Genomic DNA, 72,089 nt, shown 5'->3' with positions numbered 1-72,089 from the left:
ATTACGGGAAAATACCAGCCCCACTCGTCCCGTAATGTGTCATCGTGATAGGCACGATCTCGGTGCAAGGGAAACGTTTTCCAGATTCGAAGGAGGAAAAAAAATCATAAACATGATGCACATGCCTTTGTGCAGTTGACATTTCTTTGCAATGTCCTTACGTTCTGGGGTGGAAGTAACGAGCTACCAACCGCTGCGGGTGTAAAGTGAATTAAATAACCGCAGACCGAATGGTTGATTCCCGGCGTCCCGGAAGCGGAAAATCCAATTAGCTTCCCCTGGCTGAACTCAACCCTGGTCCGGTCGTGAACATGGTCACGCATCTACAAAACATACTACAACATTGAGCAACACACCAAAAAAGTAGGAAAACACGCTGATGTTTACTGAATGTATTTTGAAATGCAGCAAAAATCACAGCAAAGGTCGAGGGAATGCCACGCATAACCGGGGGTTCACACCAAAGCACTCGAAATTATGCACCACCACGGGTGAAATAAATATTTGCGAGTGCTATCATAAACAAGTGAATTAATCGAACATTAAGTGCCAGAGGAAAGGGCAGCGGTTTGGGTTTTCCCGAAGCACGAAAGGCAGGAAGTTGTCGGGTACTGGTGTGACATATTAATTTTGTCAAATGGCGGACGATTGTCCGTTCGAGCAATTTTTCCCGCCAAACAGACGCTGGTTGCTTTTCGTCGGGGGCGATTCCGAGGCCACGAGGTTTCTGCGGTTACAGCATTAGGGGGGGGGGGCGTTTGGTCGGGCATCGATGAATTTATGGTTAATTTATCGTAGTTTTTAAGTACGCACCCCACGCTGACCAATAAGTGCTGGCGTTCGGGTTTTCCAGCTGAAGGGAACCGTTTTCATCGGATCGGTCGGTCGGTTTGATTTATGCTCACGTGGTGCAATAACATCACTATTAGTGGTCACGCCAAGTGTGTTTGTTGGAATGGGCTGGAATGCTTTACAAATATTAAATTTAAAAGGTATGAGATGGCCGACCGTGTATCTCGGTTTCACTGGGTGTGTAGTACAATCCTGTCAATTAATGCTGAATGTTTTCACGAATGAAGCATTTAATTACATTGGAAAGTGTGTGAAATTTTACACATTCAATAAACGGAAGAACGCAACATTCCTTTAACACAGTTGCTCGTCATTACAAATTTAATTTCGGTGTGAAATATGAAAATTATAATTACCAGAAAATAAAAATTAAATTGGCCCGCTAATTGACAAGGTTATTAGGGTAAAATTTAAGGTTGTTAGCATAAACAATGTTGAGTTGTTTACAAACATGTGAGTTTCCCAAAATCTATGAATTAGAGGAATGTTTTTTTTCCCAGATAGACGTTAGTGAATGAAAATAAACATGTAGCACATTGTTTGCATTTCACGAGCATCTTTCGGTTTGCGAAAGGATGTTTACAAGCTATCGGTAAAGAAAGAAAGGCATCCATTGTCCTTCAGGCAGCGAGTAGGTTGTGCGTGCCGACAACAATCAACCATCATCAGCCGACCCAACCAATCGATGCATTGTTATTTTGACTGCCAAATCCATAACACAACCGCCAGCGTTTCCTTTCGATGCCGCGCGTCCTACGAATTCATCTTCGGTAAGAAGAAAACCCCCACTCCGTCACAACTGTGGCGCTCGGCTGTATTTGTGTGGCAAATATTTGCTCCTCGAACGCCCAAATCGTGCGACATGCTGTGTCCTTGGGCCACGGAAGCAACACACAGACACACACACACACTATCCGGTGGGCGGTGGGAGGGATAGTAACATGGTCGCGGAACCAATGTTGGCACAACGGTGCCAAAATGAAGCAATAGAGCATCGGCCCTCCCAAGGAAGGAGACTCTGTGTTCACTTTGCCTTTCGAAGCCTGGCTCCGCTCGAAGAAGGGTGGGAGGGAGGAAGGGAGCGTGACTCGGTAAGTAAATTGGCATCATTTTCTGGGCCACGGAAGCGAACACATACACACACACACACACGCATACGGATTTTGTGGTGCCTTCGGGCGCTCGGCACTTTCCTCCATGCGTATCACGATCGGCTTAGCGCACTTGTTCGTGAAGAATTTTACAAAACAACAAAATGGCTCCCGACGCGTCGGAAGGGACGGGCGTGAGGAAGTGTATCATATTTTATTGATAAACATGTGGCCTTCCCTTAATTCTGCCTTCCGGGGGCGTTGTGATTCTCGAGTGAATGATGAGCCTTCTTTTGGGGGGCGGAAAAGGAAAGATTATGCTTCTACTCACATAAATATGTTAGTAAGGAGGTAGAAAGGTTCCAAAATATAACGAAACCAATTTTGTATTTTATTTCGATTATAGTACTTTAAACATATTTTGTCTTTTGAAGTCGATTTAAACGAATGCAAATGTTAGTACTCGTTACCTGTTCAATGCTTTGCGAACCTCAAACAATTATCAAACTTTTAAACTGCTTTTTAATGGAAATATTTCATGAGTGTAACTATTCTCAAATAATCTCGGTATGGTTAAATATTGTGTTTCTCTGCAGATTATTCTTTGGTACCTCCAGAAACCAATTCATGGTAAGAAAACCTTTTGTTATTCTAGTCAAAACTAATTGTCTTGCTGTTTGAAAGTGTTTTATTAAAAAATTTCAAACATAATTGAATAACTTTGAGTATTTTCTTGCATTCTTTTTGAGTTCTGTTAAATTAAAATAAGTGAAGTATACGCACCAGTACGAGGAAAATGTTAGTCCAGTGCAATAAAATTGATCGAAAAGTAACCAAAAAAAGCAGATATTAATTTTGGCTTTTTCTTAACATTTCTAAAAGTTCTAAACTAGTTTGGTGTAACTTTAAAAACCATACTTCGATTATTAAATGGTTAAATGAACTAGAAAAAAGAGGATTTTATTTTTAAATAAAAAATTAATTTGAACCCCAGAAGTTACCATTTCCATTTCACTCTACTTTCCAATCGACAGGCATTACGACAGTTACGTCAACAATTTCGTCCCGTTCAAGATCCTTAGCTCGCGATAATTGCACCCGACGCAAGGTAAGACTTCCATTTACACTGTCGCCCTGTCGTTCTTGACATCAAAGAAGCTCTAGAAGGAACACAACTTTCCTTTAAACAAAGTTTGCTCCTAGCTTTTTCGGGGTGCAAACATTTTAAACATCGTCTCCAGTTTCAACCGGGAAAGCGGGAAACGGGTAATAAAGGTACTCTCCGCATTGGTTAACAAAGCTTTGTTTGGGTTTCCCGCTGGCGAATCGGGTTGTTCCTGTCTTTTGGTGGTGAGGAGATGTATATGTACGACCCTCCGGAAACGATGGGCGCCGATGATGAATGACAGGGTTTAGCTTCTGTCATCCAAGCGGTGAAGATGACGACTGCTCGTTAGCAGCAAGGACAATGCTGCATTCGAGTACCGTGGCGGGGTTTTCGCGTGATTTGCACCACGAATCAAACACACACACACACATCCACACAAGGGCTTACAGAATGGGGAACCATCCCCGAGATATCCCGTTGCGAGACCCGGACTCTTTGTAGGGTTCTTCCAACCCACGGTGGGTAAGTTGATACGTCCCGGTTGCAAATTCCCTTTCCCCATCGGTGTGTGTCACGCGAAAGGGGAACGTTTTTCATTTATTGCTGCGAGCATATTTTACGCTCAGCGCCGGAAAAGCCGAAAGACATCGCGGCCCTCGAGGACCCGCTGCCCGGACGGAAATGGGGTCTCGAGAATACTCGTAGCATAATCACACTCGAGCGCCGCGTGTTTGTGTGTACGTCGCTTTGCGTATTAGCAATTTCCCGGGCCGACTTGCCTGGGCCGCGTTCGCGTACGGGTCGCGCAAATAAACGTCATGTCGAGCAGCGCCGAGCAGGGGAAGGGCCAAAGAAGGATTTAAGTGTGCACCAGGAACGAGCCCCATATGCTGCTGAGAGCCCTACGCATAATGATGATGATGATGATGGTGGTGGTTCCGTGCCCGTTCCGTTGGCTGCTGAGAGGCCGGATGGCGACTTTACGTTTGAGTCGTGATTTATGATTTAATTACAGCGATTAGATCGTGACGGAAACGGGTGCGCTTGGTTACACTGGCGAATAAAGGCTTTGCATGTGGAGTTTGTTTTGAATGTTGAAGAAAAACTAGCTGAAGGGCTAAATTATGGCTGCAGAAACAATTGTTTTATCTAGTTTTGATTTATTGTGTGAATTTTAAGTATTTTGTATATTTTTAACTGTATCTTCAGATCTTTGAAGATTCTTCTAAATTCTTCTAACATTCAACGCTATGTTTTATACTTCAGTTCCATTTGAACACAGTTTGAAACAAAACGAGAAATACATTTTCCAAAATATGTCGCAAAATTCGATCATCAACAACCAATATGTACCTTCACCGTCCTACCTTTCAGCCGTTTATCACGTCAAGTAGTCGCGACCGTTGTCCTGCGAAAACACGCTCATCGCAATAGATCCACCAGCTTGTGGTCAAACACAATAAATCAGCGCCGATCATGTCAGGCGCAGGAAGTTTTCCTAATAAACACGGCCAGTGTCGATGAGTCATGGGCGAGCGCAGAGAAAATTTTCCCTCCACCAAGCAAGCCCTCAACTTTTCCGGCCGATAAGGATGCTTGGAAAAAATACCACCCCCCTCGCCCTCACCCAACCGAGAGGAAACACCTGTTTGACTTCTATTTATTTTGTCTCCCTTCATCACGAGTCGGGTTTCGGGCGCGCGCTGTGTTTACATATTTATGAAATAAATCGACACCATAAATTCTTCCGCTTGTCAGCGGGGTCCGCCTTGTCGACTTATCGGAAAACGCTAACGATGGTGAATTTCACGCCGTGCGAGGTGAAAGTGCGTCGGCACGGCACGGCATAGAACAGGTCGTTTTTTTTTCGTTTTCTATTCTTTTCCCCACCACGGGAAATGGCACGGAAAAGTGTGGCCCTGCTGGCAGCAAGTTTTTTTTTCGAACCGGAAGTTGTTTGTTTAGGTCGAAAGAAGGTGTCAACTGTTTGGCGAGGCGTCGTTAGCATTTGGTTACGTTGGACAAATTTTATGATGTAGCATTTTGCAGAAGACTGTATGTAGAGGATTTTAAAATGTCTAAGTTTGATGCATTTAATACTCAAAATCCACACTGCAACCGGTCAAAGGTATGATTCACATAAAATGACTTAAAAGTTCGTTAAATCTTTGTTGTAAATTTAAAATTATTTACCTTGTTTCACGTAGTGTTTGTTGGGTCATGTAACACTGTTTGATGTTCCGCACTGTGGTACCACACACAGTTTACTGTGCTGTGCATTTGTGGTACCACAGTAAAGTGTCGTAGAGTCATACAACGTATCTACAACTATTTACATATTCAGCAACACCCTTAAAGATTCAAAAAGTCTGCGCGCAAAAAAATCATGAAAGTGTGCAAAAGTATCCAAGAATTGAATAATACAAAATTAATACAGAGGGTCTAAGGTACTACTCAAATAAGGTGTTTAATTTTGCTTGATGTTATGTAGGTTGTCAACACTGTCATAAATAATCCATAAGCAATTAGACCCAATGTTTAAAATGTGTTCTTTATATGAAGTCAGAAATTGTTAAGCGGTGAATTTCTTTTTTTTTAATTTAATCTTTGTGGCATTTTTGATTCAGGTATTTTTGCATTGTATAACTGCAACTGCATTTTTCTTTTGTGCACACTGTAGGATTTCTTATACATTTACAAATTTAACTAATTTCTAATTGCTAATTGTTTCCGTATACTCGTCATTCTCTCTGCACATTAGTTGTATAAGAAGTTTGAGCATGTGGCGGAGATTGGGGGAGTTTTTTGCTTTGATTTGAAGCGTTTCTTTCTTTTAATATAAATATTATGTAATAAAAATGTTAAAAATTCCGAAGACTGGCTCATACACTATATTTTTATACCATGGTAGCTATGGAATTAGTATACCAAGCAACCAAAGACCAGTTTATACAATTTATTGGTTATTGTTATACTTTACTGTGATACCACAATTTTCTCTGTGTCGTGTGTGGTGCCACACTTTACTATGCTGTGTGCTTTGGATAGCACAGTAGTAAACCTGGCACTAGTTACCGGCCTTTAAAACTATGGCCTTTTTTAATTAAACACCTTTGCGACGACTACAACAGTAACAATCAACTTCATAACTAGAACAGTCCGTGTTAATAGTTATGGACAATCGTCCCCCCATTATCCAGTTCCATAAATGCATTTCCCCGGTTGCACACCCCACCCCACTCATTCCCAATCGCACGCGATCGTGTCGAAAACGGTAAATGTGTGACGAATAGTTTTGAAGTGAAGTCGTTTGGCGGCAAAAAGCAGCGCCTCCCATTTGCACCAGCTCCAGGGCGAACTGCGGCAAAACATTGCGCTTCACGCGGGCGAACGAGCGGACCAATTATGGTGGCGGGAGTGAAAGTTCGTGTCGAAAATAAATTAAGTCATTCGAGTGGTTTAGTTTATTATCCTCCGCCCCCGGGTGGCCAGATCCTACCAGCTCCAACACACACACACAAGTGCTGTCTGGCACCGTATTCCGTAACAGGTTCTCGGTATCGGGTGTGGTTTTTTTTTCAAGGAAAACATCAACGAAGTCGGCAGGCACAACGTCGGCCGGAAATGGTCGTCGGTTGGGGGGAGTAAGCATCGAAATCACTCATAATGGAGTGGGAGTCCATGCAGGGAGCTGGAAGAGTGCGGGAAAATTGGTAGGCAACTGCACGGTATTCAAGTGGGATAGAAACGAGCTAGTTGATTGGCTCCATGGCGCTCCACATGCGGTTTCCTTCGCAGTTTTTTTTTCCCCTGCTACCCTCCCATGAAATCGGGTGAGTTCTGCGAAAAGGTCGATCGAAGTGCTCATGCAAAACTTGTTGGAATGGAGACGTTTGCGTGCGTGTCAAATTATGCCCGTTGATGCCGCAGCCATCTCTCAACCGAACCGAACCGTGCTGGGGGGAAAACCGTTCGTTAGGGAGCATGGTGTGCTTTCGATTTGCATGATTTTTGCCAGTATTTCATGCATGCCCGGTCGAATGGGATGAGGGTTCCCGTTTTGCCGGTGCTAGTGGCTTCGGTTTTGCTGTACTTAGTGCTACGGAGTTGCTTATTACTGAGTGAGTGTGCGGGTGTGTTTGTCATCCCACAATCAAAGAACCGACGGAGCACGTCGGCACTCTTGTGGTTTGCTTTCGGAAGAATCAGAGAAAATTGCTGGAACGGATCGGGGAGGGTGTAGTTTTCGAGTGCAAGCGAGTCCCGATCGTTATTCAGTTAAAACGTCGATTCCGATGATTGCTACCTGCGGGAAGATTGGGTCGGTTGGGTTTTGGTTTACAATGGCAGGCAAGCGCCCCGTTGAATACAATGGAGAAAACTCTGTCCAAATTATGTGGTTTCCTGTGATACACACAGGATCGTTTGTTGATATGCCGTACCCGATTGTATTCTTATTTTTGCTCCTTCTATTAAGTGTTTCGTAATGTTCTTTTTTATGTATCAAAAGAAGTGATGCCATGGGAATGAGTTTAAAAAAAGGATTATTATACCCTCAAAAGGTTGTGTTTTCGAAACCATTGTAACATCATTCACATAGCTATTATAATATTTGATCATTTTAGAAAGGTTGTACGTTCCTTTTAAAACGAAATGGACTGGTTAAATCTAATGTTTCCTCTGCTTGCCATCGACCCCGTTTTAACCTTCCCGGAATTTTTTTCATATTTCCCTCCACGTTGGTTCCTGGGCTTAAAAAGGTTCCTTACCCGTACTCCACAAACATCCCCACCAAAGGTTTCTGTTTGCCAAACGTGTGCGTTTGTTTTGTACGTGGAAACAATCGGACACAAATCACCTGTGTTTTCGTACTCGGAAAAGAACCTTTGACCGGAAGCGTGTGCCGGACGGGAAGGAGTTTTTCCCATCGAGAATGGACAAATTGGTTCTATTTTCGGTTAACTATTTTCCATTTTGATGGAATATTTTGCGCCCCCCACCCACCCCCCGGAACACTTCAAAATCGAAGCTCACTCTTCAAACACACAGCAAATGGTGCTGTATTTTATGGGCCCACAAATTTCCGTTCTCGATAGGATTTTATTATCGGCCATCGACAGCGCCTGCACCTTCCTTAACGATTACGGCGGTCGTAAAGCTAAGGATTGGAAAGCAAGGGCCCCGAGGGTTATTTCAAGGGTGGCGCAGTTTTTCCTTCTCAATTGAAAACCTTGTTTTTCACCGTTCACCCCAAAAATGGAACGGAAAGGGGAAAAAGGCCGTACATTTGCCCGCCTGCCGAAGTCAAGAGGTTAGTAAAATCGGCGACAAAAAAATCGTCACCTCCTTGGACTTTGATTCGGTCGGTGGACATTTTCCAGTGCTTCGTTCAGCGTAAAGTAATCCCCCGAAGCTGAGTGTGAAGTTGGAGAGGCGGGTCAGCTAAAACGGGATGCGTCGAGTACGGGAATGCAATCGATGGAAAGTACCCCTAAATTTGTGGGATGATTGCCAACCGCAGCGATAGCAGGGGGTTGGTGGAGTGGGAGCAGCAACGAGCGGGGTTAGGGATAAGAGAATTAGTTGGATGATTTATGACTCCGATTGTGGATTGAATAGGGAGCTTTCAGCTCGTCGATTTTACACAATTGATTGAATTAATATGTTTGAACTAAGTAGCTTATGTCTTTAATTTATTTTTGATTTCCGATATTGTTCAAATTGTTTATAGATAACCATTTTCAAACCGTTCCAACTAAAAGCATCCATTTTTAAAGCAACCTGCTCACATTTAATAAACGCTCATGTGAACGATTCGCTCCCTGCACATCCTCCCATCACTGGGACATTATTTATTCTTTGTGACATTTCTTAAATTGACCAATACATCATCCCACTCCAGCGGGGCCCAATTGGACCGACAACATATGGAGCGCTCATTCAAATCGCCTAAACCACCAGCCATTTTCTCGATTTCTCGCTTGATTGCTGGCGCGACCGTAATAAATCTTGATGCGACTAAGACTTTCGATCCGCAGATTTAGCGGTTACTTTTCCGTCTTGACTATTTCCGGACTTCCGGAAGCCGAGCAGCGATGAAGCTGATGAGTGCTTGACGCAACGACGCAATAGATTGCCAGTCCTTCTCGGATATCGAAAGCAATCGTGGACTGACTGTGTTTTCTGTGGGATGTTTGATGTTGGTTTTTTTTTTCCTCTCTCGAACGTTCAACATTGCTTGATTGAATTCAATTCCATTTGCGACAGCAATATTGGGTTCTTACGGGGAAACTGTCAAAATAAAATCCAACCGACGAGTTGTTGTGGTTGTGGGTTTCGTGCGATTTTTTTTATCTGGAAAACAATCGTTGAATATTGGCAACGCTTCCGAGAAGCGCTCCTTTTGATATCAATCGTTTCGGGAGAAATGGAGTACGAATGAGTTACCTTCGGCAAACAGAACGAAATTTGACTGGGACTCACACTCTCGCAATAACGTCAGGGAGTGAGGATACGTTAAATAGGATTTTTTTTCCCGACACATGCCATCAAAGGCATCGTTAACGATTTACGCATAATTTTGCCAAATTTAAAGCAACATTCCTTACGCCGGTCGATTGCCATTCGTTCCCACAATGTTTCAGCACCTTTGAGGTGAAAACGAGCCAGGCAGGCAGTAATCGGATTACGTTCAATTGTACTATCAAAGAGACAAAGTCAAGTCGGGGCCGATTAGGCTGTCTCGATGGTAACGATGTTTGTTTCCGGTGCCGTTTCGTTCGGTCCGACCTGTTTCGCAGCTTCTTGTGTTGCGTTGCGTGACATAATTGGCTCCGGCACGGTTTGGTTGTCAAAAGAAAGCCGTTCGCCCTTTGACTGACGAGTTGGTAACGGATCGTGTCGGAGATGAAAGGTGTCCTCGGCTGGCTGAAACAAGGCAAAGCATCGGAAAGGTACAACAACTGAGGGCATGCCGTTGTCAATGGGCAATTGGAAGGCCAACAGTAAAGGGTCCGGATTATTTCTCAACAGAGCAAAACATCAAAATCGTTCGGAAAGTTCATAGGAAATATCTTCTCCGTAAGCTGTGACCGATAAAAGCAAAACAGTATTATTTTTCGACCGGTCGACTGTTGAGAAAGTTGTCATTATTGGAAATTAAAATATCAACGTTAAGCGCAACCTCTCAATGTTGCATATGTTCATTGATAATTCATTCTAGTGAATATTTGATTACGACCAACCGTTAAACTTTCAGTCCCAACAATTAAGTGAACGATTTTCCCCACGGGGTTCCCGTGGTCAGTGCGAAAATTAATCTCAGTTAACCCTTTTTTCCCGGTGTCAATAACCTTTTATCGGTCTCCGGTGGAAATCGTTTAAACCCGTTCATCGATTTTCCCGATGATTCGGTGCCGAAAGGACTCGCAAATTTGGCACTGAGCTAATTAAAACGCTATCTGACAATAAGCCTCAGAGCAATGTCGAAGTGATTGGGGGAAAAAAGTAAAACCACCCGTTTATGAGCAAGATGATGGAAAAGATAATGATTGAAACAATGGTTCCATTTTAATGCTCCGGGAACGACTGTTGATTGTAATTCACTTGGTCATGAATTTGTTATTATTTCTCGGTATGATTTTATGGAACGAGTTCCCCAAGGAAGTTCTCTTCTCGGGAAGCAAGTCTCCGAGGTGTAACATTAAAATTTGTGTCTTTCTGTGTCAATATCATCCAATTGTCCAGGGTGTTTGAATGATTGCAGTTATCTTTGCTTTTTTTGTTTCGTTATAAACCTTTCCCCCCCCCCCCGGGAGGGTTAACAATCTGTCCAGAATTTTGAAGGAACCTAACGGCCCAATCCGGTCATTGGCACTCACTCACAGCCGTAAAAGAACGTGCTTGAGAAATGTTCACAATGACACGCCGCCGGCTGTCGTTAAAACTGATGAGCTACGAGGAAGTGTGACTCTATCTTTCGTTTTTATTTAATTGAGCACCGTCATCTGGCACAAGGCGACGGAAGTCGGTCCTTGTGTTTATCCTTGTGGTTGTGTTATCAAATAAGGGATGCCACTTTGCCGCCATCACCACGTTGGTGGACACACAACCGTCCACTGCCAGCGTTCGTTCGTTAGGGTTTCTGCTTCGGGCATATAAAAAGCGATTCGTTATTGTTATGCTTGCCAGTCCCAAGGACGGCCAGGTTCGTTCGAGGGAAGCAGCTACAACTATGGCACTGGCTTCACTATAAATTTAAGTTTATTATGGTAATTTTAATTTTTGCGAAATCCTACCGTCCCGGCTCCATCGTCTTGCGTTTTTTTAACGAGGGAACGGGTTTCTTGGATTTTTGGTTGAGATTTGCTGAATGTCCTCGAGATTTACTTCACCCCCGGCGCAACCCCCATCCGACCACACCGACCACGTTCGAGGGCGTTTGATCGTTCAAGGGTTGATTTATTTCGCCCACCACCCCCAGCCCGGTTGGTGCGAACTGTCCCGTAACTAACGCAATGTTTGCACAGGAAATTCCCAACTCCCGCTGGAAGGCCCGTGGGTGGACACCAAACGTAACCGCTTGCCATAGTTTTCCTTGCCTTTGCGGGAAAGGATATCGCGGCCGTGCGCGGAGATTTATGGCACTTCTTACACGCGAAAACAGACGACCGGGCTCGAGCTGGTAGGCCCGCTATGGGCAAAACCACTAGAAAACTGCTGCGGCTGCTGAGTCACCGCGTTTGAAGCTGCCCCGGGAGCAAATGTGGCGGACAATTTCTTGGCGTTCGAACCAAACGCCCGCTCTGGTTTGATAAGTGGCCGAACCGGATCGGATGAAGGACAAAACCACCGTTTTGCGGCACGCTTCGGACGTCGGGTGACAAAAACCCGGGTGTGGCACCGGAGCGAACCCGAAAAGCCATCAATATTGTTAAGTACCGCTTTTGTTTTTTTCTTGTGCCCCGATTTTGCAGCGTAGCGCTCGAATGAAAAATCGCTCTAAAATTAAACCTAACTGAATTGCGTTATCGGTCCTGTGTGCCGGAGGGCTTTAGGGGATTGATATTTTCCATCGCGTGCACATATATTTTGTGATCGGACATGGGGGACGTATTCTATGGGAGTTTAATTCCGGTGGTAGATTTTCCACGATTGAATTGAATTGATCCACTGTATGCTTCAACTTGAATTTGTTTATTTATCCTAGTCATCAACAGGATTTATCTAACGCATCCATCAGTTTTCACCAGCGTAAGAACAAATCTTGTTACTCCTGTTAACGCCGAAGAGCATAAACCGCACACTTCAACATACTCATTTCTCAACGCTCCTGTTCTTCATGTCTCGCGTGGTGAAAATGTGCGAATAGTCCTTGTCAAGACCATTCACTTCCGGCTCATTTGCCGCCCCGCGCGGCATCTCCCGCCAGCCCAAATCAACCCGGTTCGCGCGTTCATCTTTTTCGGCTGTCGTGCAATAACGCAACCGACGCATCGATCGGAAGCGGAAAAGCACTGGCACTCATATACCGCTCCACGCCTCATTTGCACTACCTTCGACAGCCAGCTTCCGGGCAAGGCCCATACATACACATGTGCACCGTTGACATTGAAGACTCCCCCGAATTGCACCGCGTGGAAGCACCGTTTCCGCTTGATTTTGTGCGCGCGCGTCGTGAATGGCAGCTGCCGATATGAAATATGGTAATGAGATTTCGCTTAGTCTGCCCGTGATTGATTCCGGGTTGATTAATTGCTTGCTCACCGGAAAATGGGGGTGGATGACAAGGACAAGGGGGGAGAGTTGGGAGGAGCAGCTGGGAAAATAAATTCAAGCCCCGATTCATGCTCGGAAAAGTCAAAATCGATTTCAACTAAATCATTCGAAACGGGGAGAAAAGTTCAGCGATCGGAATGAGGCGAAATGTGAAAAAACTTTGACTTTTTGAAGGCTCGTTTCATTATTTAAAATCCTTTAAACGGGTTTCAAACCATTTTTTAAAATTTAGTCTTTTCTCCTCAATTATCAATCGGCTTTCTTAAAGCATTTAAATCACAGCTTTTTATTGTATCATAAAATAATTAACTCTTTCAAATTGCCCGGTTCAGTACCAGTGCTTTGTAAACAACAATTTTCCTCGGAATATTCCTCACATTCCCATGTCGCTTCACGATCGGTTGTGGAAATTCTCCCTAGAGTTTAGCATCAATTTACATAATTCCTTCTTGAGTCCAGTTCACCGTCACTTGCTATCGATCGGAATCGCAGCCGCTTCCATCAGCACCGTCATCATCGGGTACCTTTTTCCAAGTCTTTCCATTCATCAATCGAAAGCATATTTCCTTTTTCCCATCCCTTTCCGCAACCCCAACGCGTCATCATAACGTTTCGTGACTTCGATTAGACAGTCTGCACTCCGGGGACCGTTAACCATCCGGCTGGCCGTTTCATTTCCCATCTTGCCCGATGACACTAAACGATGTGTTTTTCTCTTGCTTGCTCTCTTTCAATATTTTTTTTATTGTTGAATTTTCCGACCGCCCGCTCATTAATATTCCCGGCACCAATTTGCGGCATGGTTGCCCGACCCAACCCGGCGAGGGGTCCGCTGTTAGAAAATGTTGATAGAAGAAAAAGCACAAACAAAGCGGAAATGGAAAGCGCTCGCAGACTTCTTGCTCGTTCTCCTTGCCCTATTTTTCTCCCGCAAGAGCACAGTGAGGAATGCGAGGAAAAGTGCCCAAAATGAACCGCAAAGCACACCGTGGAATGTCGATGTTTTGCCCGGGGAAGCGGTCGCCCGATAGTGAAGGCGTCAACGTCACGTACTGACAATGATAGCAGGTAATAATTCATTGGAATAAAAAGTTTCACATCTTTTAATCATACCCGTACCCGAACGGGGTGACCCGGGGAGTGGGAAAGGGGGGTTTGGTCTGGATTTGAATAGCCAGAGCCGGATGGTATTACCATAAAAATGAAGTCGGTAGGGGCATAATTTGTATTTCCATTATTGGAATAAAAGGAATGAAATCGGATCTGCTGGGAGAAGGCAGTGGTTAACGAACTGAATGAAGTTTTCCTTCTCTTGCCTTTCAATAGATCGTATTTCCACCACATATAATTTACTTTTGTATTTTCCTACTGGCCAGAATATCAACATCCACCGGATAAAAGGTTTATTACGTTTGTTTTAATGTATGAGTAGTTTTTGTGATTTAATCCCCGTATTGCTGTTGTTTCTGTTTCCTTTTTATAAGATTGGTCCCTTGGTTATGGAGTTTTGAGGAAATTTTGTTCTCGTTTTTTGGATTCTTTCTCTTCTTTTTAATTTTCATTTCATTGTTAAATAGAGTGCATCGCCCGAGGGATTTCAATTTTAGGAAAATACACCATCACCCGATGCTTGGCGCAGATCTCTCAGGTTCAGAATATTCAACTGTGAGTTTATCCTCAGGATGGCCATTCGGCCAGATTTATGCTGTCCACTGCTTCATGCTTTTTCCACCCGACCGGAGCCGGCTGCATCCAGTTGGGCTGTGGCATATTTTGTGTGTTTCTTCTGTTTTAGTGCGCCAGCATTTCTTCCACACACCTGCTGCTGCTTCGGCCACAGCTGCCGCTGCTGCTACTGTTGCACAATGCATTTTGGCCCCTACGGACCGGCCGGGAACGGTCAGCCAGAGTTTGCTGGAATTCAAAATTCATACCGTAGAAATCATAAATTGAAAGCAATGCCTCCTTGTCCTAACTTCCGCCAATCGTTCCACCAAGCCGTCTCACCAGTGGGAGCCTCGTACAGTTTGGAGAAAACAACTGCTTTCCACACGGATATGCACCGGTGCATTGGGAGGCGCTTTGCCAAGAGCCAAGAAATCGGACGCAAGTGGACGAAGAAAACTTTCCTCCGGAGAACGAGGGAAAAAAGGAAGTGTATTCGAAGCAGCAGCAGTAGCAGCAGAGAGATTTCCATGGGTTTTTTACGTTTTTCACTGTCCGTGCAACTTGTCCCTAGGCTTCGCCTTCTGTTTTGCATTCCAGCCCATGCTTTATGCACAATTTCCCTTGCCTCCGCACATCACTTCACCAGCCGTTTCCCTCTGAATATCGTGTGCTAGGAGTGGCTACGAAACGAAACTATTCCACAGTGGCATCGAATGTGGCTGTCCGTTTTTCGGATCGGTACGGAGGAAACCAATCGACGCCCACGTCGGAAAAATCGGTTTCGGAAAGGATGCGGGAGCGTAGCGTTGTGGCTCTCGTGGAGAAGTTTCCCTCCCACGCTCTCCATAATTCATATATTTTTCGTAACCCCCCAACCGAAAGGACGAAGTGGGAGCGAATGCTCCCCGCGATTGTCCTCTCGTTGCTTCCGGAACAAAAAATAAAAATAAAATAAAAATCTATTTCCTATTTCGATACCGGACCAAGGTTCACTCACGTATGCTATTCAATGGTCAATTTCGTTGGAATTTGTTCTTTCTTGTTCTTTCACCGGAAAAAAAAACACGAACGAAAAATCACATTCACAAGCGGAGGAGGAGATTTGGTAGGAGCTTCAACGAAAGTGCACTCAATATTGGTTTTTGTGGGATTTCGGATGTATATCGCGTGGCCGAACGCTTTCAACCATCATTATCGGAGGAATTTTAGTGGTCTCCCGCCATTCGGTCACGAATAATTGATAACGGTATGAATTTGGCTTCGTTCTTTTTTTTTTGTCTACTCGCCGGGAAAACTGTTTTATCACACCAGCTCGAAGCTCGTAAAATTTGGTGCTCAACTGCAAAGTTTATTTGTGGTGGGCTTCTCTTCCGCACCGACCGCTCCGTTTCTGGTCGTTTTGGGAAACGACAAAAGGATTTGATCAAAAACCAAACCCCAAACGAGTGACCACTACAATCTCGAGTCGTTTTGTGTTTGTGTTGTCAGCCTGTGTCAGCCCAAGTTAAACTTTCCCAAGTAGCGCACCCCTCCCGATTTGATCTTTTGCCAATTTTCATTAATTCCCATCGCCAACGGAAACCGGAGGGCGTAGTAAAACCCGTAATCCTACCAAACGATTTTCCAACTCGAGCCCGACGGAGGAAGAAAAGCGCCCGAACTGGGGAATGCCTCGTTTTGCCTGGACGCCGGAATGAGGAAGAATAATGAGATTCAATATTCTGCTATCAATAAACTGCTACAAAATATGCGCTGCGTTTACGCCAAAAGCCTGCCCGACGACTTAGGGCCTGCTTTGGTCGAGAAAAGCGGCGGGAAAGCGGGAAAGAAATCGAGCGTAAATTTGGTCCCGACCAAAGCGAGCTGGCTTTTCCTTCCTCCTCCCCCCCGCTGGCCGCTCCCCAAGCGGCACAAGTCAATCAGGCCCCGCGTTTCAATCGCTTTCCCCCGACTCCGAAGCCGCCGTGAAGTGAAGAAAAGTGGTTCCTCGAAGTCTCGGTCTCGGTCGCCGGAGTAACATACAAACGGGGCGTGGGATGAAAAACGGATAAATTCTGGACCATTGGAGTGTAAAATATACATCCATTGTGTGTGTGCGCGCACCAGGCTCGAGGCCGGAGGGTTGGCCGACGCTATAGGGGGGAGCTCCTTCGAGCAGAACGATTGTGGCGATTTCGAAAGCGGCTCCGAAAATGGGTCGCAAGGAACGCCGAGGCCTCGACATTAATAAACCGCTGACCAAACGCCGGAGTTAACTCTTCCATGTCGTTGAACGGTGCTGCTGCTGCTGGCGTCCCGTATCAGTAGTGTCTTACGGACCAGTTGGTTTTGCGTTTGGAGTCTTGCAGGCGAAGTAAGAAGTAGGTCGTCTTGCTTCACGCTACCGAAGCCCAACCTCGTTGGCACAACGCTTGGCGGCTTCGACGTTCTTCCTTCGATTCTGGGCCGTTTAAGTCGGGGAATGAGGAGAAGGAGGGATGCTTGAATTAATGCAAATTAATACTCACAATGTGTTTCGGCAAGCGACCCCTTGGGTTGAGATGACAAAACAATATTTATCCTTCCTTTGGCACAAACGCTGCCTTTTAGCCTTATCATAGGCGCTATCGGAAAATCTTTTCCACTTTATTTTATTTCCGTATTCTATTTAAAACTTCACTATCGTTTTTAGTCGATCCACCAAAATTTGCGAGCGGCTTTACATCGTCGAATAAAATGCAACCTTGTTTCGTTATTGGGCAAAGATAGCATGGTAGTAGCTTTTTCTTTCTTTGGAATCGGAACCACTTCATCAGCCCGGAAGGACCCGCCCGAAAAATAAGGCCCTCATGCTCAACGAGCACCGGAGGGTGTGTGCAAATATTGGCACAAATAATCCCTTAACTGATGATTTTATATTCAAATATATTGCCCGTACCCGATGCAAGGTTCGTGCCGATGGTAAACAAGACTCTCCGACCGGTCCAATCTAACCTGATCCGCTGCAAGATGGGCAAACAGTCAGTTAGTGTCCTCGTCATCTCGAACGCCCGAACGCCATCCGGGAAAGACAGTTCGGAGGGCAATATTGTGCAACTTGTTTGTCCGGGGCAGGTTTTCGGAGTATCGTTTTCTTTCGCTCCTACGTTTGTCGAGTTTTCTTTTCGTACATTGTTGACAGGCCGTTGCGATTACTTTGCAAAATTGAACGGCTATCTAACCTTCAACCACCATCGAGTTCCTCGGTACAGCTTTTAACAGCCAAAGGAAAATTCTTGCAGGTACTCAGGGCGGGAGGCAAGGAAATTCTGCATCAATATGAGCTTGTTTATTTGAGTGGCTGTCTTTTTTCCTCCCTTCACTCATTCTCCCTCTTTTCTTCCCTCGGGTAGACACCTACTCCCAGTGCACCATTGTTGAGTAATTGAGTTTTATGAATTTTTATCTCTATTTACACAAAATCAGAAAGCTACCGAGCGGCGGCGAAGATTCAAGATAAATGACCGGAATGGACGGCAACAACCTTTTCGGCAGCCCACTTTCGGGACGCCGGAGGACGCGATGAATATTCATCACGCGGGCGACCGGCACAATAATTGACTCCGGGAGTGAATGCAAATGGCCGGACTGGCGGGTAAGTTTGTGCGCCGTGTGGAGTTCCACTTGAGGGAGGAATATTATTTTCACTTTCCCCGAGCAAAGCCCCGACGGACGGAAAGGACGTGGAGTGTTTGGCAGAAATGTTTAATCATATTTTTAATTAAACCTGGTTCAATAAGAAGAATGTAACTGCCAGGAATGTCCGCGGGAACTTTTCGGGTAGCGAACGAGTCCTAATGAATCGATAAAAACTAATGAGATTCGTGTGTACAGTTGAGTAGACATGAAGTTTCAACATGATCGAGGAAAAGTCTTTCTTTATCCTCAGTGCACATATGTTCACGCCGGTGCACTCTATTGGAAAAAGGCACTTTTCCACGAAAAGCCCAGGAGTAAAGTGCACCACTTGTGCGCCACTCTTGTCAAACCGATTAGAGACGAATGTTCATGCAAAAAAGAACACGTCTAGATGCGTTACACTGAGCCGGTTTTGCGATCCTTTTTTAAACTTTATTCTTTCCATCGAACCCGTTTTCCACTTTCGCTCGACAAAACGGTCCATAATATTACCTTTTTTTCCCCTCACTCGATCCGGATGCCCTTTTCGATCGCTCTCGAACAACGTTTGACTACAATGGTCAGTTGCTTGATGCTCGGGAGCTAAGCCGAGCGAGTGGAAAATGTTTCGCCCCATGTTTGCGAACCGGACGAACCGACTCGGACGAGTGGGAACACAAAATCAGCTTCCTTCTGGTCGATTATTCATCTCCCATCACGGCCGGTCGAGAAGAATGGGAAAGAAATAAAATAGTCGGCTGAAATAGAAGCACGCTTTTGAATGTGGCGAACGGTGGTGCGTTGGATAAAAATCGAACGGACAACTTTTTCCATAAATAGGATGAACTGGCATGAAAAATTCAACCCGGTGGTGCCCGTTGCAACACTCCCCACCTTACGTCACCGTGTGTCTCGAACCGGCGGCCCCGGCGGAACAGAGCCATTTTCCGACAGCTCAGCAAAAGGCACCTTTTTCCGACTGTTCCGGCTTGTTTGCAAACACATTTCGAGCCGGTGGACCCAAGCGGGGCTTTTCTCGACCGGTCCGAACCGGGTGGAATGTGGAAAATTCCGATTGGCAAACATTTCGCCAGGGTTCGGGATCGTTCGAGAGATCGAGCAACATTCGATGCCGGCGAAAGATGCTTCCCTGGCGTTACTCTCGCCTTCCGAATATACATAATTCTCTAGCTAACCTACTTCAAACGCTGCATGAAAGAGTGCGTCCCGAGATGGTGGCCGGGAAAAGGATCGGGCCGTCGTTTTTGAGTGCGCAAGTTTGAAGTTTGTTGCAAACTCATGTAAAATTGAACCGACTAATGAAACGGAACGGAAGTGATTTGGTAATCTGTTTACCATTTGCTGGACGCCGGAGTTCGATGCGAATTGTGTTCGGGTCGGGTACGTCCGTCGAAGGTTTTGGGAAATCCCATACAAGTCGTAAGGAAGAGTACCATTCAAAAGCGGTCATTATAGATATTAGGAAAGGTTACGGTTCGAAGGGGTTTCCTCTTTGCATGATCAGAAACGGAGCCGTGAACGTGAAAGATAGACGGAAATTAATTGTAATGGGATCAAGTGTTTAGCATACGAATAAAAGTTCCGTGATTCGTTTGAAGTTGATCCTACGCTGGTTCACTCGCTAGCCACATTCGGATGATTGTGTGAAAATGTGTTTCTTTTGAAATGTAGAAAATCGAGTTGCTTCAATCAAGAAGTACGCCTTTTTGTATGCCTTGCGAGCCGAAATGCTTTCAATTTAAATTCAATAGAGAAACTATAATCTTTTCTTTGAAATACTACTCGACAAGGAAACACAAACATCGCTCTGCGAACGTGACATTCGTGCCTATCTGCAGCCAAATCCGGACTTCTCATACGCTCGCAGCCTCTCTACATCAAAGTTGACGAATCGTTTCATGTCGCCAGCCAGATACATTGACCGGGGGTAGCAAAATAAAACGGAACCCGTTCCCACGCCGACGGAACCGCCGACAGATAGCGAAAATGAAAAGTCAATATCGCCAGAGCGGATAATTTATAATCATCCGACGAGGGCTTTCCGAGGGGGGTGAGAAGGATCGTACGTGTCCGTAACGCCGTAGCTGTTCATTTCTCTTCATAAACTATTCGGAAAGTCGGACGGGGGGCGATTTTTGGTCGGGCAGGTGCGTATGATGTTGGTGGAACATGTGAACTTTTCATCCGAGCGAGAAAGGTGCACTTTCCCGAGCGAACACAGGCATCGGGCAAAAAAGGGATTTTGGTGAGTATTGCATAACATTCTGCTTTTGGCTTTGCTAGAAGCTATTGTCCCTGTGATAATATTTTTGTTTAATAGAATGATAACATGAGACTTGAAATTGGATAAAATGACTTCTGTGCAACTTGATTCGTTCTATTATTTTAAATATATAGTATCTACAAATCTATATGCCATTCGAGTTGACTTAGGACGGATTCTTCCAAACGCGAAATCTCGGAAAAGTAGGTAACATTTTGACCTACCAACACCTTCACCCGAGCGCGTTGTCTACGCTACAGATGTCCCATTACCATCATCGACACCGCGAGCTCGGACCCCGGGCCGAGACCCTCGTGGCAATTGTTATTCAAATCAGGAACTAGTTCGAGCCAAACCCGGACAGCTCCTACTCTCTGTCGCACCCATTTCCACGGGCGTAAAATTATTGATGTCAATCTCGGTGACGTGAAAGATGACGACGGGCTTCGGGTGCCGGTTTCGGAAAACTTACGTAATGGTGGCGCGGAAGCACTAGCAGGAACCGCTCGAGGTTGGGGTAAAGTAAGCCATTTAACTTCTCGCGCACCGCTCGCGGTGCTCGTAGTTTCAAATTTTCCCCGTACCAAGAACCTAGAACGACGTGGATGTGGATGGAAGCGAACGTCTCAATATATTCGCCCGGCTCAAGCGCCGCCGGGTAAGATTTACTGGCCTGCAAATGGGCGACCCACCGTTGGCGCTCCGTTTCTTCCAGTACCAAAGACACTCACTAGCTAGCACGGAAAATCCTCCATCCGAACGACCCACACAGACACTCACACACAGCGTCTCGATGATGAATAGGTAATTCCTTCACTATTCGCCGAGGAAAACCCGTACCCAACGTCGTCCGGAGGGCGCTAAGTGAGGAGGGCCTTCCGCCTTGGTTCTTTCTGGTGAGCGCGTGCGGGAAAATCGGGTACGGTGCGCACCAGCATCTAATGACGGCATGTACTTGAGGTGGGTCGCCTTTAAACGGGGTGGTGAAGTGGCACAATCCTTCCTTCCGAACTTAGTCCGACTGCGACCCGGTGGCAGACGGTGTAGGCTCTTTGTGTGCGATAAGTGCGCACTCGGAAACCCTTGCACTTTGGCGGGTGTGCGCGCGTGTGTGTGCGTGTGTCTGCCTGGCACGGGACAGGGCTGGAGCTTTTCCAGCAGCAAAATATGTGAATATTTTATCATACTATTATATCCCCTTCACTCATTCCGCTACCTGGCCGGCCGATGGGGGAAGCGGGAAGGACGAGAGCAAGCACAACAGCTTTATGCTGCGTAGCAAACAAAAATACAAATGCATACACTCGAATAAAAAAAAAGAGAAAAGCAAGGTTCGGGAAACCCTTGGCAAAGTGCAGAGCTAAAGAGTCACGCTTTTCCGACACTCCACGAAAGGAAATAAGCGAAGGGACGGCAAAAAGTACGAACTGGAGGGTGTTTGGGGACCGGGTTTGCCTTTTACTTTTCCTTGTTGTCCTATCCTTCCCGAGCTGTCCAGGCAACGCGTGAGTGTTTGTGTCGGTTATCCTCTCCAGCGGAGAAGTCTTGCTTTGTTTTGTTGTTGTTGTCTCCCACCTCCCTCCGTTTTTCCTCCTTTTTTTCGATTTTCCATTGTGATTCCATCCCTTTATGCGCATCGGGGCGGAGTATGAAGCTGCTTGTCACGCAGGGATAGAGGACAAATCGCTCGAATCCTTTGTCCCTTCGTTCCGGTATTGCCACCTTCGAGCCCCCGGGGGAGGACGTGGGGATATTGATAATACGGTGGAAACAACCCGGGAGGGAGGAAGGTTCCTGAATCCTGAATATCCGCTTTGGCAAGTGCCCGGGGAAATGAGCGCAAGATGGTGGAAAACGCGTGGCTTAAGGGGACGTTAGGATGTGCACGTGGCTTCCCATTTCCACCGTCGAAAGAAGATTACGAACCAGGTTTTTGGAAACCTCGGCTCAAGAAAAGCAGATGAAAGAAGCACAACACATTCCCTCACGTTTATCTCGTTCGCGCGGGGGGACGCAGTGTTTCTCGGGGTTCGTTTCCCCCCGCGGCCCTCCCCACCGCGCCCGGGATTGCGTCTCGCAGACACGCTCGTTAACCAATAAAATATTAAAAATAATCGGCAAGCCGTACGCCGGTCGACATTTTTCCGCCTTTCCGTGCCGCACACCGCGGCACCGCCGAACCTGCGATCCGGAATGACAACCTGAGACCCTCCGCTCTTCCTGGGCTGACGACGTTTTATGAATACTATTGTCGAATGCCAATGCGGTGCTTTCGGCAGATCCCTCTGAAGGTAGACCCCCTAAGCGGATGACGGCTCAAGTCGTCGGCTTCATCCACCCTTTTTTGCTTGTTGCCTGTTTTTTTTTGCGTCGAAAGTAAGCCTGTTTTCCCGGCGAAGCTCGTTTACCATCCGAAGCATTTTCATCCCTCCCCTCCCGCGGGTGGAAAATCGAGGGACTATCAGTTTTAATAATAATCCACTCCGGCCGTTCATTTTTCTTCGTCGCTCCTTCATCCGGGGAGCTTCCGGCAGCATCCTGCCTCCCCCTCCCACCCGGAGTTGGAGATACTTCCAGTGGAACACGAAACAAACGACCTTCTTTCCGTATCCCTTCGCTTTTCCCCCGCCCCGGGCACATCGGCGAAGAGTTTCCAGATTGCGGGAAGTCGGCCCTTCGGTGAGGGGCCGTTTGTGGAAGTTGTACATGATTATTTGCTGCTGCTCGCATCGAACCCCTCCCCCTCCCCCCCACGCCTTCTCCCGTGTCGTACAGTCGTCATGGTCCTATCGAGTCCGGAGGACACGTTTGAATCCTTTTGAATCCTTGAGCTGTGCCTTTTCCACCTTGCTCCGGAAAAGCCGGCTCGCTCGCAATCCGTTCCGTGTTCAATTTCTTCTCCGTCGTTTGTTTGTTGCGCGTTAGACCCGACGTGTGTTCAACTATCACGAGCGAGCACGTCGGCATTACGGCACGCGTTATTAGTTTTCATCCCGGCGACGGTCGTTTTCGTGTCACCTGCTTATCGTGAGCAGGTGTATTAGCGGAAAGTTCCGTCGGAAGCACCCCGAAGGTCACAGGGTGGAGGATTTACCAACTCAATAACATTCGGTATTCAGTTCCATTTATTTTTGTTGATAAACTCTATCTGGGTGAAGAAGATTTTAAAGCCATTTGCAAACGACAGTGAAATGAAATGTTTTTTGTTTTGTTTTTTGAGTATCAGTACAAAAGCAAGGCAAGTGAAATTTCCTTCATATCGCTCTGAAACCCATTAACTCATCTTGCAGATCAATCTCGATAGCAGTTCAATTGATTTATTTGCTTCGCAAAATAGTTTTTAATAACATTCGGGAGGAAACATTCACGCATAAATCACGCCAATGTATTTCCAATCAGCGAAACTGATCGGTACAATTTGTTTTTCCTTCGGCTTCTTCCCTCCGTTCGCTCGCATTCCCCTTTTTATTGAACATCTTCTCCCCCCCCCCCAAGCCAAAAGTGGCACTTCAAATCGATCGTTTTGTAATCGTGTAATCGTAAGACGCACTTGCCATTTTTGTGACTGTCGATTTGTCCCAAACGCACGCGGTTTAATGGGGTTGCTTTATTTTTCCTTTAAATTTATCTCACCCAAAGGCGGGGCCATCTTTTTTTTCTTGGGCCAAGAGAAACCTACGCCGCCGTCGTCGTCGTACGGACGCAAACGCGTAAATGATGAGAGTGTCATCAATCACATAAATTTGATTTAAACTGAAGATATAAAAACCGGGCCAGAGGAGATCATACGCGACAGGGCGGCCCACGACCATTTGTTGCGCGGGTGTGGATGTTCTTCCGTTTTGATACGTACGTATATATTTTATTTTATGTCTTTTTATCAATTTCAACACACGACTCCTAATGATGCTGGGGGTTTTGGGTGCGTTTATTACGGAGGGCCGTGTTTGGACATATTTTCTTATGCTGGTGGAAAGTAGATTCTTTTCCAACACTCGTTGAACATTTTCCCCCGAGCGAGAGAGCTTGATTTATTTGCTCATTTAATTCACATCGGTTTGGGGCCGAAGAAGGATGGGCCAAATTTGACGAGCCGTAGTCAGGGTCCTTTCTAGCCAGTTCTGCCACGTACCTGCCATTCCCGAGACTTGGCCGGAGAAGTTTATCTACCTCAAGCGCGAGCGAGCAAAATGAAATAAAATGGCAGCCGCCAAGGAATCGCGTCCGGGGCACGCACCGGGACTCCATCATCGCCCCGCGGGATGGTCATACGGCGCTATCGCACCGATCTTGGGCCGCGTGTGGGCCCACAAATCACCTTCAGCCTTCCCGGGAGTCTCGGTTCGCTTATCGATGACAGTGTTGCGGCACATAAATCCATCCCGTCGGGGGGCAGCAGCGGATTCCAGCGTGGAGCCGGCGATAATTAAGCAGCTCGCGCGCGTCGATGTGCATTTGAATGGGCCTCCCCTCCCCCATCCTCTGCTCACCTACACTCACTCACGGAGCACGCGGGCGACAGGATTTAACGATGCAATTATTTTTCCTAACCGAATAGAAAATCCACCGCTCGAAACCGTGCCGGGCCGTCGCATAAGCGCTAGCGAAGCCATTGCGCTCGGTTCCTCCAACGAAACGTGCATAACTTTATTTTCATGTTTTAATTCCCTCCCTCCCGTCCCTCGCTGCCTTTGCCACGCTTCGGATGCCTCGCCGAGAACGAGCATAAATTATTGATAATGATAACGATGGTGATGGCCCTCTACGCTCCCGTGCCATTTTTCCATCCTCCATCGGCCAGTCGCCATTATGTTTGTCGGGTCGGGCATGTTATTCCGCGGGAACAATTGTCAAAGCCAGCAAAGCCCCCGTATTACCCCGAAACGGCCGCGGAGAGATAATGGATGCACGAGATTACATCCGATGAGGATATTCTCCGGGCCGGGTTTGTCGAGGAGGTTCCGAATCCGGTGGACGAGCATGAATTGTGATATAAAAGAAACATCCAGCGGAAGCGCGCGTGTAGGAGCCGAACCAGCGTGAAGGAAAGAGCAAGACAACGCGTCGGTCCTCTCGATGGAGAAGGTTCCAACTTTGGGCACGTTGGAATAATAACTTGCGATATGCCATGAAGAGCCTTGACATAGAAAGTGATTGAGCAAATCGCATTTCGCATTCGTTTGGGTCAATAAAGCGGATGTGCTTTAAAACGGCTTCGCTCGTTAACGTTCTGACTCAATTTAATGTGCTATTTTGGGGAGGAAAGTTGATTAATAAAATTAAATGGAATTATCATTATGAAACTATTGCCGTCCAACCGGTATTATGCCGGCACCTGAGCAATGTTAAACATGTTTACTTGCCGGTAAAAGCAAAACACACCTTTTTGCTTCCAACACCGGCGTAAATATTTCATTTTTCGAATTTTTGATTGTGTTCCGAAGAAATAACCATTTCGCCCAGCGGAGTGGAATAATAAACTAAGCAATTCTCGGCAACAATTCAAAAACGAACCCCTGTTGCTATTAGCTTGCCACGGCACGAACCATTTCCAGGGAAAAATATTTGACACTGCAAAGAGTGCACTTGACATTTCCGCCCGCCCGTCGGGAAGACCGACCCATGGAGCATACTTCCGTTGCCCCTCGACGGTTCGACGGAATGAATTTGACGGATGCAGAATCACGGTCGCCGGCACGGAACCGACGGGAACTTCAATTAGTGTAAAATCTTATCGCCCACCCCCGCCCATAAACCCACCCCGCTGTCCGTGCAGAATGCCGTGCGCCTTTGGGGAGGTGATGAAGTTTTCTTAGCTTCCGTTCAGAGGCGAAAAAGGACCCTTTGCCGCCACCGTTTACGGCTCAAACCGGCGGACCGTTTTCCGATAACCCTTTCGGGGGGACGCACGCTTGCCGGAGCGGAAAATTGAGGCTTTTGAGGGAAGTTTTACAAGTTTGCTCATTATTTCCAGCAGTTCAGTCCTGTTGACGGGGTGGTCGGGAAAATGAGACCCATCTACGGTCTAGGGCAACATTTTCGCCTACAGGCGTCACTTCCGGCGATGGTGCAAAAACTGGAGGCGTCCTCAACACTCGCATCCGTTTCTTGCCCTCACGAATACGAATTGCATTCAGATGCAGTTGGGTGGAAAAATGGGTTTTTTGGGAAATGATTTAGATGAAAAGGCTCGTCCCGGGCAATGGGAGGCCATCTTCTGTCAAGCTACACAGGAAATGGAACGCTTTTCCAACCACCATTCTGCCCTTAACCAGTTGCAGCAAGGGAAATCTTTTGTTCTGCTTGAACCGTTCCTTCAAAGTTACACTCTACATTGTTGATATCTCTAAGTTACCATTTTCGTCCTCCAAATTACTAACGATGCTCAGAAAAAGCTTCTTCGGTTTATTTACAGCCGCGTAACGGCGTTTTTAACTAAACAAGCTCATGTTAGGGCGATACTTTCCAAAACGTTTTCTCTGGCCAAATTATCAACGCCCGGAATTGGTGACGACGCCCGGAAACTGGCGCGCTCGTTGATAGTAATACCCCGCCAAGCCCGAACATTCCTTGCGAGTACCGTTCGCGTGCACATCTTCACGTTACCGGGGGGGACGAAACGGCAATCCACTTTGCACGCTTAACGCAAGCCACTGAAAGGTAAGCGCGGTCCTCCCCAACCGGGTGAACAACCGTGGTGTGATTTCCCTGATGCTGATGATACCTACTTGCTGCAAGATACCTGCCAACCAGGAGTTGAAAGGATCCGGCTTCCTTTACCTTTTGCACGATGCTGACGTAGGCTGCAGGTGACACACACACACACACACACACACACACACACACCGAGCGAACGCCGATAGCAACAGGGAGGAAACGGATGTGAGGGTGTAGCACAACCGAACCCCCACGGCCAGGGAAAACATTTCTGTTTCGAAGGGCGAATAATTTTGTAGCGAAATTGAAAATTTAAATGAGAAAACTTTTGCAATGACACGCTTGTAGAACAAGGTAAACAAACCTATCACTACCGTTTGGTGGGTCGGTACGGTCGGAACGGTAACGGTAAGAACACCACCTCCCGGGCAGGTTGGGCGCTTGATGAGCGTTGGAAGGAACGATAAGAACTTAAACTGGAAAATTATCATTGAAGAAGGTAGGCGTGTAAGTGATAATCTCGTATCCCAAGTGTACCGTTAAGTGGCGCTCGCCGATTTGGTGAAAATGAAAGCTCCGACCACATGTGCCCGGGACGTAAAGTGTGCAAATTAATTCACCCAATCTTAACTTTAGTAGAACGGAGAAAAGAGGTTCAATCATTAGTGCACGTTGCATCGAGCGACCAGCAAAATATGGTTGAAATGAAGCGATAACAGGACAGCAAGATTGAATAATAGGATTGAAATATCGAGAGGCTACAACGACTTTGTTTACAAGACAAGAAAATAGACAATGGCTGCAACATGTTTCCTAAACGGAATATAATCTGCATTACTATCATATACAACGTCGGTGGTGGGAGCTACTTGCAATGTTTGATATTAGGTTTTTAGACTTAGGGTCAGTTTCCCTATCTAGGTTGGTTATCCACTTTAATATTTTGCTATCCATCAAAATCTGTTTTTGTCTTCAAATATGACAAACAGTTGGATGGATTTTAAATCTTATCTCCTACGGTTCGTTTCCGCCTATGCAATGAATATGAGGCTTTATTTAGGCCTTCAGTGGTTTATGGTTTCCCTGTTTATTAAAGTTCATTTTACTGAAACCTACTGCCGTCACCTAGTCAGAAAGATGATATTTCCTGTTACGAAATGGTTTTTCGGACAATTTCCTGCCGGTGCCTTTTCATGGCAGCATGTTTTCCAAGCTGAAAGTGCGCGTTGTCTAGTCTGGGTACTCTACCCACCGAAGCCAATGTCGACGCAACCTACGCAAATGTAATCAATCTTTTCTCGTACACTCCTCACTGAAGTGCGCAAAACACATACACGCACGTATCTCCTCCACGTGAAAGGTTCGGTTCGAACAATTGGGAAAATTTTCAATAACACTCTGTCGACGGTTGGATAAAGGTCGCATCAAACCCAAATATGTATATACTCCACCGCTCGCAGATGGGATAAGCGGCAATAACAAGAGCGCTCCAGCGTTAGCATAAGGTATTTGGATAGGGAAAGGGAAAAAAATATTCCTAACTCTCGAGACGGACGCCCGCACTCGAGGTGAACTCAAACGTGTGATTTTTCTACCCATGAAAGCTGGGCTAGACGGGAAAATCATACCGAAGTAAAAAAAAAACACACACACACAAGAACGAAAGGCATCGGTTTGAATGCTCCGGAGGGGCATCGAATCAAAAAGCGCGGCACAAACAATATCGCTCCGATCCGATCGCGCTTCAGTTTGGTTGGCTGATGTGTTTTCTTCGATTGCTCGCTTTTTTCCCAGATGTTATATTTTTGTGCCTTCCAAAAAAAAAAAAAAAAAAAAAACAAAACGGAACTTGCAGTGTTTCTCAACTTTTGGAATTGTAAATATTTTGATAGATTATGTGACTTGACTAGGCGTTGAGAAGTGATTCAACATTAAGGGGCAAATTTTAAAAAGAAGTTTAAATTCGTAATATTAAAAACTTCTTCGTATCAAAAAACGAAAAAGTAGCAACCTCCCATTCGACAGCCTACCCCTGCCATTATGCATTCAAAATAGCATAAAAATATACATAGATCCCTCGGCGTTGGTAAGTACGTTCGCGCCGCACAGCGAAGCCTTACGTCTTGCCGAATCGAATCGGATCGGTTTATTTTGAGAATTTCCAATTATTATCCGGTACCATTTTTCCCCCTTTTTTTCCTACTCTGCCCAGTGCGCTTCTATGGAAATCTATAATTCCCAGTGCGTTTTTAAGGCTTCTAGGTGGCGTCAACAGCTTCGTGTGTATGTGTGATTGTGAGCTTTCTCCAGGGGTTCGTAGGGAAATATATTTTTTTGCATTGACTTTTCGTTCGCTGCAGCCTGTGGTGGTGCGATGAAAGGTTTTTATTGATGTTGATGGTGGTGCAGATGAAGAAAGTGTCGGAGAAAATATTCAAATATCAGCTTCCCTTTTTGCGTAACGCCCGTTGTCAACAAACGGCTAGCGAATCAGGAATTGATTCTCACCTTCAACAATATTGATATCGTATCGGGGTGTCCTCCTCCACAGATGGTAGATTTATTTCAATGTACCTGCTTTTCTGGTCTCTTTTTTGTTTCCTATTGACTGTTGGATATTTGGGCTTTGTTTTGTCATATTTTTTTAAATAGACTTTTAGATTAATATTCTCAAATGATTATTGAAGCTTACGCGAAAACGAAACGAAGCAAAATAATTCAATTTGAAAAAGAGCTTCACAGAAAATCGTCACTAAAAAGAGCTCTAAATAAACATAAAGTGCAATGCTGTGCCATCAAACTAAAATTTAATACTCCGCCACACCGAGCACGATTGAGTGCAAATCAATTTCATCGCCAGGGCCATTACCTTCAGCGATGGAGGCATCTTTCGGTTGGCTAGTGACCGGTGGAAAAATTATGCCGAAACACATTGAGAAGCTTTTTTATCTGCGTTTCTTTACCCAACCTTCGGTAACGTTTTCCTCTACGCACTGGGTTCCTTCAACGGGCTGACGTAATTTCGACCTGCTTGGAAACGCTCTGAATCAAGCTGCTGTCAATGATCGGCCGCCTAAATAGAAGCACCTTTTCTCCGTTTGAGTTTTCCTCTGTAGGAACTCGATGCTGACGATTTTTTTTCCTTCCCTCCTCCGGACAACCGTCGTATTGGTGAAGAAAATTTCATCTGCCACTCGAGCGAATCGATACGGACTGGTTTCTGTTGCGCGGCCTAAAAAGGGCTAGGAAAAGTGCCTCCCGAAACAGAGCAATGAACACAGAAGAAAGGTTCTGGGATGACGCCGAATTTGAATACCGGGACGAGGACGGTTGTTTGGTAAAGGTATGCCGTGGAGGAGACGTATAAATGGAACAGAGATGCCTGATTTAGATCCAATGGAAGAGAGCGTGTGGAGGAGCCAGGGCGACGAGGTGAAACCAAACCGAGTGCCGGAGAAAAAGGTCGGAAGCAAACAAATGGCCCCTTAATAGGCTCATTTGATGAATGTTTGGTTTGCTTTTATCCCGTGATTTGTTTCATTGCCCATCGCGTCTGTGCGTACGCAATGGCGGCCCGCTTTCGACGACGCTGTCACATCGTTTTCGGAGAAAGGCGAGCAGAAAGAAAGCATGATTGAATACGGAAGAGAGTAAAAAAAAAAAGGGAAACCTTTCGTCCATTGCGAGGCAGGCCCTGGTTCGGTTTGGCAGGGTTACCCAAAAAGGACGGAAAAACAAAACACAAACGCTAGATCGAACGATCTAAGATTTCGGCCCAGTTTTAGGATGGCCAGAAAATCCGGAGTTTTCCGCCTCCGGGCGCTGCTGCCAAGGTCGGTTTCTGGCCGAGCCGGAAATGAGCACCGCATGGTTTCGATTCTTTCCATCGCTGTCAACAGCTTGTCTTTTTATTGCATACCATTCCGGGCCGCAACTCCGGGTGGCCATTGCAACTCCCGGCGCTTCGAAATGGTTGCAAAATGGAGTGGAACCATCAACATAAAGAAAGCTAAAAGCACTAGCGTTATTGAGCCCAATCTATGGGACATTATAAACGGTGTGGACGACAGGCTCGAGGTGACATTGGGCCTCGGGTTTTCGTTGGCAGGGTGGCACCAGTTTGAGTGTTCGCTGGTTGTGGAGTGGATTTCTTTTTTTTTTTTGCTCGCTCTGATGGAAAATCACTCGAAAGCTTTAAAAACTTTTCGTTCCACCGGAGGAAAAAGCGGGACGATGCAAACGACCTACGACGAGCGAGCAAATGTTTGCCAGGCCATGATCCGTGCTCAGCTATGCTCTGTTTGACTTTACTCAACAAATGGAGTCGTTGGGATTATTAAAGATCATGTTCGTTTGACTTTTGAAGCTAAACGGAGAAGAAGTCTATTAAAATTGACTACCAGTTCGATTTAACGTATTTTCAATTTTAAAGACTTTTTTTAAGCATTTACACAATCGACCTTTGTTAAGCATAATAAAATAACACATTCATCCATCTTTCAGCCAAGGCAAGTGTTTCGAAAACATTTCCTAGATTTCTAATTTGTCACCAGATGCCACGGAACAATCTGATCGCGAAGGAAAACTTTTCCGCACTTCCCGAAGCCGGTGCTGCTGATGCTACTGCTCCAGCTAAACGATGTTGCCCGAGTGCCGTTCAAACATTTGCGATAACCGTTCGCAATCACTTCAGCGAAGCGGTGCATCTTTGCGAAAGCAAGCATTAGCTTAGGCGCTTCGCGGAATGTTTAAAGTCTTTATCTTCCCTCGCACAAACGGAGCGGAGCGTCAATTGATACCTCGTTTGTGTTTATCCCTTCTGCCCGAAACTGCACGGAACGACTGTTGCACGGAAAAACTGGGCCACCGGGCCCGAACTATACGCTGGTGAAAGTTTTCCCCCGCCAAACTTCCCCCGATAAGCAGTGTCATTTCTTCTTTCCCTTTCCCACCGTCGTTTGTTAAAGCTCAAAATCCTTCTGCGTGTGCAGTTTTGGAGCACTGAAATGGTGAAAACAATCGCGCGCCGTCGAGGATTTCGAGCTGGGTGCGATGTACCGTACAAGATGGCACCGGATATAGGCAACATCGTGGGGCCAATGGGAGGCGCGCTTGGTCCTTCTTTTTTCCCCCACACACTCGAAGTCGCACGGGACGCGGGAAAATTCACTCCGCTACCAAGGTCCGGGGCGCATCGAAACCGGATTTGCTGAGGCATTCATTGAAAGTGTGCCGCGAGTTAAAACTTCCAAGTTCAATTTAAAACTTTACCCTTTGCGGAGCCGGAAGCTGCTCGCCCGTTGTCTCGCTGCTAAGGCGGGGTCGGAAAATGGTGCTTCCGCTGGCTGAACTTTGCACCGAACCCGGTCCCAGCGAGTCGTCTCGACAACGTATGCATTTTTCGTGCATCTGTTGACGAGCTGCATGCAGCCTGCGTTCACACGCGGAGCGGAAAATTCAGCGTTGCTTTGTTTCGCTGCTTCGGCAAAGTTAGCGACCGGGTGACAACGGCAGACGCGAGCGATACGGCTTATGGGAAATGGGTGCGGAAAGTTTCGAGCCGTGCATCGTTGGTCATGAAAAATAAAATTAAATCTTCCGGTCGGCGGCGGCGGCGTTGGAGCAAAAGTGCTACCCTGTGTCGGAATGGCGTAAAATGGAAGGCTTCTTTCTCTGGCAACCTTTCGAAGAAGGTTACAGTTGCGCAAACTCTGTCTCACTCTCTTTTATCGACTAATAGTTTCCTACGAGTTGCATATTAGTTTTCAATTATACTTTTAGGTAACACGTTAAACTCTCCTGTCTGGAAAAGGTTTCCTATTTGTTTTGTTAGTTAGAACATGTAAAATAAAAATATTTTGCAACGATTGTAGAACACACAAACGAACAAACATCAAAACTACGACTTCCCAAATTCCTCCTCACTCGAATGTGGGGACATTGGTGCAATCCTCTCGACATTCGAATGGCATATTTCGAACAAAGGTCCCACCGATGGCGTGCATCGTGCACCGTTATGCTCCGGAAAGGCCCATAAAAATGTCACAATATAACTCAGTCAGGTTCAGCATCGCCGCACTTAGTGCGTTTTTCCTTTGTAGTGTCCGTTTTTTTCTCTTCCTTTCGGCAAACCGTGGTGTATGTCGCTGGTAAGCCTAATATTTTATTGTGAGCTGTATAGATTCACCTTAGTCGGTTAAAAGCACATTCCACAACAATGGGTTGGATAGCAATCGAAGTTTTTAGAAGTTTGATGCAGGAAGATGCTTTTAAATCGTCGAGGTTAGGTCCTATTACTTATATATTCATGTAGTTATGAGACTTGTGCCATTTTAGCTTAATATTGCTTTTATCTAATTTGTTATTTTCATTTCTGTTATGTTTTCATTTCACTTAAAGTTTTGATTTGCAAATAGTAAATTAGTTAAGAAATCAGATTACCTTTAATTTTACGAATTGAAAACTGAAGAAGTTCAAAGCAAACTAATCCTTGTTTTTCTAAATAGCCACTTTTAAATATTCAATTTTAAAATATGAACCATTGCTCAGGTCAATCATCACTCCAATTTTGATTTATATGCTTAGAATTCGTTCACAGTAGTTTGCATGAAGTTTCCATAAGTTTTTCGTAGAAATTAAAAAAAAAGCGGTATAAGATTTAGAACTTACATTTTTTCTCATTAAATAAGTTGTAGTAGGAAATGATTGAGTTAGATATCGTTCCTTATTTCATTATTAGTAAAAACAATAATCATAATTTTAACTCGAACAGAACGAATGCTGATCTTTTCCACAGCAAATGTTGGAAAATAAACACACTTTACAAACGTGTTCCGATCTTTCGAATGCGTAAAAAGGGGCAGGTGCAAACAGTTACGATTATTGTGCTGCCACCGTCGTTGCGAAGGTGCAGTACCTGGCATCGACGGGCATGGTGAAGTCGAGATACGAGCCACCATTCCAACCCGGCACCCTTTTGGAGGAAAATTACATTTTCATTGACAGCCACCGGGGTGGGTGCGAATATGTGTTTCCTCTAAGTACGTTATGGATCACCTGCTCCCGGGCGCGCCAGCCAGATGTTTGCGGTAATGATATCACTTTCGGAGGCACAAGGTCACACACGGATGACACGTGTCAATAGAAGAATGAGGATGTTTTCCCTCGGCAGGCCACACCGCGACGATCCATCATTACCACGCCTGAGGAAGCGAAGGTAAAAATGAAAAGCAGGTAGGGAAACAAAGTAATTAAATTGAAACCTTGAGTAATTGGTTTGTTTGCCACATGTGCTGCGTGTTTTGAATGTGGAACAGTTGCTGCCATCAAGTCGTCTTGAGTTTTCTGTTTAATTTCAATACATTTTTTAGCACGTTTATCGCGTTTAAGCGTTATGTAAAATTATTAACTTGAAATAACACATGAATTCCAACCTTTTCCAGGTATCGTCGATATGATTGGCACGTGCAAAGCACTCAACAAACGTTGAAGCAACGTGTGTATTGATTCCATAAAACATGTTTTCCTGTGAATATCAAATGTACCACGGCAACCTTGGTAGTAATAGTCAAACCATGATTTGTTCGCTGGAAAATCATCTCGCCCAAAAATACCCCCTCCGTGTGTAGAAACGTTCGTTTGGCCGCGAAGTTTGCATACGATGGATGAAATTACATTCACAATAATACCGATTGAGCGGATCAACACTATCTGCAAGCGCGTGTGTAATCTAGCAATGGGTTCGATGCATTGATGCCCGAGGCCAGAACGATGGTACGTTCGGAGGATAGGTCCGAGAGCAGCATTATTTATGGGCAACGCTTGAAAGCTTAATCTATCTGCATTGTCGAGGGACGTGGGGCTGGATGACAAGGGGGGGGGGGGGGGGGGGGGGGCACTGATTAGCAAATTTCAGTAAATCGTGTGCTATTAGATTATTGAAAGTGGAAATGGTAAATGCTGTAAATGGTTAGTGTGTATATTCGATTTTCCACGGGCTTTTATTGTTTATTACGATTTTCGTGGAATAGGATAATTGCAAATTAGTTCTCTTTTGATCAGTTATTATTTAAACCTTTCACTAACTTTTCCCATGAAGAATGTATCGCATTTTACAAACATAGTCCGTAATAAATGACGATTATTTCCACAGTAAACGTAACAGATTATTCTATAAGCTGTGGTTTTCCAGTAGTGAAAAATAAATTTTCCCGCTAGAAAAAATGCTAAAACACACCAACACTGTCGTCGAAAGGGCAGGCAATCAAGAATTGGTTGCTTCTTACAAATCGCCCCAGTCTCGTCTGTGTTGATTCTGGTAGCCAACAATCAGGACTTTATTGCGTCTGGCGTGCTCGTACCGTTCGTGTGTATGTGTGTGTGCTTCTGTGGGTAAGTCTTTGCATGGACACGGGATAAAGTGCGGAATGCGGGTGGGGAAAATCGGCAGGCATGACCTCACATCCGGTGAAAAGCTCATGCGCACCAAGAACCGCTGCACCTCGGCGTGGAGAAAGGCAAAAGTTCATCGCAGATGAACTCTGCAAGCTGTCAACCGTCGGCGTTCGGGAAAATGAATTGAGTGAGAGTGTGAAATAGTAGTGAGAAGGAGGGTTTTCTCATTTCTCACCGGGTGGAGTGACGAAGCTGGCCTCGAGGATGCGAATTCTGCACGAATCTCGGAGATGGAACGCATCCTTTCCGTGCCGGTTCAGTACGTCGAGAGCCACGCGCTGGAACGTTCGTCGTCGGTGCACTTTTCTGTGTTTTGCCAGGTCAAAGCGGGTTGTCGCGTAGTGTTTTTCCGAAGCGTACGCAAACCGCTCGCGTAAAGGCTTTGGGGTGGAGTGGGAAAAGTGATCTAGTGTCGACGGGTTTTACTGACCTAATTTGCAAAAATTAAATTCAAAAGCCATCAGGAGGTACGGTTGTCAGCGTGAACAGCTGCCAGTGTGAGTGCTCTATCGATTATTGGCAAATTATAGATTCACCATTTGGAAGGGCAAGGATACACAGTGATTTGGATACGGTGCCCTCGAGCTAAAAAAGCGAAAGAGAAAATATAATACGCAGAAATCTCAAATTTTTGGTGATTGCTAAACTACGTTGAAAGCTTCTCATACGTGTTTGTGTCTCGTAAATAAGTGTTGCATCTGAATTTTTACCTAATCAAGTGTATCGTGCACAATCAAGTGAATATAGCTTTATCGTGTACAATCAGGTGAACCAACAACCAAAAGTAATAATAAATTGTGTTAACAAAAAGTTTATGTGTTGAAACAAATGTGCGAAGCAAGTGTTCAGCTGGAATAAATGATTTTCCGAAAGCAGAGATAAAGGTATTAACTTTTTTTTTTTTGGTTTGTTTGGAAAAGAAATAAACGTTCAGTTTTTATCTCCAAGGGTGAAGGGTTTATCTCCAAGGGTGTTTATCCACACTTCTCCTGCAATTTTAATGATGCAACGATATGTTATACTTCCTGAATGAAAGAACAGTTTCAATATTATTTTAAAGCTGTTTTGCCGTAACTTTGTTTGTTTTTTTTTTCAAAAACATTCAAAATTCGTAAATTTTGATTAAAGGACGCCCAAGATTCCATAATCCTGGTGAACGTTGTTTATTGCAAACATTTGTTTAGGCAAATGGCCTTACATTTGGAGTATTGAAAAAAAGATTGAAAGAGAAGATGCACGGAATGAAATAGATTGCCTCGGTTGCATTTAGGCTTAAATGTTTACCGTTGCTTGTGGTATTAATCCCTGAAGGGAATATAACTGAATGATTAATCTACGGAAAGAGATTTGTGGAGCAACCCTGTACAGAAGTCGTTCTTACACAACACGGTTCCATGAAGATAGAGATGATAAGAAATGGCGGGGGTGACTGATAAACAAATAACGCAAATAGCGAATCAAACGCAAGCCAACCATACAATACAAGCCATCTAGTGCAAAATTCGTGGAACAACTCTCCATAATAAACTTTACATCCTGCGTCGCACGATAATTCCAGAGAGGATACGGTTCGGTCGCATCCACCGATTGCAAAACGGAGGATGTGGATTTATATGGAATTTCGCACACAATGATAAACAACGCACCGGGTGGAAACTCTTTGAAGTATGCACATCATTGTGGTGCTTTTAATGGTATTGATGATGAAATTGATTAATGCGGGTGTGTCGTTTATTTGTTGCTAGGAAATCGTTTTTTGTGTAGCAGTTACAGTGAATTGGAAAATGGAAAACCATTGTTTTGTTAAATGATCTACATTGATCAGACCATGATTACTGAAGCTAATGTTTTATTTTATCTAGGGACATACTCAAAATGATAAAGTTATTCCAATGACAACACAAATGACTTGAAACTGATGCAGAAAATAGCTCAGTGATAAAATGTAACAATCAAGAACCAATAAGTTCACGAACTCCACGGTTGCCAGCAAAAACGATGAAAAGAACACAAAATCATCCCTTTTTTCGTACATTGGTTTTTCACACCCGCACGAAACATCCCATTAAACACCACCACTAGATGAGGTGTTAAACGGTATGGAATGTTAAACCCTTGTCCTAGGACTGGAAAGTATTAAGTATCCCCGAAAAGGTCCCATTAGGGATACAAGAAACATTCCGTTGCTGTTAAACGGAGATCGATGCTTTAACAAGAAGCGTATAAAAAATTTAATCGACCACTCCGGAAGCGCAATTCATCAAAGGAAAAAAGGGAACACAAGGTCGGGATTTGTTTGAGTTCAAGTCGTGTCCTAAACTTCTTTCGGGGAATCGGAATAGATCTAGAATTTTACCCTAGACCTTTAGGCTTGTTTGTTTGGTTTTTTCTTGTTGTAACAGAAAATCCCTGAATGTGATTATTCTGCTACAGATTACTGGGAAACATGGCCGGGATGATTGGATTTGGCAATAAAAACGGCAGTGAAGTCATGGACGGAATAATAATGAGCTTATAAACGGTTTCGGATGGGAACCGTTCCTGGGAATGTAAGCTGGAGTAAAATTATTCATACGGAAGGGTATCAAAATGTAAGGATAAATATGGACCTAGGCAATGTTGGAAGCTGGTTTGCAAATATCAAATGATAAACTTCCCATTACTGCATACACTTGTAATGTTTTGAATACGTATTACGTATGTTTTCTACGTGGAGCTGCTGATAAAACTTATTTTATTTACGATATTATTTTGTATAATATTAGTTTTTGGCAGGAACATGCGGGAAACCAAAGTAATGTTTGGTTCAACGCCAAACAAAGGGTTTAAAAGCTTCCATTGATTGAGTTTCTTGTTTCGCGAACAATTTTCCGGAACTCTCAAATTTACTAGTTGTGTGAGTTCCATTGTTCTGCCGGCTTGCACTACATGATCAGCACGTAATAAACATGCGCTCATTTGACTAACAAAGGGCCCCCCAGCTGAGCGCGGGAGATGTTTAGTCGCCCTGTCAACCCCCCTCCTCCAGCTTTTGTAGTGTAATTCCAGTAAGCGAGCGGGCGCCATATTTGTTTTGTTGGGAAAAGCTCCCGTGCTGTTATTGTCAGCTGCTTAAAACACTTTCCGGAAGGGCATTAACGGTCGACACGTGCCCATAAACAATTCCAGCTTAAACGATTCACCTGTTTGTGTGCCAACGTGGGGTCACGCGGGACAACCTGCACCCACGTGGTCGCTCGAGCGCGAAAGGGACGCTTTCAGCAGCAGCAGCAACAACAGTAAAGTTTTGTCCTCTGATGAGGGTTCTTCCATTATTTAAACGAACACAAGCCCCCTTCCGCTCATGCACGAACACAAACGATCGGTACACACTCCTTCGCGTTATCCTTTTGAAATGGTTTATGACCGGTCACTGGTAGTGAACCACAAGCGCACAATCACTGCCAAAGGGAGCGGGTATGGGACACTAACTTGTCACGTTCATTGGAATCATAAATTATAAAACTCATTATCGCCGTGTTGTGAACAATTAATTCAATTATTTTGTCATCGACAACATGCCGGCCTCATTTCGATGCTGCTTTTCCTTTTGTGTCAGGATAACCGTGTAGGGTAGTTTCGACATACACAACGAATGTTTTATGAGCCATCAAAACAATTATTGCTATACTTTTGGGATTATGCAGCTACATTTGCGGCAAAATAGAAATTACTTTTTAATCAGCAAAAGTTACTTCGGGCCTTTTACGTGCTGGCCGACAATCGTTGGTTTAATAACTCATTATGGTGTTTTTGTTATTAGTTTCAGCATTTTGTTGACTTTAATTTAATGTCACAAATAAATGATGAGCTAGAGTTGGGAGAGACAATCGACAATTCAGATAGTACTGTTTTGCAAAAACACTCCCAATCGACGAAAGTCATGTCATGTTCTCAATATTACTTAACAAAAACCTAGCACCTGTGTGAACGGTGCATACTTGATCCGGTTGGTTATTGCATCGTAATGCACTTTTCAATCAGACCACCCTTCGATACGCCTGAGGACACCTGGTTCGAGGTAGAATGAATAGCAAAAACCAAACCATAGAAGGGAGCGTACTTTGCCAACACTTCGACAACTATCACAGTCCAAGACGTGCTTAGATTCAGCGGAGGTGAATGGAGTGGAATGTCATAGCCAAAGGAACACCCTAATGACTTTATCAGGTGGTGGTTAGAAGAAAACGACCGGTACTGATCCTTTCAGCAGTAGTTTTTCTTCCCACCCAGCCGGGCGTCTCCCTGGTCGGAGAGATTGTCAGCTGTCTTCTTAATTAAGCATCTTACTTCGGTCGTGTCGAGAGTGTCTCTTGGATCGATTCCACCATCGTCCCGCAAACCAGCGTGCAGCCGACCGTGTGGAAGGCAACTCATTCCGTCGGTGCCTTGCCGGTGGTGAAAGATAGAAAATCGATTATCTTCTACGGGGTGTGCGGGCTCCTTGGAAGACTTGCCGATGAAGAGCGTGTTGAACGACACGCTCGAAAGACAAGAAACGCTCCCGGACGAGCTCACACACCTAATCAGTGTGTGCGCGTCGGTACAAAACATGCATGACAATTTAATTATTCTGTAATGCTCTCTCCTGCTTCTGCAACACATAACAATTTTCTTGCCCCGGCTCCACCACCTTGGCACCGAGAATGTGGTTTGACGCTTGACGCAAGAATTATAAACTTCCAAACACCATCGCCGGGCACTGCACAACGCATTTCCCTTCGAGGGAAGGGCAAGGTCCTGACGCTGCTAAGCCCGGCAAACCACTTGCCAGCATTGAGTTAATGGTTGGAGCATAAACTGCTCCGGTCGTTGGATCGACGGGCATGTTTTCCTGTGAACGCCAAGAAAAGCAGACACAAGATCAAATAGTCTCGGAGGATGATCCAAACTTCAGGTGTCCATTACGTCCGTTGTTTTGCATCGTAGATGCTGGCGGATGAAGTTTTCGCCTCGCTGCCTTTACCCTTGGGAGGTTTTGGACAGTCCGTCCGACGAAAGGATGCACAGTTCTGGGTGAAGTTTGGTCTCCTTAGCGGTACTTGGTTGGTAACACGCTCAACGCATTCCACCATTTTAGGGCAAAATGTTTCCAACAAACACCATTGGATGGGCTGTCCCTTGAAGACACTTGCTTAGGAACAACACCGAACCGAAGTAATTGAACTTCAGCCTTGGTGTTCCGGGCCGAAGTCGATCGAAGTAGGTCCGCATCGGCCAAATACCTGCAGATAACCATCGTAAGGCCGAAAATTTGATGCGACAAAATGAACAAACAAACCTGAGCCGTGGTGCGCGGTGGGAAAACTTTTGCCCATTTTCGCTGCGAAGGACCCGAGCCGAGCGATAAGGATCCGCGAACCGCTCTATTCGGTGGCGTCGGACCCGATGTCACCATCATTTCCCGGGCAAGTGACTGAAGTAGCTGAAGGAAGTAGCACAAAGCCGACTCTCCATCACCAGCTTGTACGAGATGCAGACAGCGGGCCACTGCGTTCGAAATGGCACTAATTAGTAGAGGATTTGGTACGGGCTGCGGATGGGGTGTTGTGTCATGCAGCACGCTTTTCTCTTCCCGTTCCACCAACGGACGCGCCAACATAAGGCAAACCCCGGGGTTCCGCGTACCGGAGCGAACACAAAAATACGTTCCACGTACAGAAAAGAAAAGAAAATAATGAAACTAATCCGAAACTTACCTTGTTTTCCGACCACTACCAGCGGCTGATGATGATGGTGAAAGTTATCTCGTGGCTCGGAAAAAAAGTTCATCCATCCGTTCACGGCGAGTACGAGGACATTTTTCGTCATGCCTTCACCGTGTTGACTTAATGAAAAATTAGCTTTCACGCTCGGAGCTTCGGTGCACATACGGAAAAGCTGAAAATAGGCCCGTTAGTCTTCTATTTTTAGGCTTCAGGATTCTTTTCGTCAAGCGTCCGGGAGACGCACGACCGTGCGTTTATGGAAGGACCTAATTCCAGCGTTCGCCTGTCTTTCTTCTCGTGCACGTGTGTAGGTGTGTAAGTTGCGTTGTTTGAGGCCAACGTCGAGTCGGTCACAGCTCCTAGAACCAACTCCTCTCGCTCCGAAAACTCCTGTAACTTAAGACGGTTTCGTGCGTACCACTTGAGGCTTGTTGTGTTGTTTTTCCTCTTGTTTTTCACCCAAAGAAAAGTTGTGTACCACTTGATGGTGCCATTCTTCTGCCACGTCCTGAGCTACGTATTAAACGTACTCTCGGTGTACGAAAGCTACACAAATACTTAAAGACCACAGCGGGCTCGTTCGGATTACGTCGTCCCGGCGCGCTGCAAGTGGAGAACATTCTCCAAGTTGTCGTAGGACCCAAGGCGCACAGCTTGTACCGGACTGACTTTGTGGGTAATTTCTTTGTTGCATTAAACAATTCCATTATGCAAAGCGTTAAAGGAAAACTTTCTGGCGAGATTTTCCACTGAAGAGAAAGTACAAGCTCCTGGTTCTGTTTTGGGCTGAGCGCTGACTTCGGGACAACGTTTAATGCCAAACGATCCCGCAGGCTTTCTTCGGGGGAACGGTCACCTGAAGCGCTGAACACTGCTTACTGTGCAACAACTGTGGTTAGCTTTTCGTTTTATTTCGGTGCGTTTTCTTCCTCGGCGCTTGCTGCAATCCACGATTGGGTATGTCCGGCTCTTTTTCATCACGTAAATGGATCAAGTTGGCGGTCCAGGGTAAATTGGATTGCTACGATCTCCACCGAAAACAAAAAAGAAAGCACCTATGGAGAAACTAAGTGGAACAAACGTGTACACCGTGTCCGATGAGGTCGAGCGGATGTGCCATGTTTCAAAAGGACTTTTGGCCAACGACGGCTGTACTCCCAGTTGAAAGGCCGCCGCCGCACCTGAGTCAACTGTTTTTGTGTTAATATATTTTTTTCCTCCCTCTTGCAGAGTATGACGCCCGTGGCCAACAACTAGCAGCAACTATGAGGCAGCTAGCGGTAGTGATGATTATTTTAAATATAAATTACGGTAAGTACAGCTATCCACACCGGTTCCACCGCGTGGTACGATCCTAGGCGAGGGCCTTATGATTTGCCGTTGTTATGCTATACTTGCTTCTTTCTCTGTTGTTGCTTTCTTTCCCCGGAAAGTAGGTTGAATAGTTTCGAGATTTTTTTTCCCAGCTTCTCGTTTTTGGGTGGCGGCTTTCGTACCCACCCGAGACCAGGGACCCTCCTTTTCGCACGTCCGTGCTCGGCCCATTGTCCTCATGGCTGCAAACGGCGTACAACACCGCCGGCTTCTTGTGGTTTAGCAATTTTCACTAATAACACCGACGTACGGCCTGGCGCCTTCCGGCTACGAGCGCGCTCGCACGGTTTCATTTCGAGGCTCCAACCATCTCCCGTCGGCCACCCGCTCGCTACTTTGTCTTTGCGGGCGTGTTTCTTCACAAAATGTGGCCACCCCCCACCCCCAAGCATCATGATCTATCCACTTCCAGCTCCTCGTTCGAGCCTTCGGCGAGCGGAGTAGTTTACAGTGGTTCCGCCCCGGTGCAAAACGTTTTTGTTGGGAAATGAAATTAATTTGAAAACCAGTGCACTCCCTGCACACACACACACACACACGTCACGAACGGCGGCTCGGTGCCTACTTCATGCCTGCAGGCAGCCCACTACAGCGTACCGTCTAGCGTACGAAGTAGTTCCGTGTGTAGGGAAAATAATCCGACAAGTTTCCCGAAGAAACGTACATCCCGGTTCCGATGTCGGGGCTGAAATTGACGGTCGAGTGCTGTTACGTGGGATAGGCCACGATGCTCATGGTTTTGCTTCCCGCACGTGGTAGTATTAAATTCACGTAAATTAAGGAACGTGTCAGAAAGCACGTTACGCGTGAAGCCTTCCAGCATCCCGGGGCGGAATAAGGACGTAGCAGCTAAAAAGTTTCGCATCAAGTTACATTGAGCTTCTGCAGGTAGAACAGACATAAAGTTTTATTATGTTTTATTGCAACAGTTATTTGAGGCACAAAGTTGCAAAAGATGAGATGTCTTTTTGTCGGGTTTCGGTAATCGAATACTTTTCCAATTTTTTTGAAAGGCTCTTTAAAGTCTTTTATTTCCTTGATATATTTTGCATCAAAACTGTTTAAAATATTCAATTGAGTTGAAGTAAAGACAAGTATTGCAATAATTATTGTGTTTGAAATCAATTCTTGCATGTATATTTTAAATTAACTCCTTAACAATGTTGCTCTGGCAGTTTTTGTCACTCGTCTCGTTTCAATCTTCGTTGTTCGACGTTGGTTCTCGTTTATACATGTTTGTTCATTTTTATTCATTTATGTTATATTAATCGATGCAATTGAACCTAATTTGACACGGTATTCTAAATCACAAAAGTCCCAAAAACCGCTGAGACTTTGAAGGGGTTAACAAAGACAAGCAAATTGACAAAAAAGTCTAGTCTAAAACGTCTCAATATAAAATTTTTGCTTCACATTATGTTATGCTGAGCTTGGAGTTCCACCTTATAATAGAAGAGAACATCCTGAGAAAATCGTTTTTTGAACAAGTTGAATTCAGTACGCTATATTTTATATTTGTTCCTGCTATGTTTCATCCTCTACTCATCTTCTACAAAGCATAAAACGCAGATCTTTCTGCGTTATAATAAAAATATTCGTAGAAAAACCGCCTTCTTTTTCTTTAACACCACGTTTTTCATTCAGAAAAAATTCAATATGAAGTGAACGGAAGGATAAAATTAATTTCTACTGCGGCATCTCATTCAAGCCTTTGCTTATTAATATTGAAAAGACTTTTTCTCTATTGCTATAGAGCACACAATATTGAGTTTCTCGTTCTGTTTTCCTTCGATAGGTCGCCTTCACTGCTCCTACACGATGGACATCGACGAGCCGCACACGTACACACCGCCGAAGCACTACTTCCAAACGTCCTCCTTCGATGAGAACGAGCTGGACGATGACGTTGTCAAAAACCCGCTCGATCGGGGTCCGTACTTCGACATATCCGCCTCGCGTAACGTCACCGCACTGGTCGGCAACACGGCCTACCTGAACTGTCGCGTCCGAAACCTGGGCAACCGGACGGTAAGTCACATCACCTCCCTCGGTGCAGCCCTTCTGGCCCCCGGGTGGGATTCCCTCCCGAGAGGGGTTCTGATTAGAATGATTTAATTAAAACTCTCCCCCCGTTCCGTTTCCGCTGTCATTCTCTTCCTTCCCTCCCTCGCAAGGTGTCCTGGATCCGGCACCGGGATCTGCACCTGCTGACGGTGGGAAAGGCCACCTACACCTCGGACCAGCGCTACCAGAGTGTACATAACGCGCAGCTCGACGACTGGTCGCTGAAGGTGAGTGTGAAAAGTGCGACGATCCAAACGAGGAAAAGAAAAAAGTAAATACCACGAGCATAGGATTAGAAGGACCCCAGGCCAAGAGGTCTATCCGTGAACATTTTCACCTGCTTCCTCGAAACCTCCGGGGATTTTTTGTTTGGAAGGGAGATAGACATGAGACATGGTAATTACAACGTGCCAGCGGTCGAACAGTTCCAAGTGTACGACAACCGCTTTTGTGCGCTCTGTTTGCCCACGTACCTTCCGGTTCGGTAACGCGTAATGAGAACGATAAAAATAAATTGAATTTAAGCTGGCAGAAAATTAACCCTTACGCAAGAGGACGCGTAACGATGCGTTGTATTACAGCCGAGCGTATCAGCGCAACAGGGTGCCCTTAAACAAACGACAGTTTCCGAATACGCGTGTAATAATCCCCAAACAGGCACCGATCGGTCCAATAAGGGTTTCGGAGGGATCCGTTTCGAGTTTAATCTCACCAATGGGAAGGGGTCCCGTGGCACGGTGGGGCCGGAAACGGGAAGAAATAGATCATCTAACCAGCTACCCGGTAAGCGCCGGATGGAAGAAAACCACAGATGGATTTCGGTAGATTAGTTTCTTATCGCTTCCCTTAATGACGATTGTTTGGGGAAACATTAATTACGCGGCACCATATCGGTGTGCGGTGATCGAAGCGGGCAACCGTCCTCCCGCACCGAGGATCCGGAGCTCAAGTTTCAATCCATACCGTTCTCTTAAAGTGTGTGTGTGTGCTTAAAGCGAGCAGGTTTGAAGCGAAAAACAAGGTCGTTCGTCTTGCGCGTTGGAAGGAAGAAATTACACCATTTATTAAATGTTCACCGAACGCGAATAAGCACAATATTGTTGCAGGCAGAAATTGGCTGCCAGTTTTCGCAGCTTCCTTTCAAGGAGGGAGGGGGAGAACGGGGACGTGACTTCTTTGACACTTGGCCAATTTTCTAATCTACCCTTTACGTGACACGACCCGTCCTTCCGCACGGTAAGCGAACCACTAGCTTTCTCCAAACAACCGCTACGAACGCAAAGTCCTTCGGATTCGTTTAAGATGTTTATCGGTTAATTTATTAGCGTTATTTTCGCCCGGAGCTCGAACGGGAAGAGAGGAACTTGCCGGCTTAAGTAAGTACTTGGGGAAAGCGCGAAAGAAGGAGGATTCTGCCGCAGATGTGATAAATATTGAACCACGCCCGAGGCGAACCAAATCCGGCTGTTCGAAACCGGCGAGGGGAGAAAAATTGTGCACAATTTCATTTTTCTCGTACCGCCCGAGGAAAATGCCGCATTCGCAATTTGTGCTGCCGTCAAAATACTTTTATGCTGCTATTGGTTTTTCACTTCTCTACCGCCACGGCCGTGGGAAAGCTCTTGCGCGATGATTAGCGGAAATGGACTGGAAAGTGATCGAGAACGTGCCCTTTTCCGGGGAAAATGGGTACAACGTTGGTGTCGTGGTTTGGAATGCTAAAAAGGACACGATTCAGCGAGCGCATCCTTCATGGCGCTTCGAGTGCACTTGATGTGAGTGTTTGTCTATTCCAAGAAACACTACAAATTCGGATGGTTTAAAACCACTAAAATAAATGAACGAATAAAACGAGCGTTGGCGAATTAAAGAGCGACCGAAATGAAGCAAAACAACAAACACACACTCTTTTAGAGATTGGAAACCGCGCGACCGAACAGATTCGGGAAAACGGGACCAAGATAAATGGAAAGTAGCCTCCGAGACGACTGCCAGATAATGACGCCGACTGCGGAAGGGCAGCAATAATATTAATCACTATCTAGTGTGACTAATGGGTTGCGTTTATCCAGAGTTTAATTACTATCATCCGTTTGCCCCCTGGAGGGAAGGCAGGGGAGGAGGGAACTAGGGACTGTAAAAAAGGGAAGAAAAGGTTTCATTTTATGTTTTCCGTCATCGTTTCACTTCCACTTAAAAGAGCGGCAAAGGTCGTGTTGCCCAATAAAACTATTATAAACAGGCAACGATTACAAGGCGACGACCTTGGCTGGGTGGCGCGGTGTGGGTGAATGATAAATTATCTGCTCGCTCCGTACGACACGACGGCTTGGCCTAAGGCTCAGCAGTGTCCATCCGATCAATCCATCTTCCTGGATAAGATAGGAACGGAAGGTACCGACTTTAAAAGTCGGCAGTAATTATTTATCAATTTCGCAGACTGGCATCTAATATCTCATTGAAATTACTGACGAAGTTGTCTCATCTATTATTTCAGATGATTTTTTACCTGCATTTGATGCCTTTGTTCTCAGGCATATGATAAGGGATAATATGAATCTTCAACAATAATAGTTCACGTTTATGAAAAAGGTTATGCGTTCCAGTTAAACCTTTTCTTCAACCGTTTCGTAGTAAAGACATACATATGTAGCTTTCGGATATATGAAAAGAGATTAACAAATGAGATAAATATTAAAGTATAGCCTATTATTTATGTTGTTACATGCAAATAAGTAAATGACCCAATAGATATATAATTTTTTATGAAGTTCACTGTAAGCAATAGTCTTGTATAAAACAGTAAATTTTATTGATCAATCAAGCAAACCGAGATAAATAATCAATACTGTAAATTTTTATTTATTTTAAATCAATCCAAATACACTTGCAATTTACAAATGATGTAACTTTTTAAATTAGCATTGATCTTCTTTAGTTTAGGGCTTCTTATTACCTAGGTATGTCATGACAATTGTATTTAAATGTCTTGACAGCCCAAAAAAGAAAGCTTTTTAACATATCTTTTGAGAAATTAGTAGATTTTGTTTCAAACATCATCTAAATGCGTTTTGTTACCTTTTTTTAATTTACTAAAAAATAAACTGGAAAGAAACTTCATAGATATAAAATCTCACTGGAAAACTAGAGTGTTTAAATTCGCTATAAATTTTCTTTCAGTAAAAGTTCACCGTAATCCAAGAACTACAGAAATGTAATCATAAGAAATGGTATTAATCTGTAAAGATATCCAGAACTCAGCCACGCATAAACAAGCGGGGGCCATTAAACACAAAGTGAGCGTGACGAAAAATGAGCAGCGTGTCCGGAACAAAAAAGATTATTTTTGCTTCTCCGTCCACCGTTTGTTACGAAGTCCAAGCAGACAAATGCTGCGCCACTGACATTACCGTGCTTCCCTAATGCAATTATTGGTAGGACGGAAACGGCAAATTGACAAAATGTGTCAACGACGACGGCAACAACGGCCACGACGATGACCATGAACATTTTTGCCATTTCTGTGCGCTATCCGGCCATGAAAATCCACAATTTCATTGGCTGTTTCTTGGCCGGGGAGAGCGTTGCGAGGGGCTGAGGTTTGTTTGCAAATCTTTCTTAATTATTTGCTGTGTTATAGTCCACGCCGGGCCCCTCCGGTTTTTCCTTCACCAAGCGTCGCTTGCTTTTCCTTGTTTGCCGGAAGACACTTTGTTGCCTCGTTGGGTAGGAAAGTTCGCATTTTTCTGAATTATTTCCTTTCGCCATTCGTCCCCATTGGAGGCCGCATTGATACTTACACCTCCCACTCCACAAAACCCGCACCGCTGTTCGTCCTTCCTTGACACGCAAACACACAGACCGAATTAGAAAGACAGAGCCACTCGCAACGAATGCCGGCAACCTTGGCAAGAGTGGCCCGCTCTGCTTATTGCACTGCATCAGCGGTTTTCCGGTGGCCCGGCGGACGTCTTGGCCGATGGCGATAAGCGACGGTCCGGAACCGTTCCGTTCCCCGTCCGCCCGGTCCCGGTCGTCTTCTCGTTTTTAATGGTGCAAAAATAAACCCACCTTATCGGGCGGGTACGATCTGACTAATTGCCCCGGGGCTGCCCTTTTCTGCCGGAACGGAACGGAACGAAACGGCTACGGAAACCCGCCCGGATGATGCCGGTGGATGCAGGTTGCGCTGCATACTTTCCACTTCCGGAGGTCAAGCAATTAGTACCGTAACGAGTGGTTAGAGTGCGTGTCTCTGTGATAGTTCTCAGCTTGCCGGAGGGTGGTGGAAAATGAATTTGTAGGATCTGGTTCGAGATTGAGCAGAACCGGGTGAAGCCGGCACATCCAGTTCCGGATGGAGGGTGAGAAGATGGCTGACCTCGCCCTGAGTGTGATAGCGCTAGCGAACGAAGCTCGAGGAACGACAAAATGCTTTCTTGACTTTCCGATATAATCTTCGCTACCATTCGCTCATTGTTGCCCTCTCGAGGGCACACCCCGGTCCGTGAAAGGCACAGTCGGCAGTGTCTGCTGCGATCATCGGGGTGTGAAGATATCCTAACCTCAAAAAACTGCCGTTCGATAGCCGGCCAATCTACGCCATTTTATATCCTTCAATCAACGGGCGGAACGGAAACCGATCCGGGTCGAGCGAGCATCGACGAACATCGCCCAAGGCGCACCCAAGTCGTAGTCGAAGGTTTTCTACGTGTGGTTCCTCGAGGGGCCGATCGGATGATAACGCTTTTCAAAGGAAGCCACTGTGGAATAAGACACTCCAGGAATGGCCGGCTCGCAATGACCGGCTGATAGAACGATAACAGAAAACCGAAACGAAAGCGAGCGCCGAAACACTCGACAACTCTATTATCGCCCTCACCGATGTCCGTTATCACCTGTGTACCTGTGTGGGTCGGTCACGGTGTCATCGAACCGTTTTATGATGTCCTCTTCCCTTGTGCCTTCCTTATTCTATTTCCGCAGGTCCTTTACCCGCAGCAGCGAGATTCCGGTGTGTACGAGTGTCAGATCTCCACGACGCCTCCGGTCGGCTACTCGATGACGCTGTCCGTCGTTGGTAAGTGTTCCTCCATTCTTTTTTCCTTTCTCCATATTTTTTTTTGCTTCCCATTTCTTCCTCTTTTGTGCCGTTGTATCGATTTTTATAGTGTGTGCGATTATCTTGTGCCCCCGTTACATCCGTTTGTAGAACGGGAGATGAAGTATTAATGTCTCAGCCATTATTTTCATGTCCCTTTTTCCCCAAACCCGGTCGAGAGATCCCGGTGGTCTTTTCAAAGCATGATTTAGCCATTTTTCCTTGGGGGGCTCTTTTTTTACTTACCGGCATGACGCCACACTTTTACGAGGTTATTGAACGGCAAAACAAAAGGATCCTCGAAATTCATTTCCTCCCTGATTAGTGGGTGTAGAATGTCTTTCACATCCTTCTTATTTTCCGTGCTCTAGTGCAGGGGTTGGCAAAGCCCGGCCAGCCAACTAATTTTATCCGGCTCATAAGAAAATGTTGGTGCTTCATACAAAAACCCGATATAAATTTTATTTTTGATTTGTTCACGATGTCTGGATTGGTTTTTCGTAACAAAAATAAAAATTAAAATTGTTGAAAGAAGTATGTAATGCCTGTGACTTCCTCGTATACTTTTTGTTAGATTTTTTCTAGTGTACTTGCATTATTGATCGTTCTAAAATTTCCTAGTCTCGAGAGTCTCGTCCAAATTCTGGCGGGTGTCACTCGTTTGAAAACAATCTATTTAAACATGATTGAAGTAGGGGATAAATTTCAAGTATAATTAAAGAGATTGATAAACAGTACAAAAAACTAAAGTTTATATTTTGAGAAAGATCTAAAAATGGAAACAGTTTAATGATAAAATTTAAAATGTTTTATTTGATAACACCATTTTAATGAAACTTGACTATTAAGAAAGCTCATAATCCATTCAAAATAGTTTAGTACAAAATTGAAAATGATGATTTAATGCATCGTTTAAGGTATACGGCCCACCGTTTCGGTATATTTTTAATCATCTGCCCCTGATTATGAAATGTATGCCGACTCCTGCTCTAGTATTTTCTTCCCGAATACATTTCATTTTTGTTTTTTTCAAAGTCTCAGGAAAAGGAGACATTAAAGAGTACGCTTTAGTTTAATAAAGTCTTCACTTGCTTTAACTGGTCCACACCGCGATAGGGAAAAAGCAACGTTTTGAAAACTGCCACCAAGTAGATAGAAGCTCCATGATAGCGCATTTTCACTTGCAGCAGTACTACCACCATCATCATTCACATCATCATCATCATTATCAACGTCATCAGGCCCATCATCGGCAAAGTTGACGTTACAAAACCGCCACGAGTGCGAATGGCGTTTTCGGGCCGTTCTGTTTACATAAAACATTTTCTGGACGGAACATTTTCAATCTTCCTCCGCGCGGGTTAATCGTCCCTCGCCCGCAAAAGAACCCCACTGCCACGGTCCCATGTTTTTTTACGGCACTTTGTAACAGTTCATTTTCCGTTAACCGGGCCCGGGCAACATGCACCCACACAAACTTCGCCGTGGAGCACTAAATTTGTGGACTGCCAGTTTTGTGCAATTTCACGGCACTTCATCGAGCTCGTGAAAAAGGTAGCGTGAAGAGGAAGGGCTAAGTACGAGGTGAATGCTGAATAAATAATGTACCAACCAGCTGCCACATGATTGGCCGTGCTACCGTAATAAATCTTAATGCCTTCCGAGAACGGAATCACGTAACGTGCTTGATCTTCTTTCGCTCACCGAAAATTTCCCACGACCGGGTCGTTTTTTTCTCTCTCTCTCTCTCCCCTTCGGACCACCCGATCCGCTATCTGGTTATTTTCCGAGTAGCTCTACGCTTGCTTCCGTTTGTTTTGGTTGGCCCGTTCGCAACGGGCAAAGGTTAAAAACTAATCCCAAACCCGTAGCAGCATCCGGCCCGAACGGTAGCACGGAGGCAGACACGTATCCTCGTTATCAGATGACAGTTTTGCTGACCTTCGTTTTACGTCAACGATAAATATTCCGTTCGTTTTAATTAAACCCGTCCCGCGGATGGAGGCGCCCGGTGCCGATGTAGGTCACACGGTCTCCCACCGAAGCGCCGAACTGACCCGGGCAAGATCTTAATTCAGTACCACTTCCGAGGGGAAGGGGGGGGGGGGGATGGGGGGGGGGGGGCAGGAAGTAGGGCCTTCATAAAGCTATAAGCATTACTAGCGATCGTGACGTTCCGATACCGGAAGGGTAGCCCTGGCGGCCAATACGATAAGCGATGATAGCAGGTTAAATCATCTGACAGCTACCAGCAAAAAGGGACCCTCTGGAGATAGGGATTTAGGTGTTGGGCTCGTAAAGCCCCCTTTTCCTTTTTGGAGGAAAATTAATTTGATTTAGTTTTGAAATTTACTAGCGTTTTCAATCTTTCCAGCCCAAAAGGGATGTAAATCAACTCTAGAAGGAGGTGGAAATTATTATTAAAAACATTTGTCTTTCATTGTCCTACAAAATGGAATGTGAAAGGGTACCTTTTGACGAAAAACTATTACCCCGTTTGTGGAAAGCATGTGTTTCGGGTTGTAATAAATCAAACAATCAGCAAATCGCGTAATTTATGTCGGTACATTAAATCGACCCTCGGTGAAAGCTGGCTCGCAATTAAATAGACCCGGACACCCCCCCGGGGCACCTTAATCAAGCATCAAGCGATGCGATCCTTACAAATCTCCACTCCTTCTCCCCTTCTCCCGTTTTGTTTCAATAAGTATGCGAACCGTTCCATACGTCTTCGCCGATGAGGCATTATTATCTTGAGCCACTTTAGTAGCGGCCCCAAAGCGCCGTCCGATACGCAATAAACCTAGATCATTTTCTCACCCGTATCATCCCCGTATGGGGATCGCTTTAACCTCTTTCCTCTCGTTTTTTCCCCCCACAGAACCCCTGACGTCGATCGTTGGAGGACCGGACCTGTACATCGACACCGGCTCGACCGTCAATCTGACCTGCATCGTGCAGCATCTGCCCGAACCACCACCACACATCCAGTGGACGCACAACGGCGAGGTAAGCATCTGCTAAAAGGGGATGGAGAGAGGGGGGATGGAAAATCTATTCCACCCCTTCCCCGTGCGTAACTTTCCATTCACCCGACGGAAGAAGACGAAACGACCGATAATCCTGGCCGCAAATCGCAACTCATCGAAGTTATCTCGCAAAAGGGAAACTCTCGGCCGGTTTTCGGGGACGATGGTCAACCCGGGTGCCCGCATCCGAATCGCCTGTGTTTACCTTTGATTAGTGACCGGGAAGGATCGGCACGGTTCGACGGAACGCAACCATCTTGAGGAATCCGCACGAAAAGGGCGCCAGGATGGAAGAAACATAAATTCCAGCCAGCTCTCCCTAGCTCCGTCTGATCGATCTGCAACCCATGAAAGTAGTCGACCGAACGCAACCCGGACCCAACCGTAGGCCTTCGTGCCTGTTTGTATGCGCAGAGGGTTGTTTATCGACACTTTTCTCCCGGAGCCTTTTCCTTACCTTTCTTCGGTTGGCTTTTGGGCCGGGCAAAGGTAAATATTGTTTCGAAGCCTCGTAGCTCGAGCATTCGGGCCCGATTTTCCCACCCCAAGAGCCGGAAAACCCTCAACGCAAGCCGGTCTTTGACGTTCCCTTCCCCCCCTTTCATTGGCTTATGCGAGCGCTCGGGGTTTTCTTTGCGTTTTCGGTGGAAATCAGTCGTGAAAGGGTTGAACCGAAAACCGGCATGGGAAAATCACCCTCAGCTAGAAAAATATGACTTAGGACATAGGAGTGCTCGTTAAGCGACGGGTGGTTTGGGTGTTCTTCCCCCCCCCCTCCCCCCCCTCTCGCCCACCCCCTCTCCCGAGGGGTGCGGTATGAGATAATGTTCCGTGCCATCAGCCGTAAACGCCGTCGAGTACGTTCGATAATGCCCGGCAGGGATAAACTTTCGTTACGTTTACGGCATGGCTGTGACAACCCCGAGCACATTCTGCTGATAAAGCCGAAGTCGTACAACAGTTATCGAGGCACCGCATATAATAATCTTTTGTGGGCCAACGCAGTCCGCCTCCGGATGGGATAATGGTTTTAAGATACGGCATGACAAAACGTGATTGGACAGAATGGAGCTTAGAGGGAGGCAGCATAGAATTTATTTCTTATCGGTTATTTCTAAACCATACATAAAAAATGTTATCTTATGAAACGTTTTCGTGTGTCGTAATTTTTAATATCAATTTTTAATTACAGTATTTGTGTGGGACTCAAATTAAAAGAGATGTTTTAAAAATTGAAATATTAGAAAATCCTCTTTCAACCATTCCGTCTCGCCGAAACCCCAACGTGACATTGATCTGGCGTGCCGGTTACCCCAAAACCGGAAGCCACGGAAAGGGTTCCACAACCCCACCCCTGAGCTCCCCAACTGCGCTGATTTTGTTGTCAATTTTTTACCCCGGTGAAAGTAATGAATTTTTAAAATGCAATCAACAGCCGACAGGTTTTCCGGACCACGATGACGATGGCTTACACCGCGGAGAAGAATTGATGTTTTATGCCAAGCAGTCACTTTTTGGAGGTCGTTTTTTGTTTCCTCCCATCTTCGCCTTACTTGTGCGTGTTACATTAAGTAGCTCCACGTATCGGAAGGATTTTTCAAAACGCTACCGGTGCGTCGCTTTCCACCGCTTGATCATCGTCATCCTAATTTTCGGCGACCGAAGGAACGAAAAACAATCTGGTTGAAAGAACACCTCCCGCTGTGGGAGAAAATAAAGGGCAACGAGGAAAACAGCAGCAAAATCCATTCACCCTGGGAATACTTAATGTCTGAGGGTGTTAGGAAGCTGATGTTTAGGTGGGGTCCTGTTTTTACCGCAACTTCTTTCCGCTTCCAAAGAATACATGCATCATGTGTAATATGCATAATGTGGGATGTTAAATATCGGCTTTCGGGGGTACTCCAAAGGTTGATCTGTTCGTAGAAAACCGTTGCTATGAGTGACAGAGCCCGAAAAGGTACTTCAGCTTGTACCTACAACTCAAAAGATTGCGAGGCTTTGTGTTGAATAAAGATGAATGTACTTTAAAATTGAAAAGCAGGATAGGAAGCGTTAGATAAATCTTGTTTACCTGAATGATATTTAAAAGCTTCAATCATTTTTCATCTCTTTGAGCCAAATTTTGTTTGTTCACGTTTAACTCGTAGATAAACTTGGGCAAAAAACTTCCTTATGTTCATTCGATATTTTGTCGCAGATGATTTGATACGCAACCCTTAATGATGGTACACGAGTGAATCTGTTAGCTTAAGTAATTTTTGTTTCGTACAAACTTCAAACCAAGGCGGCAGGATTTAACGGATGTTTGAATTACAGCAGCACGTCTTTTGCTGTCACCGGTGAAATTGAAGGCAAAGATAAACAAAAACGAGAAATTCGGCAGATTACGTGTTGAATAAATTCCCCAGCCCGAAACCATTCCGGCCGAACAGTGATCCGTGTATCGTGCAAATCCGTTGAGAAGGTGAATGGCTTCGCCAGTACGCCGGCAGCAGAATTTTTGTCACAAGTTTATATCCCACTCCCATGCCTTCTAACCTTCCCTCCCACCCAGGATCGGCCAAGTTTTCCTTCCCCGTGGGCAAACTTTGTGTACCTTCAAACCGCAAAAGTCCTGCTTGTGCTTAGTCGAAGTAAAGCGGTCGAGGCACGTAGTGTAAGGAAAAACAGTCACATACACACACACACCTACGTGTTTCCATACCTTTGATTCACTCAAAAAGTTCTGATGGAAACGGAAATGCCTAGCCCACGTAGCTTTTCCCCAGCGCTCCCTTGCGTGAAGGGGGGAAATGTAAACGATCAAAAATAAAGTTAGTTGTGTTTGTTTTTCCGCTCAACTCGAGAATCCCGGAGTGTGTTTATACGCTAAGGAACGACGTCGTTTCCGACTCCCCTTAGCTCTGCAACGTCCTCAAGCCCCAAGCCGTGAACCGTGACTATCGTGCAACGACGTATCTTCGTGCGTGGCGTGTTGCGATTTCGGCCGTTATCGATAATTTAATTAAACACTTCAGACACATACACTCCGATCCGGGTGTTCTCATCGCCGCCGTTTTTCTTTCGCCCTTTTTCGATTGTAGGAAATTAATTACGACTCGCCACGGGGCGGCGTGTCGGTGATCACGGAGAAGGGCGACATCACCACCTCCTATCTGCTGATCCAGCGCGCCCGAAGCGCCGACTCCGGCAAGTACACGTGCCTGCCGTCGACGGCCAACCCCACCACCGTGCACGTGCACGTGCTGAATGGTAAGTGTCTAAGCGGTACACAGAAAGAGAGAGAGAGAGAAAGAGTCACCGATGAGGCTGAGGAAAACTGTGGAAAGGGACATCCAAGCAGGTTGGTGATAATGATGGCTCAAAGCGCGCTTTTGCTTCATCCGCGCGTCGATTTTCTTTGATTACTCGCGCGTTTGCCTGCAAAAGTCGAATCGAATTAGGTTTTCCCAGTGCACACATACACACACCCACACACATACGTACGTACAAGCATACTCAATTCGATCGCGCTGAAGTGGGTGTTTTTGATGATTTCCACCGTGTTTGAATAGCAACGCGAATGGGGAAAACCCGCGAGAATAAACGAACGCGCTCGGTGTGACTTTTCCGGTGCGAGGTGGCGCTTGGGTTTGATTTTTCGCATCCACACCTCAAACAACCGTAGCGTGAATCGTGCTTTTCCGGCGCGAGTTCCAGAGCGTGCAGAATGGGCCCGGCCACATTTGGCTTTTCATCGGCGAGCCGGTTGAATGTTGGCGTTGCTGTGTTGTTCGCAAATGTTTCGCACACGGGTAGGAAAATGTTTAATTGGTTTTTATGTTTGTTTGCGCCCGGCAAAAAGTTCGCTATTGAATTCCGGCCCGGCGCTTCGTGTCGACGTTTGCGCCGATCGTGATAAGAACAATCGGTTGAATCATTATCGAGTGCCATTAGTTAAGCAGGTTGGCGCAACAAACATGGTGTGTTGTGATTTCTATTTCAAACATATATATATATATATACATAACATACAAACATGTATAAATTTTTGAATAATGGTCTTGCGTGAACTATGAGTTTTAGCTGCAATTTATTTTTTACCACAATTCGGCTGGATGAAAAAGCATTTCTTTGAATTCAACGAGAAAAATTGTATTTCGCTGAATCGTGTCGAGCTAAAACCGAAACGTTATGGATTGATTGCTGGAAAGGAGAGAAAACAAAACCACCGTCCGCAAAAGCTATCAAAATAATTTTCCATCTATTGCTATCTTTTCTTTCCACCCGCTGGTACCGGTCCACCGTGCGTGTCCTGCATCACGATGCACTCGTCCCTGTCCTCCTCGTTCGCCTCCTCGTCCACCGCCGTAGGTGAACATCCTGCGGCAATCCAGCGCGGACTGCAGATACGCGGCGAGCGGACCCTCCTTACGATGCTCTTCCTCCTACTGATGGCGATATCATCCGGATGGGGACGGCTCGGTGTCCGATAAAACTCGTTCCCTCTAACCGGCCGGAGTGGGTAGTGGTGGGTAAAACAAAACCGCCAAAAAAGTACACACAATTTTCACAATACCGCGGCATCGCTGTAAGTCAACACGAAATGTAAAACCGAACGAAATTGATATTGCAATCAGTGTGCAGTGTGGTGGTCTTACAAATGGACCCTTGTAAATAGAGGAAATAGTTGATGGCCGAAGGGCGGCCAAATGAGAAAGCGGAAACTTTCTGCGTTGTAGCGAAGCGTGAAACACAATTCGAACGCAGCGTAATGCGATGAAAAGTGCGAAACACGATCGACATTTATTTATTGGTGCATGCAATCAAATGTTCGATATTGGACGGATGGTTATCTTTGCTTTGTTTTTTTTTTGTTTTCATCTCAAATTTTGTTTCAATTAACAACTTCAAAAACAACGTACTTGTTGCGTGGTACCAAAAGTCGCGAGAAAAAAAATGTTTTGTTTTCCAATCAACCGTTTCAATGATGTTCATTTTGAATGTATTGTATAGAATTTTGTCTTTGAAATTCCCGATATATATTTTTTGAAAATCGTGTTGAAGCGTAAATGAAACTTTTTTGGCTGACGTAATTAATGGAATCATGGCACCTCAAACTTTTAATAGCCGTCATTTCGCGTGGAAAGAAATACCACTTAGATACCATTAAAAAGGATAAAAAAAGAAGTAACCCAAGAGAACAAGAACAGTGAATCGAGCCCGACGAAAGGGTAAATATAAATTCCTGAAGAAAAACAACGCTATTTGAATTTGCAATTGTTTCGAACCGATTGGCGGTAGGAGCTGTGGGGTTGCATAAAAAAGAGCATCGAAAAAGGGTAAAGTAGAATGGAACGAGTTTTATCACAAAGAAAATTAAACAAACAAGGGAACACACCGCGGCGTGATGCATGGTGGCGGAAGGCGAAACGAGAGCGCAACTAAGTTGCTCACTCGAGAAGGTTTGTGTGCCATCGAATGGGGCTGAAGACAAACAAAGGAGTGGAAAATAAAAGAACACACAGAAAGAACCGAATAAACATGCAGCCAAACCGGGGCCCATGGAAGAAAATGGAGGATCAATGGTGGCGGACTCGTTCCGCGAAACCACTCGATGATAAATTATTTCGAAATGAGTCTAGCGCTGGTTTTTTACTTTTCATAGGGTTAAAGTTGGAAACGTATAAAAAATCTAAGAAAATAAATTAAAGTCGGTTTGTTGATGGACGGGATCTTTTGGGAAGGCGAAAGAATCATCCATAGCTATAATTAATTTTTTATTATTCAGGTATTCTTTTCCACATAAAAGGTTAAGATCGTTTTGTTTTTGTTTTAGATAAAAAGCTCTTCTCTGTGCATAATTCATTTATGAGAGCAAACTAAGAAAGACGATGTTCCTGACGGGTGCATTTATGCAACCGGCGTAGTTTTTTCCTATATCTTTATACTGTAAAACAGAAACATTGAGTGCGTCGACGGCTAGGACAGTGCAGTAGTGCAATGTAAGCTGAACCATGTCATATAACGTGTACTAGATTCTTTATTAGGTAAGGACAACCCAACGAAATGAAAAAAAAACATCTATATTCCGTCTTTTACAAAGCGAAAACGCAACACGAATCAGCCAAAACATTGGAAAAATTTCAAACAATGTACCTCCCGTACAACCTGTACAGTTTGTTGGTTTAAAAGTCATCGGAAAAAAATATAAAACAAGGAAATGAATTCGGGAAACTTATTTCCGAGTGATGCATCCGAAACTGATTGTAAAAAATGGGGAGCATCCCTGAAAACAACACTTTTACATTATGATTTTGTTTTTTTCCCTAAAACCCTCAACCCATCCGGCAGCTTTCGTCTCAGATTGAGAAAAGCTTCACTTTCTGTTGTTCCAGCAGACTCGCAGCCTGGTGTCTGGTGACGTCCTCGGTGTCATAAATCATGGAAAATCGCCACCCAGCCTATTGTGTCCCCCCGCGTGACAACTTACCGTCCCGTGTTACGCCGAAGTAACTGACTCTAAGTGCGACTGAACTCGACAGTAACGAACCGGGTAGCCGCCTTTCGGTGTGAAAACTGTGGCGGAAAAGTTTTGCGAAGATTTTCTTTCTTTTTACTTTCACCCGTTCCCTTTCTTTCCAGCGACAATGCCTCCCTGAGTGCATCTTTCTTCGGTATTGTCGGCCGGCACTTAAGGGTGCACGGGGGAAAGTTTCTTTTCGGGTTGATGTTTCCATTGTTTTTATGCTGCTCTAGAGTGGAAGCGGGGGTGGAGCGGTGTGTGGACAAGCTGTCTTGTTGAATGCATAATTAAAGTCAGTCCATTCGCAGTGCTACCGTGAAGCCTGCGTTGGGCTAGGTATTTTTACCGTCATTATTTTCCACTTCTAGTACACCTGGCAGTAGCGATACACTTCTCTCATTTAAACCCCTGGTTATCGTGTTTTTTTACTCAACTCACCAAAAACGGCCACAAAAGGAGGCTAGGTTGCGTGATGAAGGCCAACGGAGGACACTTTCCCTCTATCTCTCGTGCAGCTGGGTTCGTTAATTCGATTCAGTTTGTCAGCGACAGTGTAACCCACAGTGTGAGGTTGGATCCAACCGAGGGTCGAATGGTTGAATGGGAAAAGGTAGAAGCAACCTTTTTCCGATATGACTTTTCCAGCAGCTACCGTCATGCGGACGCGAGATGAAGCGGGTGGCGTTAATAAACTGATCCTGGAATTAATTAATTGTAATCCTGGGAATGCAACTACGCCCTGGCATTGTGGCGATGTTGACGCGTTATTTCATACGCTCGATATGGCAGAAAACTATCAGGGATAACTTAGAAATGATGTAATATTTTGTTTCGATGGTTGACGATTATTTTGAATAAAACTTACCATCGATACCTTAAACATTTTTAAAGTTCATTTTAATGAGCTGTGTGTGAAATGGAGATTTTTAAAATTCGTTATATAACATACGTTCGATTTTAAAAAGCGAGAAACGATTCAAACGAACACGAAATTTGATTGACTAGTTTAAGTGAATATCAAAATATTAAAACAATATTAACATATTTTAAACATAAAAAAAGCATCCCTACACAAAAAACAATTCAATTACTCATGTTAACTGATTTTAATGATACAATTCATATTCATCGTAGCCTCAATCAGCAGTTTATCTTTTTAATTGCCTATGCTAGAAATTTGTACAGAATGAAAAGAAAAGCAAAAAAACGATAAACTGTCAGACGGGTGTAAAACTGATGAATTTATTGAGTCTCATTTGAATCGGCTGCTGATCCGCTTAGCATCTCCACATCTAAGCCCTTCGCAGGGCGGAGCCGGTTCTTGCTGGTGATGAAGATTATGGCGACTGGTTTCGGACGGACAGCAAATCCTTCCGCCCGGTCCAGTTCAGTCAATCACGCCGAGCATAACCTCGGTGACGGGTTTATGACAGCCGGCGGAGATGGATCGCACGTTGGCCAGCTGAGCTACGAAGAAAAGGGGTGAAGATTGGCAAACTTTTTCCCCGCCCCCCACAGTGGAAAACCCCTTCCTGAGAAAAAGTTATTCCGTTCGGACGACTAATCCGCTTTAAGATTCGGAAAACCGGTCCCGGGACGGACACGCGTTGTGCGAGGGGCTTTTCGCACCGAATTTCCGTAAAGCGAAACTTTGTACCTCCTTCGCCCGTAGTTCATTAGGAGGACAGGTCGATGAAGATGGGCTTAGCTAGGGGGCGATTATAATGTTTAGAGAAAGCTGCTTCGGAATGGGTTTAGGGGCAAATGATATTGAAATAAAATTCAAATCGCTACTTTTCGTAGTTTAAGGTCCGCTTCACGCTTCTGCCGGGGCGAATGGGAAGGCTTTCCATAATCCGAACAAGATGGTGATTGATCAATTTAGAAAAGTACCCCCGGTGGCTGGCTCTTTTGGGTTATTTAACATTCTAATGAACTCGCGTTGCATTTATTTAAACATTTAACTGAATAAACACCGGAACACCTTCCAACTCGTTCATAGAACGAACCTCCACAATTTGTTTGCTTGAACGAGGCTTAAAAAAAGTTGAAGAAAACATAGAAAAACCTTACGCTTGTGCGCCGGCAGCTCGGGCGCAAAATAAGATTCGTAATGAATTGTTCAATTACGGCACGCCTGGTAGCATAAACTTCGCGCCAGCCTTGACATTCCGCCGATGCTCTGCATTTTGGCCTGCCAGCCAGTCGCATCGACAGCGGGAACGAAAAATTTGCAACCATCCGGTAGAATTCCTCATTAATCGAGCACCTAGCGCTTAATTAAATTCCGCCACCATTTCGACGGCTCCAAGGCGCAAGGATCGTTTCACCTGTGTCTCTCTGTGTAAGTGTGTGTGTATTTGCACCTGGCTGTCGGGTGGTCGGTTTGGTGCGCTAAATGAGCGAAACGCTTTCGTAATCTTTCCGAAGGGAAAAAATCTCTTTCCTTACGCCTTTCGTCTTGAGGTTCGTTTTAGCTTCAGCACTAATGACTTGGGGTTTAAAAAATGCGCAAAACATGTTTCCATGCTTCGACTCATTTGGCTTTATCTGCTGCCATTTGCATTGGACTAGAAGGGCGCCGGTTTGTAATTGGTGCTGTTTAACAATGTAACGTTTTTTTTTCATCCAGTGAGATTTAATGAGAGAATTTGGAGAACGAGAAAAAATCAACGAAGATTGGAAAGAAATTAGCACAAGTTTTAAAAAGTTTATGAAACAAAACTCATCCATTTGAACAAGAAAAGAAATGGAAACAATCAATTGATTAGCATGTTAATTTTAATTAATAAAGCATTGAAAAAGTAACAGTAAAAGTAATCGTATTTTAGTCAATAAGAGTTCATTTGTCTATTCTATTCAGAGGTTATTTTCTTTCTAAACTATGTCTAAAGAATATTCATTCCATGACTGATTGAGCATTTTCTTTTCCAATAACGTGCCTATAAATAATTCCAGTTCCAATAAATTGTATCTATAAATATGAAAATCTTTTCATTGGGAAACAATCGTTCATACATATTTTTTTTCGTACAAAATGTCTGTCTCTACAATTCGTTCGGAGAGCATGAAAGTCTATCACTGCAATGAATCAATTCTGCAAAACAACCCCGATGGAAAACGACTCGTTGTACCAAAGGCGGGAAAATACTCTTCGTCTTCGGCAAACGACGGTGAATAATGAACTGCTTTCTCTCATTTGCACACTCGACAAAATGTCGAAATCGAATCTCTGTCTTCACTTGACGCTTCCTTAAGACAGTTCGCTAACCTTTCGCCGTCGACTGTGACAGCTTCGATCCTTTCGATCGGTTTTGTGACACGAAATGGAACGCATAAAACGCCTAAACGGGGAGCACCATGTGCGAATGTGGCGAAAGGTTGCGGGAAAATAGTATTTCAATTTCGCAAGTGATCGATTCGGTATTTTTTGTTTTCCTTTTCTTTTGTAAGCTCGATTCGATTTCGGCTCTTTATTTTTCCACACCTGATTAAGAACCGCTTCGCAGCCGATCGGGTGGTTTTATTTATTTTTTGTGAGAAACTGATATGTGTATGCATAAATTGTATATGAAATATACGGCTCGGTCGTGAAGTTATCGTACTCAGTCACCCGAATGAAATCACTTCGGGTGAGAAGTTCTTTTTCTTGACTTTGTTGCTTAAGCCCGGCAAAATAAGCAGACAATTTATAAGAATCGTTCGTTGAAGGCTCGGCAAAGTCGAGCTTTCCAGTTCTGTCTCCACGTCGTAAAATTCCTCCATCACCCCGCCGGTACGTGGAATATATGAAAAGCTATCAATCAATCGGGTTAAATTTTCTGCTTCGAGAAGGAAACAAATCGAAACGTGCTCGAGTTTGATGTCGCGTCAAAGCGAGAGCCAAAAAGTCCAAACCAAAATCCGATGCGAGAAATTTATTCGACACACAACTCATGACGGGGTAGATGTTCGACATGGCATCCTCCGTTGCGTTACTGGTTGGAGTTTAATTTTTTGCTACTCCTGTCAAATACAGCAAACACCAAGACACTCTCTGCCGTGGCTTCCCTGATCTGGGGTGGACGAGTTATCGAAATAAGCATCGGTAGAACAAAATGGAATAAAATAAAAATACATTTCTACTTGCACGATCCTCCTGCCATGTGTTGTCGTTTGCAGTTGATGCGATGCTCGGTGCCAAAGATTGCTGTAAAGATAAACTTTATTTACAAATGTCGCCTGATTGATCGTTGATGGATTAATCTGTCAAGCAGAGCAGATGAAAAGTACCCGTCTCGCTGGCAGCCGGAAGCCAACTTCCGGAACACATTTAACGTCAATAATAAAACCGGAATGGATCATATCGGAAAATTGGATCTTTCTCTCTTTCTTCGTGTGGCATGATTTACAAAAACAGCCGCTTCATCCATCGTCCGTCACGCTGAACATCATAATGTGGCAACAGTTGGGTCAAACCGATCCGAAACACTCTACATGTCTGCCAAAAAGTTCATATTAATTCATCCGTGAGTGAGTTATCTCGTCAATGGTAAGCTTTTCCGGATTATTACGTTCATGTTTTTTCTTTTTTCCCTCCCATTCAATTTTTTTTTCAAACGCTGACAGTGAAAGTAAATTAAACAGTCATGCAAAAGCATAATTTCCCGGTACGACACTTTCGGGCTGGAAACCAACATGGCGAGAGGAAATTTCACGAATGAAAACTCATGAAAACAGTCATGAAAAGGCAGCCACTGTCTTCGCAGACAAACCGACGGCCTTTTCGAATTTACTTCCACCGGCACTTTTGGCGAATAAGCATGAATGCATGAGTGGGTGTTAGCTTTAGGAGACGATTCTCATCAAGATTTTCATTTTTTTTCTCTGGGTCTCCTTTTTTTCTGTAAAAGAAATTTCGAGCGCAATGAAGGTTTCTTCACGCAAAAAAAAACTTTGCAGACGGGTGAGCATTCATAATGCTCTTTTGATGTGCTGATTTATGCATAAGCAGCTTTGCCTTTGATGATCGTTCATGTCATGTGTAGGGCGTTAGTATTCTTAATTTTTTGGCTTTCCTTTATTCGCTGCTTTGCCGTTAAGGCACTGGCCATGGAGAAACTGTTTTGAAACGGTTTTCACTTTTCCTTTCCATGCTACGGATGGTGCCTTCACATGCGTGCTAGTTTTTTTTCTTTTCTTTGTGAGTTAGCCATCCGGTTGCCCGTTGAGACTAATTGTTACGGTCAGCTCTTCAGATGCCGTTTGTCAACCGGGATTAAGCTTTGGCACGACTCGCTGGCTTGCTGATTGCTCGTGAAGTGACGTCCTTTGGAGGGCCGTTGGAAGGTACGACCTCGCAGACGTTGTAGGTGAAAAATATGACTCCCATGAAAAGTTGCCAACCACCAACAGCCAGAGTCATGTGATGTAAAATTAATCTTACCCCGCTTTGGCCGTTAATCCCCCCGGCGTTGGTGTTGCGTGGGAGAAAGCAAAGGATCCTGCATACCAAGCTTGCACACGTGTCGTTTCCCGGCTTTTTTTCCTTCTTTTTATAGAACGCTGCATCAAAACCGCATCCCACGGCCACGAAATTTAATCAATCTACGACGACAGCGACTGGACAGCCAGTGGCAGTATTCAATTACGCAAGAAAGGTTTGCTAAACCCGCCAAAATTACGAACAGGGTAATGAAAAGAAGTGCTCAAAATGTTCAGAAGAGTAATCAATCACTTGTGATGCCATGAATCTGGCCCGGGAAGTTTCCTGATCGGTTTTCCGGTAGATTCAACTTCGGAGAAAGCTGAAGGTGTTGTATTTTGGGTTTCAAATCTAATAACAAAACTGATTTTAAATGAAAAATGGAATCAAAGAAAATTAGATTTCTTGTTTGGAAATACTAAAGCACCAACAGTCAGTTACTAAGTAAAATAAATAGACAACAAAACACTGAACAAATAATAGAAGCAGTTAACCGGCTCAAGCTGGCCTGACCTGTTTTTCATTATGATAAATAACAATACTAGTTTTAGAAAAACTTGTTCTATCTAAAAAAAAAGTTCTATCTTTTTATTTAAATTGCCAAGAATAGAAAATCAGAACGAGCTTTTGTATGCATGCGTATCCATTCCTTCCAAAAACAAACGCAATATCCAGAGACAAATGCACGCTTGAGCCACTTGGAAAGTTTAAATCAAAGGGTATTTAAGTGATTAAAGTGTTATGAATATTTAGGCTTCAAAACAAGTTGACTTAATTTACACTCTCGGAAAAGATTCTTCCTGATTTAAGAGACTTTTAACATTCACCCCTTCCCAGTGCACGCAGTTGCTTTCAAATCCTACGGGATCGTACCGAACAGGAATTGCTTCCGAAAAAGTGAGCTCTCGATGGTAGGTTCGTTACGCTGCTCGCCATCGATCACCCTGTTCCATCCCTAAGGGTTACGCCCTGTCGGGGGTAGGCAATTTGAGGGAAAAGTTAAACATGGTAAACCAATGCAAATGTTTCGCTGAGTTGAAAAGTTTCCCGAAGACCAACCCCGCTGCCGTCGGGGTGGAAAGTAGAGCGCGGTTCGTTGAGAGGATTAAAAATATTGGCGGTTTTAATCCTTCCGGCAAACCATCGACTGGAGCTAATTAGCAGCAACAACGCGTCCCGCGGTGAATCTCTCGAAGGCAACAATTAACTTTATTACTTTTAAGGAAGCGTGCAGAAGCTGGTAAGAGGAAATGTAAGAGAAGAAGAGTTAGTTGCGAGTTATTTCCGTTGCTTCCACGTTGAGTTTACATGTACTAAAGAAAAATTCTCTAGGGGCTGTAAACTACGGAGAGATATTTGCTGGAGAAAATTTGTTTAGGCTGTGCTACAATGCATAAATGTTTAGGTATCGTTGTTTTCTCAAGAAACATGAGAATGTTTCGACTATAAACTATTTTTGTAAATAATGTTTCAACTTCAAACTGTTTTTGGAAATGTAAATGGTAGAAATCTAAAATAATGAACGTTTGTGCATTCTTGAGATTTTTTAAAAATATCGTTAAAATACTGATTGACGAGCGATAAAACAGACAGATGTATTTTAATTGCATTTCAGAACGCACTTGTTCCAAATAAAATATCAAACAACCGAAATATTTAACTAAATTAAAAACTTTCCCAGAGTTTGATACGAGTTTCTTTTTTTTTTGTTCAAACTTCTACCGGATACCAACGTTAAGCTTTTGTTATTTGGTTCATTCAAATAAGGCGAAATCAACCGCAGCAATAAACGACGAACAAAACCGCCGAAGACAAATAAACAGAACACAAAACAAAACAACATCATTTGATGTTGATGGAGCGTTGAAAGGCCAACGCTTGCTGATGGTACCATTATTAATACGTCAATGAGAAGCATTTGGTTCAGCTCCGGATTTCACTTCAAACGGTAATAATCATTAGACCGAGAGGGAGTCGTTGATGAAGGGAGGATGAAGTGATGTGCAGTTTCGTGATTTTATTGCTATTCACACATTGCTTATTTTTTCCTCATTCCTTGAGTTGGGAGAGTTTTTTGCTTCCATTGTTGTTGCTGATGGACCCAAACGGGCCGAGCCACTAATCGAAAGAATCTTGTCGAGCCATGAAAGAAATGAAAGATCCGTCCCGATTGTAGTCCACGTGAAGCACGGTCCATCAGTCACTGGTGTAAGCCCTTTCAATTGTGCCTCAACTCGTGGCAGGACCGGCACCGGACGCCATCGAGCCCAGGAAATGAAGACACACACACACGCGGAGGCAAACATCTGCTGCCTCGTTCCGAAGCCGTGGAAAATCCGGCATCAGGAGATACCGGGCGTGTCGTTTATCTTGCATCCATTTGCGTCCCCCGCAATCAAACCGGCGCTCCGGCGTGCGGCTGGTCCGAGTATGTAAAGAATGATCATGCTTCAAGACCCTCATAAGAGGCAATCCGTCAGTCAACCCTCGAGAAGCACCCAGCATCGTTGGAGTTCGTTTTCTGACGATGCTGCAGGCTGACGTTCTTCACGGCTTGGTACCGGTTATCGGCGGTAAGCGATAAACCTGATAGAGCTGCCCATCGCCCTCGAGGCCATACAGAGAGAGGCTTGTTCGCGCGGGCTTCTGAAGAAAACCCCCGGTTGGATCCCTTGAAAGGCAAACCGGTTCAAGTGACTGAGATTGATTCCGATGGTGCGTACGGTGTTGGATTGATGGAAACTGGTTCTTAACTATACCATGAGATAGGTAGGCTTCAATAGAACTGGACACAATGAATGCTTGAATATTCGTATAGACGACAACTTTGAGTTGTAACCATTGAATAATTTGATAAGTATATTCCTTTATTGAGGCTAAAGCGAAATCATGAAGACATTACTTCATGAATAAAATACATTAATCTTCTTAATGCTACAATCTTTAGTCAAGGTTAGTTTACTTCAACAAAGTTATTGGTTAAGCCTTATGAGACTAAAACGGTACGGTTTTTACCCGCTGGAGCTCGTGGATTTAGGAGGCAAATTGTGTTCTTCGGGCAATTACCATTGTTGACGGCACACGGGCTGTAGAATACAGGACACTTGCTGGTAACGGATGCTATTTCAAACACATGTTGACTGGAATTGGAAAACTGGATCGGACTACCACGCAAACCGTCCTCACTAACGCTCTCTAGCTGATTACTGTTTAGATGAAAAATAAAATAGACATTGGATTATGAAATAAAGAATACAAAAAGTCCGAAAAGTGTTTGTAACTCACGTGAATGCCACTGTCCAGTAGATCTGGTTCTCCGTCATGGCCAACCCATATGGATTGATGAGCCGGCTGGCGATGGTTCGGACCCGTTTGGTGTACGTATCGATGCAAATTAACTTGACGAACTCGTCGATAATGTAAAGCTCTCCACCGGCCATGGACACCTGAAAGATTGTCGGAAGTTTCAGCTGGGTGCGATCGCCGAGAAATAGTTGGCGCTCGGTTCCATCCAGATTTGACCACTCGATCCAGCGCGTCCGGTCGTGTTTCCGGTGCAACCAAAAGAGCTTGCTGTGGATGGCGTCAACGGCAATGGTTTCAGGATTTTCCAGATTCGATATCAACACCGTGCGGATGGCCGGATTCTCCAAACTTGCCACTTCAACGGTGCGCTGCAGCACGTCAGTCCAATACAGGCGACGCGAGATCCAATCCACTGCCATGCCGAATACTACGATTAAGTTCTTGGTGATGAGCGGCTTCCGGTCCGTCCCGTCATACTTTGCGCTGAGAATTTGGTTTTCATCAATGTCACTCCAGTAAATGCGACCCTCGGCACAGTCCCGAGCCAGCGCCGTCAACCCTCGCGCCGTTACCACCTGGGATCTTGGGTCACCGTTCAACGGTACACGGGTTACACCTTCACCGAGGCCCACCAACATAAATCCGTGGTCGAAATGATGTGCAACGTTGCACATGGTTTCTTTTTCGATCGATCCATCCTCACATGGCTTTAAATTATTTAACCACGCCTTTGGGGTGGCGAATCGCGTTATCCATTCGCGGTATTTGCTTACGTCAGTAAAGACGGTATATTTGGAACCGTCGCACATACCGCTGGATGTCGTCGCGATGAACGATGTTATTCCGCGGATGTACCACGCTCCGTCGATCTCAAAAAACATGCCGTCTCCATTATCACCGTCACACGCATTAACATCTAGCGTTCGGCCCGCACAGTACATTTGAGGTGTTAAGAGAGGTTCGTACGTTTGCCGATCGTTCTCAAGGCACGTAACGTCGTCGACCACGGTGAGCGTCACCTCACGAAGTGTTTCAGATACATTACCGTTGTCGGTCCTTCCAAATCCCACCACCGTTCCGTTCATGCCAACTAATTGGTTCTTCAGAGTGGTACTCGCGTTCCATAGACAAACTGGTTGGATGTTTGGTCCCATTACGATGTCGGATGAAAGTTTGACGATTGCGATATCATTTACGTTGCTCGTTAAATCGAATTCAGGGTGAATGATAATGTTCGTCACCTTTAACATTTGAATATTTTCTTCACCCTTTCCCAAATTATCTTGACCGACGTGCACGGTTATCTGATTTCCAATAGAGTTAAACACGCAACGAGCAGCTAGAAAACACATCGGGTTAGATTTTAAAACACCAACACATACCTAAAATAAATTAAGTTTTATTACCAGTCAGAACCGAATTCGCGCCAACAATCGATCCTCCACAGATGTGTTCAGTTTTGTTTCCCGCTTGATCGAAGATCGCAGCAAGCCACGGCCAATCCCGACCCGTCTTTCCTGTTTCGCTGTTCACTTGGCGTTTTCCACATTGTTGAAGTTGATTTGGTTGAGCACAAATTGGTTGCAATATAACACCCAATGTGAGAAAAATTATCAAACGCAGTGTAAAAAAACGTGATTGTTTGGATGAGTTAGAATTTAAAACATTTTTCCCCCAACGTGTCATTTCTCTCCGACCGTTTCAAGCTGACTTCCGTTGTTAACGTATCTGAAACGCACCAAAGAAGGGTACGAACACAACTGACCGTTTACAGCTTCGCAATATTTCATTCTGCTCTTTACGCACGTACGTTTGTCTGTTGTCATCCTTCTTCTTTCAAGAAGCCTTCAACATCTTCTCTGCTGGAATGAAACCGGTTTCGTTGCTCAAACGACGATCATGATATCTTCTGATTCCATCCCTTTTCTTCATCAATGCATTCAATATCTTCTGCTACGGGCAGAAACCAAATATGTTAATCATCGGACAAGTTTCCACCTTCTACATTTTTAAAATACGAAAATCTACCGTTACAAATTAAGGGCTAAATTCACACACACACACGCTTACAGGTATGACTAAAATAAGTCGTAAAAACGCGACAATTAGTTTTATTAACTGAGTTTTCCTCTACAAAAATGATCCTAGTTTAACTCAATGGGAACGCAATGATACGAGGCGGACGAAAATGTACGAAGGTCAAGGGTACAATGTTTGTGACGAAACGGATGAAAAAACTTATGATCTTGAAAACGAAAAACAAAAAAAAAACAGAAACGGAAGGGCTATGACTAACAGAAAAGCAACATCAAGAAACGAATCTGCAATCAACCGAGAAACGCTGAGACCCGCTACCCTTCGAACGTTTGATACACCCGGCAAAAGTCTAAAATATACATTGCACATCATTCAAATTCGATAACGAGGTTAAAAACTGTGATAGATCCTTTATAAGGCATAATATTGCATACATAAACGATGAATATTCAAGGAAATGTTTGTCACAACATAAGCTTCGATAAGAGCAAAGATGAAATAAAACGTTACACTGTTGTGAATATGATCAATGCGTTAGAGGCTTCTAAACAACAAGTATATGGTATCCGTTCAAAAATAGGTAAAACTGTAAACTCAACCATTTCTGAACACCATTGTTGTGTTTAATAATAAGTCACTTACTATGACCGGAAATCGTTTTATACATCAACTGTTGGGGCCCTGTTGATTGGAAACTTTTAAAAAAAGAAATAATAAATGATAATATAAAACGTCCCAAATGTAGGATACACATTTTATTACGCTTGGCTGTAGCTTTAGCTTATAGTAGATCGGCCGAAGGTCGGAAGTATACAGAGAGCTATAGCATTATAATTTTTGGTATACACTGAGTTTAGATGTTCGAACATGTGTCGGATACTGACTTGATATAACCAACTTTATCACTCATGCTGATAAACTCACGGTCACTACCGTACAGGTTGCTGCTTTCCATCTGATTCCTGTAGTAATACAAAAAGGACATCAGCAGGCAGTTATAGTCATAGTGCCAGTATAACTTACATTTTACTATTGATCCAGTAGAATCGATCATTCATTATGGTCAACCCATGTGGGTCGGTAAGATCACTGAGGATCCTGCGAGTCTGTTTTCTGTATGGGTCAATGCATTCGAGTGTACCTGCGCCGTAATCGGTATAGCAAAGCTCGCCAGTGGAATCGTTAACCAGGAGTCCGTTTGGAAAACGCACTTCCGGATAATCGATCAGCACCTTGCGGTCTGATCCATCAAGATTCGCCCACTCGATCTTCGCGCCTACAATTGAATACCAATGTATGAAGAAAAGCTTGCTTCGTTGCAGGTCAAGAGCGATAAACCATAGAAAGACATTATCGGTGATCACCACTTTACGCTGGGTCGGATTGTCCAAGTTGGCGACCTCAATCGTACCGTTATACCTGTCAGACCAGTATAACTGACGCCCGATCCAGTCGATTGCTATGCCCCATGGCTCGGTTAAATCTTCGGTTATAAAAGGCCGCTGGTCCGTCCCGTCATATTTTGCGCTGAGAATCTGTTTCGTATGATTATCAGTGTAGTAGATTCGACCATCGATGCAGTCGTAATCTAAACTTTTCGGATCCTCTGCATCGATAACTCTTATGCTGTTTCCTTCGGGCAAAAGGCGTGAAATGCCACCAGCATGAGTTATCATCAGGAATCCATTATCTCGGTTTGTTTTAGCTGGGAGATTTGTAATTTGTTTTCTTTCAGTTTCAACCAATTCAGGCTTGATTGTTGTTGGCGTGCTGACGGATACCAAGTGGCTCAATATCCACTCCCTATATTTGCTCACATCGGTGAAGACCGCGTACTTGGAAGTGTCGCATGAACCACTTGATGTTCCTGAAATGAACGATACCAAGCCGCGGAGAAACCAAATGCCAAACACTTCAAAATACATGCCTCCT

General features: G+C 44.8%; 1 protein-coding gene across 1 annotated transcript; it reads left to right on the top strand.

Moving 5' to 3' along the window:
* The first annotated feature begins 36,349 nt into the window (after positions 1 to 36,349).
* LOC131264010 (zwei Ig domain protein zig-8-like) lies at positions 36,350 to 57,320 on the top strand. The gene is made up of 8 exons (XM_058266300.1): positions 36,350 to 36,411; positions 42,505 to 42,585; positions 44,444 to 44,676; positions 44,823 to 44,939; positions 49,699 to 49,792; positions 52,695 to 52,822; positions 55,929 to 56,097; positions 57,199 to 57,320. The coding sequence occupies exons 2-8, from the start codon at positions 42,540 to 42,542 to the stop codon at positions 57,318 to 57,320; spliced, it is 909 nt and encodes a 302-aa protein (XP_058122283.1). The 5' UTR covers positions 36,350 to 36,411; positions 42,505 to 42,539.
* Positions 57,321 to 72,089: the final 14,769 nt, after the last annotated feature.

Source organism: Anopheles coustani, chromosome 2 (assembly GCF_943734705.1).
Source record: "Anopheles coustani chromosome 2, idAnoCousDA_361_x.2, whole genome shotgun sequence".
NCBI lineage: Eukaryota > Metazoa > Arthropoda > Insecta > Diptera > Culicidae > Anopheles > Anopheles coustani.
The sequence above is the reverse complement of the archived record's forward strand: the minus strand, read 5'-3'. Positions and strand labels throughout refer to the sequence as shown.

Excerpts from the sequence above, each read along its gene's own strand:
- LOC131264010 (XM_058266300.1), top strand. The coding sequence starts at position 42,540 with ATGAGGCAGCTAGCGGTAGTGATGATTATTTTAAATATAAATTACG. Across the intron at positions 44,940-49,698 it reads TCGACGACTGGTCGCTGAAG|GTCCTTTACCCGCAGCAGCG; the intron begins GTGAGTGTGAAA and ends CTATTTCCGCAG. Across the intron at positions 56,098-57,198 it reads GCACGTGCACGTGCTGAATG|GTGAACATCCTGCGGCAATC; the intron begins GTAAGTGTCTAA and ends CCACCGCCGTAG.